The sequence below is a fragment of the Microcaecilia unicolor genome, chromosome 7 (genome assembly GCF_901765095.1).
Source record: "Microcaecilia unicolor chromosome 7, aMicUni1.1, whole genome shotgun sequence".
NCBI classification, from domain to species: Eukaryota; Metazoa; Chordata; class Amphibia; order Gymnophiona; family Siphonopidae; genus Microcaecilia; species Microcaecilia unicolor.
This window is the reverse complement of record NC_044037.1, coordinates 248,481,284-248,553,372: the sequence shown is the minus strand read 5'-3', so window position 1 is coordinate 248,553,372 and position 72,089 is coordinate 248,481,284. Positions and strand designations below refer to the sequence as shown.

The following is a 72,089-nucleotide window of genomic DNA, read 5'->3' as shown; positions in this document are numbered from 1 at the left end:
CGAAGGGGCGAGGAAACCCATATTATCGAAACAAGATGGACATCCATCTTTCGTTTCGATAATACGGTCGGGGACGCCCAAATCTCAACATTTAGGTCAACCTTAGAGATGGTCGACCTAAATGTTGAGATGATCGACCTTAGAGATGTCGTCCCCAGTTTTCGACCATAATGGAAACCGAGGATGCCCATCTCAAAAACAACCAAATCCAAGCCCTTTGACCGTGGGAGGAGCCAGAATTCGTAGTGCACTGGTCCTCCTGTGTCGTGTTTGTGAGTCCTTGTACCAAAGCAGGGCACACAGGTGATGATTCGAACCTGCGCTCTGCTGGGCAGCCGAGCAACCCCGAGGCTTCACTTGTGATGACCGCCGTTCCCCGAGGGTTGAGCCCCCAGGTGCAGGCAGCCGACAGGACTTCCGGATGCAGGCGGGGGTCAGACGGCTGCAGGTAGCAGGCAGAGAGAAAAACTGGATACAAGCAGGGGTTGGAGACAGGCAGCAGACAGAGTCCTGGAAGCAGGCAGTGGTCTGGTCAGGCAGCAAGTAGAGAGTTGTCAGGATTCAGGCAGGAGTCCGGGCAGGCAGCAAGCAAGCAGAGAGTGTCATGATTCAGGCAGTGGTCAGGTCAGGTGGCAAGCAGAGATTCTCAAGATCCAGGCAGTGGTCAGGTCAGACAGCAGGAGACAACTAGAGAGTAAACACAGCTCAAAACAATCACCTACCAAAGGTAGAAGCCGAAGCAAAGGAATGGCGTGAAGTTGCTCCTTAAATAGCCCCTACCATTAATGAAAACAGAATCAGCTGGCATGGAGAGCCCATAGCCCCCACCATCAGGGAAAACAGAATCAGATAGCAGGGAGAGCCTTCCATTTGCTGCCAGCTGGAGGGGAAAGAGGATCTGGGACCAATTCTGAAGAGCGGGAGGTGGGACATCCCGAAGAGTAGGAGGCAGAGCGAAGACTCAGCGTCCCTCGTGGAGGACTGGCAGAGAATTCCCCGGAGTGCCGGAAGCCAAGATGGCCGGCGCTCCACATTGCCGGAGAGCCACTCCTGGAGTGCCAAGAGCAAGCAGCAGGCCCCCTCCTGAAGTGACAATAGCAGGCAGCGGGCAGGCCCCGGACGTCACAGCCGGCAGGGGAATCCTCGGAGCGCCGGACCTACCCAGATGGCCGTCGCCCCGCCGTCGCAGGGGCATCTCTACTGAGATGAGGAGCACAAGGAGCATGACACCCTGACATGCCAGGACACCAACCGGGCACCCTAGGGGGCACTGCAGTGGACTTCACAAATTTCTCTCAGGTGCATAGCTCCCTTTCCTTGGGTGCTGAGCCCCCCAACAAAACCTCAAAACCCACTCCCTACAACTGTACACCACTACCATAGCCCTAAGGGGTGAAGGGGGGCACCTACATATGGGTACAGTGGGTTTCGGGTGGCTTTTGGAGGGCTCACATTTACCACCACAAGTGTAACAGGTGGGGGGGGGGGGGGGTGGGCCTGGGTCCGTCTGCCTGAAGTGCACTGCACCCACTAAAACTGCTCCAGGGACCTGCACACTGCTGTCATGGAGCTGGGTATGACATTTGAGGCTGTCAAAAAATGTTTTAAAGTTTGTTTTTTTTAGGGTGGGAGGGGGTTGGTGACCACTGGGGGAGTAAGGGGAGGTCATCCCCGATTCCCTCTGGTGGTCATCTGGTAAGTTCGGGCACCTTTTCACGGCTTGGTCGCAAGAAAAAATGGACCAAGTAAAGTCGGCCAAGTGTTCGTCAGGGACGCCCTTCTTTTTTCCATTATCGGCTGAGGACGCCCATCTCTCAATCATGCCCCAGTCCCGCCTTCGCTACGGTGCCAACATGCCCCTGTGAACTTTGGTCGTCCCGCGACGGGAAGCAGTTGAGGATGCCCAAAATTGGCTTTCGATTATGCCGATTTGGGTGACCCTGAGAGAAGGACGCCCATCTCTCGATTTATGTCAGAAGATGGGCTCCCTTCTCTTTTGAAAATAAGCCTGAAAGAGAAGTAGAAAACTGTGTATTTATTTCAATGCATTTAGAAAATGGTTTTTTTGTTTGTTTTGATTGTACTGATGTTTATGAAAGTTACTGACCTCATTATTTAAACTCCATGGTCAGCATTACTTTAAAACACCTACCGTAGCATTTAAAGTTTTACTGAAATATTCAGCTCCAGGTGGTACCCGTATACCGGTACTGAATATTTGAGTACCACTGACGTTCAGCGAGGTACCCAGTTAGAAAATAGCTGTCTTACTTCACACCCTTGGGATTCATCAAAAATAAACTTTATGTAGTCCAGAATATGTCTTGAGCAATAGGAAATTTGCCTGGGGCAAAATAGCTAGACAGGTATCAGTGCTCAATATCGGCGATACCATGATAACTTCTGGCTCTGCCTTGGCACCACCCCCTGCTTCCCCAGCACGACTGCCCCATCCCTGATGACCAGAGTAGGAGGGGGGAGAGAAAGAAAAGGAATTGGAGGGAGGGGGCATGAAAGTAAGGAGGGAATGTAGAGAGTTCTGAGGATTTACATGGTACTACCCAGATAATACCACAGAAAATCCAGTTATGGTGCCAGTGAATGGCACTTACCCAGATAAGTGTTATTGAGTACTGGGGTCTTTCTGTTTACTACAAAAAAGTGCATAGCACTGGAACAAATTCCTTTAGCTGATGTAATGTAGCACAAAGAAACCTATTTGATAGAGATTGCTTATATAATACGTACACAATGCCTGTCCAGTAAGTGTTAACTTTTGAACTGTTTTATGTACAAAGAGAATATTTATAGCCTCTGAAGCCACATACAGCATGGTCATTGAGGAAATATAAAACCACAAAGGAAGCAATTCTATAAATGTAGGTGTGACAAAGAAGGACGCTTATCCCCTAATTCTATAAAAGTCGCCAAAAGTTGCATGTGCAAATTTTGGTGTGCGCCCAATTTGCACGTGCGATTTAATTAAATAACAAGCCAATTAGTATCAATATTTGGCTTTTTAACAAGCAATTGCTGGCCCCAATTAGATTTAATTGGAACTTACATGTCTAAATTTAGGTGCAGGATCCACACCTAAAGTTTACATGCATGTAAAAAAAGGGGTGCGGAAATGGGAGGGTCATGGGCAGGATAGGGGCATTCCTAGCATTTACATACATTGTTATAGCATATGGGGGATATGCACCTAATTTAGGTGTGTACATTTGCATTACATTTCAGTTGGTGCAAATGACCATGCCTAAAGTTAGGCATGAGTCCTGGGCGTAAGCGCTACTCTATAAACCAAGCCTTACTTTAAGCGCGGCTTATAGAATAGCACTTTTTTTGTTGCTGATTTTTTAGGCACTATGCCCCAGATTCTATACAGCGCAGCTAGCGTTCTGTGCCAAAATCCAGGCATATTCTATAAAAGTGCATGTAACTTAATTGGCTTAACAAGCCAATCAGCAATGTTAACAGCATTAAGCAAGCAATAATGAGCACTAATTGACAATAATTAGAATTTATGCGCACAACTGGTTAAACGTATTCTGTAATACAGAGCACCTAACTTCTAACGCACACAGGCAAAAAGGGGCATGGTTATGGACGTGGAAATGGGTGCTTAGTGGGCGTTCAGAAATTTATGTGTGTTGTTATAGAATATGGCCCTCTGTGTCTAAATCTACATGCCGGGATTTATGCCATGTTTTCATTGGTGTAAATGGAGGCATGTAGTTTTAGGTGCTGGGATATCAACTAAGTGTATTCTATACACCGTGCCTAAAGTTAGATTCCGCATGGAGTTTTTTAGGTGCCATATATAGAATCTGGCCCTATATATAGAATCTAGTCCAGTGGTTCCAAAACCTGATTCTGGAGGCACTCCAGCCAGTCACGTTTTCAGGATACCCACAATAAATATGCATGAGATATATTTGCATATTTATTGTGTATGCAGATTTCTCTCTTGAATATTCATTGTGGATATCCTGAAAACCTGACTGCCTGGGGTGCCTCCAGGACCAGGTTTCGGAACCACTGATCTAGCCCTTAGTGCCAATTCTACAGCATGTAACGCAAAGCTTCCTTGGTGCACTGAAACAGGCGCAACAGCTTTCGCCAGCAGGCATAAGCTGGCATGCCTAAGTGCACCTTGCAATCTGAGCATCTGATACTATTCTATAATGTGCATGTATTGCTAGGCAGAACACCCATTGCACGCTCATGCCCTGCCCACTGGTACAACCCATTTGCTGTAACGCACCATGGACTAGATTCAGTAAATGGCACCCAAATTTGGGCGGTGAAAAAATGCATCATCAAGTTTAGCGTTGTTTATGCACTAGCGTGCAGTGTCAGGATCTATTTTATAATACTGCACACATCTTTATAGAACAGCGCTTAGGAAGATGTGCACACAAATACAAATTGTTGCCAATTAACATCAAGAATTGTTAGCACCCAATTATTGGCGCTAACTGGCTTGTTACTCAATTAAATTGTGTGCACAAATTGGGAGTGCAATTTGGGCGCCATTTATAGAATCTGAGGGCATGTGACTAGCATGACAATTTTATAGGATATCACCTAGCACATATGCGCAAAAATGCCAAATTGTGACATCCTTCTTGTGCTTATACGTGCCTATTCTAGAAACTGAGGCCTAAATCTAGGGGCAATTGGGGCCTAAATCTAAGCGCCCTTTATAGAATTGCCCTTAAAATGACTTTCATGGGGCTTAACTGCTGCAGGATTACAGGACCATATTTATCTAAATTATCATGTAACATCCAAAAATTTGAAACAGCTCGAATGTGCCAAGGTTGGCGACCACTGTTCCCTCTAAGCTGAACGGAAGTCCTCCAACTGCACTGCTGCCATTAAGGGGGAGGGGGTGCTTCAATATTGTGTTTTCAATTGATAGAGACAGGCAGGTTCCCTGGAATCCTGCAGAGCTTGCCTGTCACTCACTATTGAAAATGTACTAGCGGAACAGCGCCTCCACTGGCAGCAATGCATTTGGAGGATTCCTGCTCAATTTAGAGGGAACATTGATGGCGACCATATCAAAGAGCTATCACAATGTACAAGAGCTAAAGGTTGTTGGTGCTTTCAGCACTTCTTATGTACAGCTGAGAAGAAGAGGATACACAACACAGAGCTCCATCCCTTCCCACAGTACTCTTCTGCTAACTTTTTCTGATCAGTACCACCCCCATCTTCCATACACTGGACGTCTTCCTTCACTACATCCTTCTCTATGGTGTCTGCAAAGTAAGCATTTGCTCTTTCGTGGTAGGCAGCTGCATCATCCTTGTTAATGTTTCTTATCTCCACCAAACTGGAGCTTATCATGGTGAGATGGGCATCCTGTGGACCTTTTTTGCACATTTTTGATTTGAGAACACCTTTCTGCTTCTCACAGAGGTTCTTTTTCTTCCTTAAGGCTCGGCCAATCTGCTTCCAGTAGGATTTCTCATCCGCTTTGAAATGAATGGAGGAAGGATGTCCCTCAAAGATGCACCAGAAGCTGGCAACACCACGGGTGCACTCCACTTTCAAGTTAACAGTGTCCTTTCCAGTAACTGCCCAGGTACACTCAGTCTTATCTTTTTTGGAGAAACTGCCCTTGATTACTCCCTTTCCTAGCTTTAGTTTTTGTCTCTTTCCAATCTGGTCAGTTGCAGCTGGCTTACTTTCATCTTTACTTGTAACTTTCTGTTTGCCAGTGTCTGGGTTTTTTTCCTTATTTGTTTTTCCATGCCTTCTTTCCTTCTGTGGTCTACAGTTGACTAATAGAAGCTGTGACAGCAGCACTACAAGACACAGAAATGTGATACTTCTGATTTTCATGGCTTCCTCTAGTCTTGGGAACCTGGTGTCAAAGTAAAGAATCATGTGAAATTTAAGATGTATCCTAGGGCAAATCATCAACAGCTAGCTCATTCTTAAACGTAACAGTACTAGTACCAATGACAAAGAATTACTGATACCAGTTACAAAGCTTAGATTATAAGCCTTCTGAGGACAAGGCCTACTATTGTATCTGCATGTAGCTCACATTGAACTACTACTGAAAAGATGCAAGTTAAAATCTAAGGGGCCGAGAAGCTGCTGTCCTAGGCAAGTCCTAGTTTTTCCTTAAGGTTGGGCCAGCCCTGTGCTGAATATTGCTCTGACCATTGTAGTACTATCCAGTTAGTGCCAGGGAAGTCCAGAGGCCTCCAGTACTGAAAATCTGGATGTAATTTAGCCTGTGAAAGGCAGCATTTAAAGAAACAGTGAGTGCTGCCGGCTGACCGTTAGGCACTATCTGACCAATATTCAGCATTATTTAACCAGTCAGAAATGGCTTCTATCTGACTAAATAGCACTTAGGGCCCTGTTTACTAAGGTGCACTAGCGTTTTTAGCATGTGCACAAAATTAACATGTGGTAACTGTGTAGGTGCCCATAGGAATATTGTGGGCGCCTACCCAGCGTGTGCTAAAAGCACTAACGCGCCTCTAGCTAAGCACTATTATTCAGCGTGAGATAGCCGGTTATCTCCACTGAACATTAGTTGTTAGCAGTTAACTGGATACATCGTGCAATGTAGCTGGCTATCCACAAATATTCAAATGCTGACCGGCTACATTTAGCAGCCAAAAAGAATCACCTAAATAGCGGTCCTATCTTTGGCAGCTGTAAATGTAACCGACCAGCATTGTATATTCACATAGGGGTCATTTTATGAAGCTGCGGCAAAAGGGGGCCTGTGCAGGCGTCAGCGTGTGTTTTTGACGTGCACCAAGGCCCCCTTTTACCGCAGGGGGTAAAAGGTAGGTCTTTGGGTTTTTTCAAGAAATGGTCGTGCGGCAAAGTGAAGCATTTGCTGCGTGGACATTTCAGGGGGGGGGGGGCACTTACTGCCACCCATTGAGGTGGCGGTACAGGCTCCTGTGCTAACCCAGTGGTAACTGGGTAGTGTGCTGCACTGCCCAGTTACTTCTGGGTACACACTGATGCTATAAAAATTGAAATATTTTTTGCAGCGCCGGAAATGGTGCAGACTGGGGGAGGGAACTACCGCCGGGCTGCTGCAGTAGCCCGGCGGTACTTTCATTTTAGCGAGCAGTAAACTTGCTTTGGGCTTAGCGCTGTTTCGTAAAAGGGCACCTCAGCCGGTTAAGTTTGAGCCGGGCAAAAGAAAACCCCAAGATTTTCAATGCCAGTCACCGGATGGCCTGGCATTAAATATCCAGGGCCTTTTACAGTACAAGTTATTTCAGCTTCATTAAAACCTTTTGTGATGTTTGATCAAAGCTTATTGGGGGGGGGGGGGGGGGGGGTGTGGAACAAATGCACTTTTAAAAAATGTCATTTTCTGGTTAGTTTTACTGTATGTGATATCAAGTTTTACAAGTGTTATACAAATATTTATCAGGTTTAAAGTAATGTGAAATTAAAAAAAAACATGCAATAAAGTCTGCTTTAAGTTGTGCTTAGTACAAAGGTGCTACAGAAAAAAAGAATAAAAACAGAAATAAGCCACATACCTTGTCCAGTACAGTATAAATCTGATCTGGTAAGAATTCTTATGCCAGGTTGTAAAGCAATGTGCTAGTGAACCTACAGTGGTGAAGCATTTTATAGTATGCTAAAGGCACTCCTACAAAGTAATATTACAACAGAAAGAATATTTTAACCCCTTAACTGAGAAACTGAGATCACATTCCACATACACTGACTTAGGAGTGAGGTGGGTTTTTTTTTAATTTATTGTCTTTATTAGAAAGCAACCAACACAAGAAATACACAATGTCTCCATCACGAAGCCTAAGGCCCCGTCCGCTTCACACACCAATTTTCACTATTTAACTTTATTATTTTTTCAATATATCATAATACAGAAATTAAGAAATATGAATATAGCTTAATATAAATATAAATTGCTAAGAAAAATAGTATACTTTTGTCCACAATAAATGCAATGTGATCCAAGAGTTAGAAATTAGAAATTAACAAAACAATCTTAGAAGAATTTATCCCAAGACTATCACATACCCGTAAAGCTCTCCCCAGCCTGCCCTAACAGCATGCAATATGAGTCTATGCAGTAACTTTTGTTTCCTCTTTAGCTGCAAGAAACTCTTCTAATTGCTTGGGTTCAAAAAATTTTAATTGTTTGCCCTGAAATATCACAAAACATAAACAAGGAAATTTAAACACAAAGTTGGCACCTAAAGCTATTATTCTCGGCCGAAAGGTCAAGAAGGCCTTACACCTCATCTGTGTCTTTCTTGAAAGATCAGGAAATACTCAAACTTTTGATCCCAAGAATTGTGTGTCCAAATGTCTAAAGGAAAGTTTCAAAACAGCATTGCGATCGAACTCCAAAGCAAAGGATACCACCATAGTAGTTCTCTGTGTAATTATTTCCAATGAAGATTCCAAAAAGGATGTAAGATTCATATTTTCTCGATCCTGATCTTGACCTCGCAGGGCCTCTCCAACAGATTTCCCCGAGACCAGTATATTCTGGACTCACGTAATAGGAAGTAATGAATCTCCAGACATCCCCAGAACCTCAATTAAATATTTCTTAACCATATCAATAGGTGCTATAAGAGGAGACCTGGGAAAATTGAGTAACCTCACGTTATGTCTTCTGATCTGATTTTCTAAATATTCTAAATGATGATGTGTGAAATTCTTATCTTTAACTAAGGTTAAACCCAAAGTTCCCAGTTTTTGAATTTTAATTTCCAAGGAAACCAATCTAGAGGACTGCTGTGCAGATGACTGTGCTTGAAGAAGAGCAGCTTCTGACAAAACTTTAATATCTTTAATATTTTCCAATGTCAAAGTTTGTAAAGAGGAATGCATGTCAAATGCAAGGTCCGGTGGAGGGGCATAATCGAAAGGGATGACCAAGTTTTGCTGAGGACGTCCTCACAAAACGTCCCCATCGAGGAGTGGGGAAACCCGTATTTTCAAAACAAGATGGATGTCCATCTTTTGTTTCAATAATACGGTTAGGGACGCCCAAATCCTGAAATTTGGTTGTCCTTAGAGTTGGTCATCCCTAGACTTGGTCGTTTCTGATTTTCGCCGATAATCGAAACCAAGGACGTCCATCTCAGAATCGACCAAATGCAAGTCATTTGGTCATGGGAGGAGCCACTATTTGTAGTGAACTGGTCCCCCTAACGTGCCAGGACACCAACCGGGCACCTTAGGGGGCACTGCAGTGGACTTCAGAAATTGCTCCCAGGAACATAGCTCCGTTACCTTGTTTGCTGAGCCCCCCAACCCTCCCTAAAATACACTACCCACAACAGTACACCACTACCATAGCGACACAGCCCTTATAGGTGAAGGGTGGCACCTAGATATGGGTACAATGGGTTTCTGGTGGGTTTTGGAGGGCTCACTGTTTCCTCCACAAATGTAACAGGTAGGGGGGGATGGGCCTGGGTCCGCCTGCCTGAAGTGCACTGCACCCACTAAAACTGCTCCAGGAACCTGCATACTGCTGTGATTGAGCTGAGTATGACATCTGAGGCTGGCATAGAGGCTGGCACAAAATATTTTGAAAGATTTTTTTTGAGGGTGGGAGGGGGTTAGCAACCACTAGGGTAGTAAGGGGAGGTCATCCCCAATTCTCTCCGGTGGTCATCTATTCAGTTCAGGCACCTTTTTGTGCCTTGGTCGTAAAAAAAACATGACCAGGTAAAGTCATCCAAGTGTTCGTCAGGGATGTCCTTGTTTCTTTCCATTATGGGTTGAGGACGTCCTTGTGTTAGGCACGCCCAAGTCCCGCCTTCGCCAGGGCCGGTCTTAGGCAGAGGCGACCAAGGCGACCGCATAAGGCCCCGCGCCTAAGGGGGCCCTGTGCAGCGCACCTCAACTCTGCCTCGCTCATGCCTCCGCTCCGACCTCCGCTGCTGCTCACCTTAGTCGCCTGAGATGATCCCCATTCCCGCGGCTCAGCCGCTCCACTCCCACCACCACCGGCGTGGCGCCCACCCCCGGCTTGGGCCCGCTGAGCCCGCCGTCAGCTCCCGAGTCCCCGGACCCCGGCGACTAACTGAGCGATGCCAGCGAGCCAGCCCAGGCAGCGACGGCCCCGCCTCGACGGCGACGACAGACAGTTGCAGCGCGACGGCTCACCTCCAGGCTCCAGCTTCCCGCTCAATGTCCCGCCTTCTGATGTATTTCCTGTTTCCGGATTCGAGGGCGGGAGTCACTGAGCGGGAAAAGCTGGAGCCTGGTCGGAGGTGGTGAGGACGTGAGGTGAGCCATCGTTGCTGACGCCAACAGTTGTGCACTTATGCCAAATTGAAATTGGATTCCATGCAGGCAGGAGATCAGAAGTGTCTCTCTCATCTAACAACGCTTGCGGACGGTGCAAGGGTTGGAAATGTCTGCCTCCCTGAGAGGAATTTGGCCCAACAACATTAGTTGCTGGAGAAGCTGAGCAAGTAAGATCTTCTGGCTTGGAAGAGGCTGTTTCTAACATATCTGGGTTATTTTCACATAGATCTGCAGATATTTCTCCTGATAAAAATTTGGATGGCAATAGCAGATTTAGTTAAAACACTGCTTCCAGTAATTAATGATACGACACCTCGAATTAATAATTTGGAAGCTAGACTGCAATCACAGGAAGAAAAGATTACTAAGCTAAAATCTGAGAATGGAAATCATGAAGTAGCAAAATCTGATATAAAGTAGGTACAATCAGTTCAAACTATTTAGTACCTGATGTAGCTACTTGCCTCTCTGGTTTGATGCGTTACAGAGTAATAGGGGAATTTGAAAGTACTGGATCTTTTCTTAATATTTTTCCTTTATTCTCCTTTGTTATGAGAATTGGAACTACTAATTGTAGTGGACTTGAACTGAATAATTTCTAGGGAGGGGAGGTTTCATGATAGTATTGTGCTTATTATTTCAATCATTTTTTTTGTACAAGTTTAGCTTCATTTGTCTTTATTCTTGAGTAAGATACAAGCTTCCAGGTGTTGTGGATATGTGCCCTCCCTGAGCTCCCAGGTCTTCACTCACTACAGCACCGGGGTCAGGACAATCCAAAGCAGCACTACTTCCTGGCTGCAGGGGAACCACCCACTCCACAGGGCTCAAAGAAGCCCCATCTACGCTGCTTGCCAACGACACCACGCTGGCAGTGGCAGAACGGGAGGAAGCCTGCACGGGTCCTGCAAGGACTCTAAAGTCATTAAGAGTCTTCTGTTTCAGAGCCGGAGCCGCAGCAGGAGTTGAGGGAAACTCCCACACCTTTCCCATGATCACCTAGGGAAGAGTCACCTGAAGACGCCCGAATCGAGACAAACACTCAGAGAGCTGCAGGCAGGTAAGTCTTCATGATGCCATCTTGGATCCTCCCGATTTAGGAGTGAGTTTTGACTACCATGGTATGTGCAGACATGGCCCCAAACAGTAGTTATGACCTCTGTAAGCACAACAAATCTGGAAGTTTTTAATTTGGGTAGTGTAGGGTTAGATAGGATCTTGACAATCTGACTTTGTTTCTTATTGGTAAGTCTGTAAGGTCTGTCATGTATCCTGGGACTATGCCATACATGATTTTGTGGACTAAGGTGCAGATTTTGAAGATGATCTGTTCTTTGATTGGGAGCCAATGCAACTTTCTCGGAGGGGTTTGGCACTTTCGAAGCGTGTTCTGCTGAATATCAGCCTGGTTGCTGTATTTTGGGCGGTCTGGAGTTTTTTTATGAGTTGATCTTTGCAGCCCGCATAGATTCCGTTGCAATAATCTGCATGGCGTAGGACCATTGATTGTATTAGGTATCGAAAAGTTGCTCTTGGGAAGAAAGGTTTTAATCGTTTGAGCTTCCACATTGAATGGGAAAATTAGGTTCTTACCTTGGTAATTTTCTTTCCTTTAGTCATAGCAGATGAAGCCATTACGTATGGGTTATGTCCATCAACCAGCAGGGGAGATAGAGAGCACTCAAACTTTCACAGTGTCCTCTTGGCCAGCTAGCTCCACTGCCTCTTCAGTATTTGAAGCTTCCAAAGCAGTATGGCAAACCGCAATGGGAATCACAAGAGCTTTCCTCACAGCGAACGATGGCCCATCACAAGGGCATGAACTCATAAAGGAGGGAATGCACGTCCTCCTGGAGGGAATAAACTCATCCTCCTTATTGTATAAGTGGAGGGGAACACACGCGCCTCCTGAAGGGAATCACACATCCTCCCAACACACTGGAGGGAATGAACTCATCCTCCTATTTATAGAACTGGAGGGGAACACACGCGCCTCCTGGAGAGAATCAACACATTCTCCAAAAAAACATGCTGGAGGGAATGAACACATCCTCCTAAAATTAAACTGAACATGAATCCTGAAGATTGTTTTCCAACTTTCTCCCAAGGAAGGAACTTCAGGAAATTAGAACAGAACCTGAAAAACAGATTCACAGCATACAGACAATCATACAGGGAGGGCTCATGGCTTCATCTGCTATGACTAAAGGAAAGAAAATTACCAAGGTAAGAACCTAATTTTCCCTTCCTTGTCATCAAGCAGATGAAGCCATTACGTATGGGATGTAACAAAGCAATCCCTAGATAGGGTGGGAACAAGCCACACCACGCGCTAGCACTTGTGCACCAAAACACACATCCCTCCTGGCAGCCACATCCAGCCTGTAATGTCGGGCAAAGGAGAGCTTAGAAGCCCATGTTGCTGCACTGCATATCTCTTGAAGAGAGAGTGCTCCAGTTTCAGCCCAAGAGGAAGAAATCGCTCTAGTAGAATGTGCCTTAAAGGCTACAGGCGGAACCCTGCCGGCCAGCAGATAAGCTGAAAAGATAGTTTCTTTGAGCCAGCGGGCAATAGTGGCTTTAGACGCTGGAGACCCTCTGCGAGAACCGGATAGCAAAACAAACAGATGATCAGAAGTCCTGAAAGAGTTAGTAACTCGCAGATACTGCAGCAGAGTCCTGCGCACATCCAAAAGGTGCAGCTGCCCAAAAGATTCTGGAAACTCTTCCTCTGAAAAAGAGGGCAAGAAAATAGGCTGGTTTAAGTGAAAGGCTGAAACCACCTTAGGCATAAAGGAAGGCACGGTCCGAACCGTGACTCCGGACTCTGAAAATTGCAGAAATGGGTCTCTACAGGACAGCGCCTGGAGCTCTGACACCCGTCTCGCCGAGGTAATGGCCACCAGAAAAACGGCCTTCAGTGTCAAGTCTTTCTCCGATGCTCGTCGAAGCGGCTCAAAAGGAGATGCCTGCAGGGTTTTCAAAACTAGCCCCAGGTTCCAAGCTGGACAGGGTGCTCGCACTGGAGGTCGGAGCCGAAGCACCCCTCTAAGAAACCGTGCCACATCTGGGTGAGCAGCCAAAGACACGCCTTCCACCTTACCACAAAGGGAGGCCAACGCTGCCACCTGCACCCTCAGGGAATTATAGGCCAAGCCTTTTTGTACACCTTCCTGCAAAAAGTCCAGAATCGGCGAGACAGGAGCCCGCATTGGAACAATGGCTCTGGAAGCACACCAAGACTCAAACAAGCACCAAATCCTGGCATAAGCCACGGAAGTGGACCACTTGCGGGCTTGCAGGAGAGTGGAAATAACTTTATTGGAATAACCTTTATCCCTCAATTGCGCCCTCTCAATAGCCATGCCGTAAGACCAAAGCGGCCGGCGTCCTCCATGGCTACGGGTCCCTGAGTCAAGAGGTTCGGTACCAGAGGTAACGGCAGAGGAGCCTCCAGGAGCATCTGTCGGAGGTCTGCATACCAAGGTCTCCTTGGCCAATCCGGGGCGATGAGGACCACTTCTCCTGGGTGCAGCCGAATCCGCAAGAGCAGGCGCCCTATCAAGGGCCATGGGGGAAACACATAAAGTAGACCCGGAGGCCAGGGTTGAGCCAAGGCATCCAACCCCGCCAAGCGAGGATCTCTCCGTCTGTTGAAGAAGCACGGGACTTTGGTATTGGCACTTGTCGCCATTAGATCCATCACGGGCTTGCCCCATTTGGCACAGATCTGCAGGAATACTTCGTCTGCCAGATTCCATTCTGCTGGATCGATCTGATGCCTGCTCAGATAATTGGCCTGCACATTGCTCTGACCTGCAATATGAGCTGCTGACAGACACTGAAGATGCAGCTCGGCCCAGTGGCAAATCAGTTCGGCCTGCGCGGCTAGTGCTCTGCACCTTGTTCCGCCTTGTCGATTTATATAGGCCACCGTTGTCGTGTTGTCCGACATCACTCTGACAGCCAATCCTTCCAGGGTCACTTGAAAGGCCAGAAGCGCCTGAAACACCGCTTTCAACTCTAGGCGGTTGATGGACCACTCCGACTCCTCGGGTGTCCATAGACCCTGGGCATGCTTCCCCTTGCAGTGTGCGCCCCAGCCCTTCAGGCTGGCATCTGTTACCACTAGGCACCAAACGGGGAGCGTCAGCGGCATTCCTCGCCGCAGCATGCTGTCCGAGAGCCACCACTCCATGCTGAGACGGGCCGCAGGGAGCCAAGTAAGTCTGCATTGGTAATCCTGAGAAATAGGAGACCATCTCCGGAGTAGGGAATACTGTAGAGGTCTCAGGTGCGCTCTCGCCCAGGGTACCACTTCCATCGTGGCTGTCATCGATCCCAGCAGCTGGACAATGTCCCAAGCTCGCGGGCGGGGCATCCTCAGGAGCAGACGGACCTGATTCTGAAGCATGCACCGCCTTGGCTCGGGTAGGAACACATAGCTCGAGACTGTGTCGAACCTGGCCCCCAAAAACTCTAGAAATTGTGAAGGGGACAGGTGACTTTTGGCCATATTGACGACCCAGCCTAGAGATTGCAGTACTGAGACCACTCTGGCTGTAGCTTGTAAGCTCTCTGTTGCAGAGTCTGCTCTGATGAGCCAGTCGTCTAGGTACGGGTGAACCCTGATACCTTCTCGCCTGAGAAAAGCAGCTACTACCACCATTACCTTCGAAAAGGTTCGGGGAGCTGTGGCGAGGCCAAAAGGCAAGGCCCTGAACTGGAAATGTTTTCCCAACACCGCAAACCTCAGAAACTTCTGGTGCGGGGGCCAAATCGGTATGTGCAAGTAAGCTTCTTTCAGGTCTAGAGACGTGAGAAACTCTCCTGGCTGAACCGCCACAATGACGGAGCGCAGGGATTCCATGTGGAAATGCCGCACTCTCAGGGACTTGTTCACTTCTTTTAAGTCCAGAATAGGGCGAAAGGACCCACTTTTTCGCGGCACCACAAAGTAGATGGAGTATCGGCCGCAGCCTTGCTCGGCGGGAGGCACCGGGGTCACTGCCCCTAACTGAATCAAACCTTGTAAAGTCTCCTCCACCGCCGCTCGTTTGACGGCAGAACCGCATCGGGACTCCACAAGCACGTCTCTTACTGGGGCGTTGAATTCTATTCTGTATCCATCTCTGATCAGGTCCAGAACCCACTGATCTGAGGAAATCTTGGCCCACTCCTCGACAAAGAGGGAAAGCCGTCCTCCGATGACAGGCATCGAGGAGAGGGCCGGCGCACCATCATTGAGAGGGTCGCCCCTGAACTCCTGGTCTTGAGCCACCGGCTGCGGAACGCTTGTCCGAGCGAAAGGAGTTCCTCTGCTGACCACGGGCACGTGAAGTGAAACCAGCAGAACGCCCCGGGCGGTACCTTCTAGCTTCATGGAAGCGAGGTCTGTACGAGGAGTGGACCGCCTGGCCCTTAGAGGAAGGCCTCTGCCTATCTTCGGGCAAGCACTGGGGTTTTGGATCACCCAGGCCTTTCACAATTTTCTCTAACTCCTCACCAAATAGGAGAAGTCCTTGAAAAGGCAACTTCACCAACCTTTGCTTAGAGGCCATGTCTGCTGCCCTGTGTCGTAGCCACAGACGACGGCGAGCCGCCACTGCTACTGCCATTTGTTTAGCCGAAGCTCTGACAAGGTCATAAAGGGCATCAGCCAGAAAGGACAAGGCCACCTCCATCTGCGGAGCCACATCCAAGAAGGGCTCTGCTCCATCTCCGGGCTGAGCCATTGCCTGTTGCAGCCAAGCTAGGCAGGCTCTCACAGCATAACAGCTGCATGCAGACGCCCGAACAGTGAGACCTGCAATTTCAAAGGACCGTTTCAACGCTGTTTCCAGCCTACGGTCTTGAACATCCTTCAGGGCAACACCTCCTTCAACAGGGAGGGTAGTTCTCTTTGTCACCGCAGTGACTAGGGCATCCACTGTAGGCATTTGAAAACGAGCCATATGTCCCTCACGCAGAGGGTATAACTGCCCCATAGCCCTGGAAACTCTCAAAGGTCCCTCGGGGTCAGCCCACTGAGCCGAAACAAGCTCTAGGATGCAGTCATGCAAAGGGAAGGCCCGAGCAGCTTTCTTGGTACTAGCCATCCTGGGATTACCCGAGGAGGCCATGCCACTGTCAGGATCTTCAATCGAGAGGGCCTGCAGGGTATCTGAAATAAGCGCTGGCAGCTCATCACGGTGGAAAATCCTCACCGTGGAGGGATCATCCAGATCCTGTGGTAAATCCGCACCTGACTCTGGTTCCTCAGACCAAGAACGTCTGTCAGAGTTCTCCGAATCCTCACACCCCGACCACGGGGGGGGGGGGGGGGGGGGGGGGGGGGGGGGAAGGTGCACCACAATCTGAAGGGGAATTAACCCTTCTGCGCTTATCTTTAGGCCAAGCATCCGGGAAAAAAGCCTCACTGGGCAGTCCCAGGCCAGAATCCATGGGGGGGGGGGGGCAATCAGAGGAGCCTCAGGCGACCCTTGAGGAAGGGCTGTTTTCATCATGTATGCTTTATGCAGCAAAAGCACAAAATCCGTGGAGAAAATCTCACCCTGGGCACCCAAATCCTGTCCGGTGCTAGCCACTCCTGAAATAACCTCATCTCGAGGTGCCCCACCCGGCTCAGGTCTCTCCGTATCCACGGAGGCCGCGCCATGCGGTGTAAGCAAAATGGCGCCCGCTGCCAGCTCAGAGCGGGAAGAAACATCGCTCGCCATGCTCGGGCCGGCTCCTATGCCAATACAGCACGATTTACAGAGCCCTGCTGCTGATTTGCGCTTGCCACAAGTGGAACAGCGCTTTACATTGTCCGCAGCCATCGCCGAAAAACGGTGGTAAAATCCAAAATGGCGGTTTCGCGCCAAAATCACCCCGATCGCGGGCCCACCCCGGAGGAGTTGGAAAACACTCTTACCTCAAAGGATCTAGTGTACAACTACGATCCTGCTGAAAATCAGGTCAAAAACCTCTGTTCCAGCGTCTCTGCGTTTAAAAACGCGACGCGACTTTTTTTTTTTTTTTTTTTTAAGCTGTGAGGAAAGCAGAGGTATTGAAGACTCCGGAGGCTCAGATGAGTGGGAAAGGCAGGGAAAGGGCGAACCTATATGCCTGCATCCACTGTTGGTGGGTAAGGACAGGGAAAGCAAGGCAATATGTCCACATCCACAGAGGTATGGGTAAGGTAGGGAAAGGGCTAACCTATGTGCCTTTAAAGTGAAGCTGCTATAGCCTCCAACACCCCGGTTAACAACAGGCAAGCCAGGAACCACCTCCCGGCAGATTTTTCTGGAGCTCGAACAAGCTGCAGTCACCCTGCTAAGGGAGATAGAGAATACTGAAGAGGCAGTGGAGCTAGCTGGCCAAGAGGGCACTGTGAAAGTTTGAGTGCTCTCTATCTCCCCTGCTGGTTAATGGACATAACCCATACGTAATGGCTTCATCTGCTTGATGACAAGGAAATAACATTTTCTTTGTTACAGAGTTTACCTGCCTCTCGAGGGTAAGGTTGCGATCGAGTGTGACACCGCCAGTGGAGCACCCCCCACCTGCTGACACCTGGGGCGGACCGCCCCCACCGCCCCGCCCTTGGTACGCCACTGTAGCCAGTTAGCACCAATATACATTGGCTGAACAGCTAAGTTTAGCAGCCAGATAGACCAGTGTAAATAGCAGGTCTGTCTTTGGCCGACGTAACTTAGCTGGTCAGCCAATTAATATCGGCTTAACTGGTTATGTTTTTAGCTGCAAAAAAAAGGAAATTCAATACCTGTTGCTGGATTCGGCCCCAGCATTGAATTTCTGGTTTACTGCCGACCGCAAGGATTAGCCAAGCTCCCTCCCATGATCTCAGTTTCGACCCCTTGGTTCTCAGGATGTTGCTCTAACCATTAAGCAAACTCCAAATTATGTGATAGATAATGAGGGTTACTTTTTAAAATGTTTTTTTTTTTTTAAACACTGTGATACAATTTATTTTCCTCAACAATGTTATTAGAATTTAAGAAACTGAGGGGCCCTTTTACTAAGGCGCATAGGCGCCTACGCACATCAATTTGGAATTACCGCCCAGCTACCACGTGCCCTGGGCAATAATTTCATTTTTTACACACCGATACATGCGGCAGAAAATAATTTTTATTTCCTACCATGTGACATTAACTGGGCAGTAATTGGCAGTGAACACACGCTGACGATTACCACCCGGTTAACTCATGAGACCTTACCGCTGAGTCAATGGGTGACAGTAAGGTCTCAGGTCCAAAATGGACAAGTGCTGATTTTTATTTTGCTCCATGTCCAGTTTCGGCAAAAAAAAGCCTTTTTTGCAGGTGCGCTGAAAAATGGACCTACAACAAAGCAGATAAGAAGTTGTTGCTTTTGGATTTTTTTTTTTTTGGCAGCCAAACAGACTTCTAAAATGGAATTCTACATGTGAAAGTGAGGCTTTCATATATGTGAAAAAGGCAATCCATTGGATACTGACTTTTTATATGTTTCCTTCCGAGATTGCCAGTTGTGGTGCACATGTCAATTATTTACATGTGGATGGGGTTCATTTAAAGAACCTAAATACATGGCGATAGCCTTCTTTGGATACCACATGATGAAGGCTTCAACACTCATGTCTGTTTGAAATTTATGGCTGCCACTTCATAATATCACTCTGTTCCAGTAAAGGTGCTACTACTAGTACTACTATTTAACATTTCTAAAGCGCTACCAGGGTTTCGCAGCGCTGTACAATCTAACAAAGAAGGACAGTCCCTGCTCAAAGGAGCTTACAATCTAAAGGACAAAAAAGTGCAGTCAATCAAATTGGGGGCAGTCTAGATTTCCTGGATAGAGGTACAATGGTTAGGTACCAAAAGCGACATTGAAGAGGTGGGCTTTGAGCAAGGATTTGAAGATGGGCAGGGAGGGGGCTTGGCGTATGGGCTCAGGGAGTTTATTCCAAGCATAGGGTGAGGCGAGGCAGAAAGGGCGGAGCCTGGAGTTGGCGGTGGTGGAGAAGGATACTGAGAGGAGGGATTTGTCCTGTGAGCGGAGGTTACGAGTAGGAGTGTAAGGGGAGATGAGGGTGGAGAGGTAATGAGGGGCTGCAGATTGCATTTGTAGGTTAGTAGGAGGAGCTTGAACTGTATGCGGTACCTGATCAGAAGCCAGTGAAGTGACTTGAGGAGAGGGGTGATATGAGCATATCGGTCTAGGTGGAAGATAAGACAGGCAGAAGAGTTCTGAACGGATTGAAGGGGGGATAGATGGTTAAATGGGAGGCCAGTGAGGAGTAGGTTGCAGTAGTCAAGGCGAGAGGTGATGAGAGAGTGGATGAGAGTTCGGGTGGTGTGCTCGGAGAGGAAGGGGCGAATTTTGCTGATGTTATAGAGAAAGAAGCGACAGGTCTTGGCTGTCTGCTGGATATGGGCAGAGAAGGAGAGGGAGGAGTCCAAGATGACTCCGAGGTTGCGGGCAGATGAGACGGGGAGGATGAGGGTGTTGTTGACTGAAATAGAGAGTGGAGGGAGAGGAGAAGTGGGTTTGGGTGGAAAGACAATGAGCTCAGTCTTGACCATGTTCAGTTTCAGGTGGCAGTTGGACATCCAGGCAGCAATGTCGGATAAGCAGGCTGATACTTTGGCCTGGGTTTCCGCAGTGATGTCTGGTGTGGAGAGGTAAAGCTAGGTATCGTCAGCATAAAGATGGTATTGGAAACCATGAGATGAGATCAGCGAGCCCAGGGAAGAGGTGTAGATTGAAAAAAGAAGGGGTCCAAGGACAGATCCCTGAGGAACTCCAACAGAGAGTGGGATGGGGTGGAGGAAGATCCATGAGAATACTCTCTGAAGGTATGGTGGGAGAGATAAGAGGAGAACCAGGAGAGGACAGAGCCCTAGAACCCAAATGAGGATAGTGCAGCAAGAAGTAAATTATGATTGACAGTGTCAAAAGTGGCGGATAGGTCGAGGAGGATGAGGATAGGTGCTTCTGGGACTCATTTTCGAAAGAGAAGGGCATCTATCTTTCAACATAAATTGGAAGATGGACGTCCTTCTCACAGGGACGTCCAAATCGGTATGATCGAATCCCGATTTAGGATGTCTCCAACTGCACTCTGTTGCAAAGATGGCCAAAGTTTAAGGGTGCGTGTCAGAGGCCTAGCAAAGGCGGAACTTTGGCGTGCCCAACACTTGGACGTCATTGACCCATAATCTAAAAAAACAAGGACGTCCCTCACGAACACTTGGACGTTTTTACTCGGACCTGTTTTTCTTAAGAGTAAGGAACAGAAAGGTGCCCAAAATGACCAGATAACCACCGGAGAGAATCAAGGATGACCTCCCCTTACTCCTCCAGTGGCCACTAACCCGCTCCAACCCCTCAAAAAACAGCTTTCAAAATATGTCGTGCCAAACTGTATGCCAGCCTCAGATGTCATACTCAAGTCCATGACAGCACATGCAGGTCCCTAGAGCAATTTTAGTGGGTACTGCAGTGAACTTCAGAGAGGCAGACCCAGGCCCATACCCACCCTACCTCTTACATTTGTGGAGGAAACAGCGAGCTCTCCAAAACCCACCACAGAACCACTGTACCCAACTATAGGTGCCCACCTTCACCCATAAGGGCTATGGTAGTGGTGTACAGTTGTGGGTAGTGGTTTTGGGGGGCTCAGCACACATGGTAAGGGAGCTATGTTCCTGGGAGCAATTTATGAAGTCCACTGCAGTGCCCCTAGGGTGCCCAGTTGTTGTCCTGGCATGTCAGGGGGGCCAGTGCACTAGAAATGCTGGCTCCTTCCACATCCAAATGGCTTGCATTTGGCCGTTTTTGACATTATTATAAATGTATCCCACATTTTCCCACCTATTTGCAGGCTCAATGTTCCGTAATGGCGATCGCCAATTCCGGAACAAGAAATACATAGGTGACAGAGTGGATAAGGGAATTTTCGTAATGAGAAATAAAAAGGTATTGCGTTAAAGATCAATTGTGATAGATTAACTTAAGCACTCAAGAATAGAGAGTTCTGTTTTGTACAGTTCTGTTATGAGTTTTGTTGTCTGGTGTTTAGGATGGATCAATGTGGTATGTTCCATTTGGCTTGGTCTGATCTCATTGCAAAATAGTTTGAAATCCTTTTGTGCTTTGCTGGACTGCTGCTTCAGTGTTAGAAGATTTGTGAAGGGATTTGGCCCTATGAACGGCAAGGCTTGCCAAAGATAGAAAAAATAATCCTCTACTAGTAAGAGGAACTTTGTAGCCCCTTAGTCAGCAGGATTTGAACCTGTATAGGGAGAACAGAGTGGATTTTTAGTCCATCACCTTAACCATGCAGCCATGACTACCACTTGCCAGAAGTGGTTATGACCCTCTCAAAGCTTTTTGTCCACGCCTGTGGCAAAAAACGGTCATGCCTATGCCCAAAGCCTACTACTTCTTATTAACAGCTTTCTTCTCCCTCATCATCTCCTGACTCTGTGTTTCTTCACATCTTCAAATCTGTAAGAATGATTCTGAGCACAGGCCATGGAGTGATTGCTTTCAAAGAAGCAGAAATGCATTGTCCTTGTGGCAAATAACCACTCTTCTGTTTATTGCACCAGGTCTTGGAATGTCAACACGTCTACCATTATAGACTTAAAGAGAGATTCCCCAGAAGTGTACTCTACCCCCGCGCTCAACTTTTTTCTTTCACCGCCCTCTCTATGTAAGAAAAGATAGATTTAATCACCAGGCAGAGCCCTGTGATCTCGGACAGGCTAGTCTGTTCATTGTGCACAGCTAAACATAAAGCAGGAGGAATAAAATCAAACAATACCAATCAGCCTTCTTGTATAGATACTGTCTGGAAATGGTAAGATCTGGCAGGAAAATAAAAGACAAGGAAGAGAAGGGATACTGACGGTAAAAAAAAGAAAGATAACAGACAATTAATGGCTCCTCCTCTTCTTCCTCCTTTGCAACCACTCACTCACACATATAGACATTTTGGAAGGATGAAGACTTTAAAGGTTCAGCTTACAGAATTTCTTTCCCATATACCGTGTTTTCTGATATCAGCAAGTCCCACGGCCATGCAAGGAAATGGGACAACAGAACCTGCGCTTATCTGTTTTGCCAGCGGTTTCTCTTCTGGCAGCAAATCCATCTTATTTGTTTTTAAGGCAGTGTCCTGGGCTGCACCTTCCATGGGTCTGTATTCGTCAATGCCGTTAAAGGTGACTGATGGCCTAAGAGCGTGTTTCTGTTACCACTATGTACCTTCTATGACCCGCTGGTCCTTGTGCTTTCAAAATGTACAGTACTGGCTTACAGCGATTCTTGCAGATTACCTCTTGGGCAGCGAAGAGATTTTGTGTTCACACATCCAAGTTTTCAAGACCATTATGAGGCCAGACTCTGTGCCATTGACGCTGGATTTCTGCGGATCCTTAGGTTGCGAGATGTTTACCTAAAGCATCTAGTTCAAGTTCCTGTGCACTGAGGTGTGCTCTATTAGTCGCCAGTGCTTTCTAAAAAGGTTTTTGCATTCGAAAAAGCACTAGCATTATGATCAGAAAAGCTTTTTCCCACAGGAACTTGCTTCAGATTTGGTTGGTGGCAGCCTACCATGTGGCATGACTCGTTGAGATGTTCTATTTGGCTTGGTCTGATCTCATTAGAAAATAGCTTGAAATCCTTTTGTGCTTTGCTGGACTGCAGCTTCAGTGTTTACAGATTCGTGAAGGGAGTTGGCCACATGAACTATAAGACTTCCTTCCCAAAAGAGGGTATAAAAATCAAAACTCTGCTAGTAAGACAACCTTGCTGCCCCGTAGTCAGCAGGATTTGAACCTGCGCAGGGAGACCCCAATGGATTTCAAGTCCATCGCCTTAACCACTCGGCCATGACTACCACCTGACTGTGACTGTACTCTGCAGGAACTTGGGTTATGTCCCAGTAAAAGCTTCTCCTCTGTGTTTCATCCTGTCTTACTGTCTCTCAGGTTGATTCTGAACACATAGCCCTACAGGGTTTGCTTTCAGTAGAAGCGGAAATGAATTACCTTTGGTGCAAATAACCACTCTTGTATTCATTGCACCAGGACTTGGAAAGTCCACACATCTACCATTATAGACTTATGGAGACGTTCCCGAGAAGTGTACTCTACCCCTGCTCTCACCTTATTTCTTTCACCTCCCTCTATATGTATACCAAAGATGTTTCAATCAGTGCCGTAGCAAGGGCGACTGTCACCCGGGGTGGTTCACCGCTGCACACCCCCCCCCCCTCCGGGTGCAGCACAACACCCCCCTCCTCAGCGCATCGACCCCCCCCCCCCGGAGTGCATTCTTCCCAGTAGCGTAGGAAAGGGGGGGAGGGCCGGCCCACCTCGAGTGCACGTTGCTGGGAGCTGCGTCGGCTCCTCTGGTTCCCTGCTCTCTCTGCCCCGGAACAGGAAGTAACCTTTTCTGGGGCAGAGGGAGCCGACATCTCCTCCAGCATGCGGCATGCACCTGGGGCAGACCGCCCCTCCCATCCTCCCTCCTAGGCCATGGGTTTCAATACATTTACCTTGGGGAACAAAAAAAAGGGTAGATTTCATCAGCTGTCAAAGCCATGTGATCTTAGTCTGTTCATTTTGCAGAGCTCAAGGGAAAGCAGGAGGAATAATATCAAGCAATACCAATCAGACTTCTTCTCTGGCTAACGGTCTGGAAATGACAAGAGCTGGCAGGAAAAGAAAAGACGAGTAAGAGGAGGGCTAGCGATGGTAAAACAGAAAGGGAACCAACAGCTAATGGAGCCTCCACTTGCCTTCCCTATGCAAGCATTCATTCACGTATACAGGCCCTTTGGAAGTGTGAAGACTTTAAAGGCTGACTTTACAGAATTTCTTTCCATTATACCGTGCTCTCTGATATCCGCAGGTCCCACGGCCCGGTGCGGGAACGGGTAATAACTCTTTCCTGGTCTTTCTTACAGAATCTGCGTGTTTCTGTTTCTCCAGTGGTTTCTTTCCTAGCAGTGATCCATCTCATTTGTTTATAAGGCAGTGGCCTGAGCTGCACCTTCCACGACACGTGTTTGTATGCGTCGATGTTGTTTAAAGTGGCTGGCTGCCTAAGAGCGTGGCTGTGTTCCCCATGTGTAACCTCTATGACCCGCTGCTCCTTCTGCTTTCAAAACTTACAGCCTTGGCATACAGTTGTTCTTGTGGATTACCTCATGGGCAGCGAGGAGATTTTGTGTTCACGCATCCAAGTTTTCAAGACCATTAAAGGCAAGTCTCCCTGCCATTGACTCTGGATTGCTGCAGCTCCTTAGGTTGCGAGATGTTTACCTACACCATCTAGTTCAAGTTCCTGTGCACTGAGGTGTGCTCTGTTAGTCGCCAGTGCTTTCTGAAAAGGTTTTTGCATTCGAAAAAGCACTAGCGATATGATCTGAAAAGCTTTTTCCCACAGGAACTTGCTTCAGATTCGGTTGGTGGCAGCCTTCCATGTGGCATGACTCATTGAGATGTTCTATTTGGCTTGGTCTGATCTCATTAGAAAATAGCTTGAAATCCTTTTGTGCTTTGTTGGACTGCAGCTTCAGTGTTTTCAGATTCGTGAAGGGAGTTGGCCACATGAACTATAACACTTCCTTCCCAAAAGGGGGTATAAAAATCAAAACTCTACTAGTAAGACAACCTTGCTGCCCCATAGTCAGCAGAATTTGAACCTGCGCAGGGAGACCCCCATGGATTTCAAGTCCATCGCCTTAACCACTCGGCCATGACTACCACCTGACTGTAACTGTACTATGCAGGAACTTGGAGTTATGACCCAGTAAAAGTTTCTCCTCTGTCTTACTGTCTCTCAGGTTGATTCTGAACACATAGCCCTACAGGGTTTGCTTTCAGTAGAAGCGGAAATGAATTACCTTTGGTGCAAATAACCACTCTTGTATTCATTGCACCAGGACTTGGAAGGTCCACACATCTACCATTATAGACTTATGGAGACGTTCCCGAGAAGTGTACTCTACCCCTGCTCTCACCTTATTTCTTTCACCGCCCTCTATGTATACCAAAGATGTTTCAATCAGTGCCGTAGCAAGGGCGACTGTCACCCGGGGTGGTTCACCGCTGCGCACCCCCCCCCCCTCCGGGTGCAGCACAACACCCCCCTCCTCAGCGCATCGACCCCCCCCCCCCCGGAGTGCATTCTTCCCAGTAGCGTAGGAAAGAGGGGGAGGGCCGGCCCACCTCGAGTGCACATTGCTGGGAGCTGCGTCGGCTCCTCTGGTTCCCCGCTCTCTCTGCCCCGGAACAGGAAGTAACCTGTTCCGGGGCAGAGGGAGCCGACATCTCCTCCAGCATGCGGCATGCACCTGGGGCAGACCCCCCCTCCTAGGCCATGGGTTTCAATACATTTACCTTGGGGAACAAAAAAAAGGGTAGATTTCATCAGCTGTCAAAGCCATGTGATCTTAGACAGGACAGTCTGTTCATTTTGCAGAGCTCAAGGGAAAGCAGGAGGAATAATATCAAGCAATACCAATCAGACTTCTTCTCTGGCTAACGGTCTGGAAATGACAAGAGCTGGCAGGAAAAGAAAAGACGAGTAAGAGGAGGGCTAGCGATGGTAAAACAGAAAGGGAACCAACAGCTAATGGAGCCTCCACTTGCCTTCCCTATGCAAGCATTCATTCACGTATACAGGCCCTTTGGAAGTGTGAAGACTTTAAAGGCTGACTTTACAGAATTTCTTTCCATTATACCGTGCTCTCTGATATCCGCAGGTCCCACGGCCCGGTGCGGGAAGGGGTAATAACTCTTTCCTGGTCTTTCTTACAGAATCTGCGTGTTTCTGTTTCTCCAGTGGTTTCTTTCCTGGCAGTGATCCAGTGGCGTACCTGGGGTATTTGACACCCGGGGCCGATCATTTTTTAACACCCCCCCCCCCCCCCCAAATCCAGTATTATACATACTGAGAATACAAAATACAACAAATATCATCCAGGACCTACAAAGCAATTCTACCATATCTTAAGCAGTAACTTCTACGAGTCACACAAGAGTGTACCTAGGAAAAGGCAGCATCTTAAACATTGCAGTGAGCAGTAGAACATCAAACATCTATTGTAAAAGTAAACCAGCAAGAATAGCACAGATCATCGATCCTGCATAGTCAATGCCACAGGGGCGTAGCCAGACACCCAATTTTGGGTGGGCCTAGGCCCAAGATGGGTGGGCAGAAGAACCCCACCCAATTCCACATGTGATTTGGTCTCTCCTACATGCCATATGGTCTCTCAAACATCCCCCCCTCTCTCACATCTTTTAAATAGCAGATTTTCACCAGCGGCGAGCAGCAATTAATGCACACTGCTCATGTTGTTCCCACAGCCTTCCCAGTGATGCAACTTCCTGTTTCCTCATAGGCAGGAGTACGTCAGAAGGAAGGCTGTGGGGGCGGTGTGAGCAGTATGTATCAGTCACTGCTTGCTGCAGACGAAGATCTGCTATTTACAAGGTATGCAGGAGGGACAGTTGTTGGAAGTTTTCAGCTGGTGGGACTTGGGAATCTCTGCCAGCCACATCATAAGCGTGCTGCTACTGGGTGGGCCTGAGCCCAAAGTGGGTGGGCCTGGGCCCACCTAGGCCCACCCTTGGCTACGCCACTGCAATGCCAAAAGAAAACCATGTCTTTTTCACAGACACAGATACACCCTAATCCACTATAGAATAAGTAACCACAAACTGGTTTTAATCATTGTTGACGCTAAGACCTGCTAGTGAGCATTAGCAGTATAGCAAATTTTAAATTAAATATAAGCAATATAAATATTTAGACAAAAATTAAACTGAACCCCAAGAAGGCAGAGTCTGCATACAATGCAACACCACAGAAACAGTGATAGTGATGTATGTCCCCTAGTACTGTACAAAATATAAAGACAGCAGATGTAAATTTGAAAAAACTAGCAAATACCAATTCCCACTTTACAAATTAGCAAATAGAAATAAAACAAATAAGGAAAACAAGACAATACCATTTTATTGGACTAATACATTTAGTATTCAGAGGCCAAAACCTCCTTCCTCAGGTCAATACCGTATACTGCTATTACAGTATCCTGTCCTGACCTGAGTAAGGGGGTTTTGGTCTCTGAACGTTTGTCAAAATGTATTAAAATTAGTCCAATAAAAAATTACCTTTATTTCCATTTTCTATTTATAAACATGTATTAACACAGCTACAATAGTACTTTAACCTAAAGCAGAAAAAATAAAAAACATTTTATCTACCTTTGCTGTCACTGGTTTCTGCTTTCCTCATCTTCTCTTCACTCTCTCCCTTCCATCCACCATCTGCCCCTTCCATCCAGTGTCTGCCACCTCTTTCCCTTCCATCCAGTGTGTGCTCTCTCTGTCTCTGCCCATTCCATCCACCGTATGCCCCTGTCTGTCCTCTCTCCCCGCCTTCCAACCATTGTATGCCCTCTCTCTTGCTTCCATCCTGGATCTGTCCTCTTTGTCTCTGCCCTTCCATCCTCTGCCATTTCTCTGTCTTCCATCCAGGATCTGCCCTTTCTCTCTGTGCCCAATCCATCCACTATCTGCCCTTTCTCTCTCTCATCCATCCATGGTCTGCCATCTCACCCTCTCCCTTCCATCCAGGATCTCGCCTCTCTCTGTTTCTGCCCCTTCCATCTGCCCTTCCTATCCCTTCCATCCAGAATGTGCCCTTTCTTTCTCTGCCCCTTCCATCTATCATGTGCCCTTTCTCTCCCTTCCATCCAGGGTCTGCCCGCTTCCCTCTCTCTGCCCCATCTTCCATCCACCATCTGCCCTCTCTATCTCTGCCCTTTCTTTAATCCACTGTCACAGTCTGCCCTCTCCCTTGTCTGCCCTCTATCCTTTTTACTGGATCCATTTGCCCCCCCCCACGCCCCCCCAATGCTGCTGCTCATCCTCCTCCCGCTTCAAACTATCATCAGAAAAAAAATAATAAACCAAGATCGCGGGGCCCTACCTACTCGTGGCTGCCGACTGTGCTCCAGAACTGGAAGTGACGTCAGAGGGGCGGGATCGGCAGCCACGGGTAGTTTAGACCCTTCAATCTTCCTGCTTCTTGCTACTGCTGCTAGTCTGCTGGGTGAGAAGCAGGTAGTGGCGGTGGTGACACACAGGGCTAGAGGCTGCTGCAGGAAGGCGCAGGACCGTTGGCGACTCCGGCCAGAGGAGATGGAGAGGCAATAGCGGCAGCAATTTGGCAGGGGGTGGAGCAGAAGAAAGGCGCGCCGTGCGGAACCACCCAGAAGAGAGACAGGGTCGACGGGCCAAATAGAGCAGCGAGAGCAGAGCACCCCCTGCTGACTTGCACCCGGGGCAGTGGGGGGGCGGACCGCCCCCACCGCCCCCCCCCCCCCTTGGTATGCCACTGCAGTGATCCATCTCATTTGTTTATAAGGCAATGGCCTGAGCTGCACCTTCCACGACACGTGTTTGCATGCGTCGATGTTGTTCAAAGTGGCTGGCTGCCTAAGAGCGTGGCTGTGTTCCCCGTGTGTAACCTCTATGACCCGCTGCTCCTTCTGCTTTCAAAACTTACAGCCTTGGCATACAGTTGTTCTTGTGGATTACCTCATGGGCAGCGAGGAGATTTTGTGTTCACGCATCCAAGTTTTCAAGACCATTAAAGGCAAGTCTCCCTGCCATTGACTCTGGATTGCTGCAGCTCCTTGGGTTGCGAGATGTTTACCTACACCATCTAGTTCAAGTTCCTGTGCACTGAGGTGTGCTCTATTAGTCGCCAGTGCTTTCTGAAAAGGTTTTTGCATTCGAAAAAGCACTAGCGATATGATCTGAAAAGCTTTTTCCTACAGGAACTTGCTTCAGATTCGGTTGGTGGCAGCCTACCATGTGGCATGACTCGTTGAGATGTTCTATTTGGCTTGGTCTGATCTCATTAGAAAATAGCTTGAAATCCTTTTGTGCTTTGCTGGACTGCAGCTTCAGTGTTTACAGATTCGGGAAGGGTGTTGGCCACATGAACTATAAGACTTCCTTCCCAAAAGGGGGTATAAAAATCAAAACTCTACTAGTAAGACAACCTTGCTGCCCCGTAGTCAGCAGGATTTGAACCTGCGCAGGGAGACCCCAATGGATTTCAAGTCCATCGCCTTAACCACTCGGCCATGACTACCACCTGACTGTAACTGTACTCTGCAGGAACTTGGGTTATGTCCCAGTAAAAGCTTCTCCTCTGTGTTTCATCCTGTCTTACTGTCTCTCAGGTTGATTCTGAACACATAGCCCTACAGGGTTTGCTTTCAGTAGAAGCGGAAATGAATTACCTTTGGTGCAAATAACCACTCTTGTATTCATTGCACCAGGACTTGGAAAGTCCACACATCTACCATTATAGACTTATGGAGACGTTCCCGAGAAGTGTACTCTACCCCTGCTCTCACCTTATTTCTTTCACCGCCCTCTATATGTATACCAAAGATGTTTCAATCAGTGCCGTAGCAAGGGCGACTGTCACCCGGGGTGGTTCACCGCTGCGCACCCCCCCCCCCCTCCGGGTGCAGCACAACACCCCCCTCCTCAGCGCATCGACCCCCCCCCTAGTGCATTCTTCCCAGTAGCGTAGGAAAGGGGGGGAGGGCCGGCCCACCTCGAGTGCACGTCGCTGGGAGCTGCGTCGGCTCCTCTGGTTCCCCGCTCTCTCTGCCCCGGAACAGGAAGTAACCGTTTCCGGGGCAGAGGGAGCCGACATCTCCTCCAGCGGCGTGCACCTGGGGCAGACCGCCCCTCCCATCCCCCTTCCTAGGCCATTGGTTTCAATACATTTACCTTGGGGAAGAAAAAAAGGGTAGATTTCATCAGATGTCAAAGCCATGTGATCTTAGACAGGACAGTCTGTTCATTTTGCAGAGCTCAAGGTAAAGCAGGAGGAATAATATCAGGCAATACCAATCAGTCTTCTTCTCTGGCTAACGGTCTGGAAATGACAAGAGCTGGCAGGAAAAGAAAAGACGAGAAAGAGAAGGGCTAGTGATGGTAAAAAAGAAAGGGACCCAACAGCTAATGGAGCCTCCACTTGCCTTCCCTATGCAAGCATTCATTCACATATACAGGCCCTTTGGAAGTGTGAAGACTTTAAAGGCTGACTTTACAGAATTTCTTTTCATTATACCGTGCTCTCTGATATCCGCAGGTCCCACGGCCCGGTGCGGGAAGGGGTAATAACTCTTTCCTGGTCTTTCTTACAGAATCTGCGTGTTTCTGTTTCTCCAGTGGTTTCTTTCCTGGCAGTGATCCATCTCATTTGTTTATAAGGCAGTGGCTTGAGCTGCACCTTCCACGACACGTGTTTGTATGCGTCGATGTTGTTCAAAGTGGCTGGCTGCCTAAGAGCGTGGCTGTGTTCCCCATGTGTAACCTCTATGACCCGCTGCTCCTTCTGCTTTCAAAACTTACAGCCTTGGCATACAGTTGTTCTTGTGGATTACCTCATGGGCAGCGAGGAGATTTTGTGTTCACGCATCCAAGTTTTCAAGACCATTAAAGGCAAGTCTCCCTGCCATTGACTCTGGATTGCTGCAGCTCCTTGGGTTGCGAGATGTTTACCTACACCATCTAGTTCAAGTTCCTGTGCACTGAGGTGTGCTCTATTAGTCGCCAGTGCTTTCTGAAAAGGTTTTTGCATTCGAAAAAGCACTAGCGATATGATCTGAAAAGCTTTTTCCCACAGGAACTTGCTTCAGATTCGGTTGGTGGCAGCCTACCATGTGGCATGACTCGTTGAGATGTTCTATTTGGCTTGGTCTGATCTCATTAGAAAATAGCTTGAAATCCTTTTGTGCTTTGCTGGACTGCAGCTTCAGTGTTTTCAGATTCGTGAAGGGAGTTGGCCACATGAACTATAAGACTTCCTTCCCAAAAGGGGATATAAAAATCAAAACTCTACTAGTAAGAAAACCTTGCTGCCCCGTAGTCAGCAGGATTTGAACCTGCGCAGGGAGACCCCAATGGATTTCAAGTCCATCGCCTTAACCACTCGGCCATGACTACCACCTGACTCTAATTGTACTCTGCAGGAACTTGTGGTTATGACCCAGTAAAGGCTTCTCCTCTGTGTTTCATCCTGTCTTACTGTCTCTCAGGTTGATTCTGAACACATAGCCCTACAGGGTTTGCTTTCAGTAGAAGCAGAAATGAATTACCTTTGGTGCAAATAACCACTCTTGTATTCATTGCACCAGGACTTGGAAGGTCCACACATCTACCATTATAGACTTATGGAGACGTTCCCGAGAAGTGTACTCTACCCCTGCTCTCACCTTATTTCTTTCACCGCCCTCTATATGTATACCAAAGATGTTTCAATCAGTGCCGTAGCAAGGGCGACTGCCACCTGGGTGGTTCACAGCTGCGCACCACCCCCTCCGGGTGCAGCACAACACCCCCCTCCTTAGCACATCGACCCCCCCCCCCGGAGTGCATTCTTCCCAGTAGCGTAGGAAAGGGGGGGAGGGCCGGCTCACCTCGAGTGCACGTCGCTGGGAGTTGCGTCGGCTCCTCTGGTTCCCCGCTCTCTCTGCCCCGGAACAGGAAGTAACCTTTTCCGGGGCAGAGGGAGCCGAACATCTCCTCCAGCGGCATGCACCCAGGGCAGACCGCCCCTCCCATCCCCCCTCCTAGGCCATTGGTTTCAATACATTTACCTTGGGGAAGAAAAAAAGGGTAGATTTCATTAGCTGTCAAAGCCATGTGATCTTAGACAGGACAGTCTGTTCATTTTGCAGAGCTCAAGGTAAAGCAGGAGGAATAATATCAAGCAATACCAATCAGACTTCTTCTCTGGCTAACGGTCTGGAAATGACAAAAGCTGGCAGGAAAAGAAAAGACGAGAAAGAGAAGGGCTAGTGATGGTAAAAAAGAAAGGGACCCAACAGCTAATGGACATCTTGGTTTCGAAAATCGCCGAAAATCAGAAACGTCCATGTATAGGGACGACCAAATTTAAGGATTTGGATGTCCCTTACGATATTTCGTAATGAAAGATGGACGTCCATCTTGTTTCGAAAATATGGGTTTCCCTACCCCTGGATTTCGCCATTTTGCAAGGATGTCCAAATCACAACTTGGACGTCCCTTTCGAAAATGCCCCTCCACATGTACTAGCTATCATTAATGTATTTCCTTGGGGAAACTGGGTGTATAACGTAACTATATCTAAAGACAAATATACACCTAAATGTGCACCTTTGAAAATTGACTAAGACTGCATGCCAAATTTTAGTCCCTGAAATGTGGGCAGTGCCAGGGTAAATGTCTTGTTGAAGGAAGTAAGTTAGGAACTTAGCATTAACTTAAAGCCCTAAGCTTCTAAATTGGGTTTCAAAATATAGGCAGATAAATTTGGCTGAAGATTGTCCTAATTTTATGGCCCCCAAAATATACAGTCAAGCTCATAACTTTCTCTGAATATCAGAATCTGTCATTGTTTTGCTATGCATTTTTCCTCTCCTAGGTTAGTTCCAATGGCACAGGTCAATCGAGATCATAGGACATTTCAATTTGGGGGCAATCGGATGAGTGGGTTCACAGCCTTATAGCATCCACCTGGTCCTGAAGAGAAAGAAGAAAATTCTATACTGAGTACCACAATTTAGGTGCCTAGTCTATGACAACAATTACACAGGTAATTTCTGTTATGGAATGCTAATGTAAGTTGGCAGTTACATGCCTATATTTAGGCATGCTCACTTATACCATGTCAATAGAAGGCATAAAGATGCTTACAGTATTCTCTAGGTTAAGCATATAAATGTTGTACACCTCCATGCCCCACCCATATTCCTCCTTGTGAATGCCCTCATGTATTTACACACTAAAGGGTCTTTTTACAAAGGTACGCTAATAATAAGACATCTATAGGAATATAATAGATGGCTTATTTACATAAGTAATGCCACACTGGAAAAAGATCAAAGGTCCATCGAGCCCAGCATCCTGTCCATGACAGCGGCCAATCCAGGCCAAGGGCACCTGGCAAGCTTCCCAAACGTACAAACATTCTATACATGTTATTCCTGGAATTGTGGATTTTTCCCAAGTCCATTTAGTAGTGGTTTATGGACTTGTCCTTTAGGAAACCGTCTAACCCCTTTTTAAACTCTGCTAAGCTAACCGCATTCACCACGTTCTTCAGCAACGAATTCCAGAGTTTAATTATGCATTGGGTGAAGAAACATTTTCTCCGATTTGTTTAAATTTACTACACTGTAGTTTCATCGCATGCTCCCTAGTCCTAGTATTTCTGGAAAGCGTGAGCAGACGCTTCACATCCACCCATTCCACTCCACTCATTATTTTATATACCTCTATCTTGTCTCCCCTCAGTCGTCTGTTCTCCAAGCTGAAAAGCCCTAGCCTCCTTAGTCTTTCTTCATAGGGAAGTTGTCCCATCCCCGCCAGGGGCGTAGCTACGGGTGGGCCTGGATGGGCCCAGGCCCACCCAATCTGAGCTCAGGCCCGCCCAATTTATCCTGATACAGCGCAGGTTAACAGTGGGAGTACACAGCCTTTCTGCTGTGGCTCTCGCTCATCCACATGCAGCCTGCACTGCAGTCAGAAGCGCCTTGTCTTGCCTGAATCCGCCCCTCCCCATGCACAGAAAGGCGCCACTGTGGCACACAGGAAAGTCTTCCAGCTTCTGCCAGAGGCGCAGTATCGCTGCTATCGCGGCCGTGGTGGACAGGGCCGGTCTTAGGCCCCGCGTGGCGCGCCTCAACACTGCCCGCTCCGCAGCACCGGCACTCAGTCATAGGCACCGGCGGCGCTCTCAGCGCTCAGGATGGTTTTTACAGCAGCGCATCGCCTCTTCTTCTCTGGGCTTCAGTTAGCAAAACATTTCAAAGGACGCGCGGATTTGTACACGGCTGCTTCCTCTCCCTCCCTGTCCCCCCTCCAAAGCCGCCGAACATGTCGAACCTCAGCAAAACACGGGCAGCAGCCAGCAGGAGGGACATCGAGATGCACATACGGACCTTTTCTGTAAGTAGTGACTGGAGTGGTAGGGGTGGGCAGAATGGGTGATGGACGTATTGATGTAAGGCCTCGCCAGATTGTGCTGCTCTTGATGGGGTGAGGGAGTCAGGCATTTCCACTTGGATCTCCAGGCCCGGTTACTGTTTTATTTGGTGCTAGGTGTGGGTACTAAATTCAGATGTTCTCCACGTGTTCTTTTAAACAAAAAAACTGGTTTGTGCAAAGCTTAAAATTATGCCATGCCTGGATATACCTGTAGATCACGTCAGCAAAACCGTATGTATTCAGGGACTATGATGCTATCAAACAAAACGTACATGGAAGGAAAGACATTTCTTCAAAATAGAAAATTAAAGGATTTTCTATTTGTCCCTAGACTTCAGAAGTTGAATTCCTTGATGATGGGAGTAACTATGCTGTTCCTTTTCTATATGAAATTCATAACTGAGTTCTCTGAAATAGAGTAGGATTGAATATATGTGTGTATATTGACTTATAAGTGCATTCACTCTGCAGCTCCTCAGTACCTCTCATCTCTCCCTACACTCCTCCCCGGGAACTCCGTTCACTGGGTTAATCTCTCTTATCTGCACCCTTTTCCTCCACCAATAACTCCAGACGCCGTTCCTTTTATCTTGCTGCACCATATGCCTGGAATAGACTTCCTGAGCCAGTATGTCAAGCTCCATCTCTGGCCGTCTTTAAATCTAAGCTAAAAGCCCACCTTTTTGATGCTGCTTTTAACTCCTAACCCTTACTCACTTGTTCAGAATCTTTATTTTATCATCCTCACTTTAATATTCCCTTATCTCTTGTTTGTCTGTCCTAATTAGATTGTAAGCTCTGTCGAGCAAGGACTGTCTCTTCATGTTTAAGTGTACAGCGCTGTGTACGTCTAGTAGCATTATAGAAATAAGTAGTAGTAGTAATTCAATCATCAAGTGCATTCAAAGGCATTATCCCAAGAAACACTATTCATACCTGTATACATAGTGCCCACCCATATTAGCTCTGGGCCCACCCAAAATGTCAGGTCTGGCTACGCCACTGATCCCCGCTATCATTTTAGTCGCCCTTCGTTGCACCTTTTCCAGTTTTACTATATCTTTCTTGAGATGCGGTGACCAGAATTGAACACAATACTCAAGGTGCGGTCGCACCATGGAGCGATACAACGGCAATATAACATCCTCACACCTGTTTTCCATACCTTTCCTAATAATACCCAACATTCTATTCGCTTTCCAAGCTGCAGCAGCAGCAAACTGAGCAGAAGGTTTCAGTGTATTATCAATGACGACACCCAGATCCCTTTCTTGGTCCGTAACTCCTAACGTGGAACCTTACATGATGTAGCTATAATTCGGGTTCTTTTTTCCCACATGCATCACCTTGCACTTGATCACATTAAACGTCATCTGCCATTTAGCCGCCTAGTCTCCCAGTCTCGTAAGGTCCTTCTGTAATTTTTCACAATCCTGTCGCGAGTTAACGACTTTGAATAACTTTGTGTCATCAGCAAATTTAATTACCTCGCTAGTTACTCCCATCTCTAAATCATTTATAAATATATTAAAAAGCAGCAGTCCTAGCACAGACCCCTGAGGAACCCTACTAACTACCCTTCTCCATTGTGAATACTGCCCTTTTAACCCCACTCTCTGTTTCCTATCCTTCGACCAGTTTTTAATCCACAATAGGACATTTCCTCCTATCCCATGACCCTCCAATTTCTTCTGTAGCCTTTCATGAGGTACCTTGCCAAACGCTTTTTGAAAATCCAGATACACAATACCAACCGGCTCCCCTTTGTCCACATGTTTGTTTACTCCTTCAAAGAATTGAAGTAAATTGGTCAGGCAAGATTTCCCCACACAAAAGCCGTGCTGACTTGGTATCAGTAATCCATGTCCTTGGATGTGCTCTGTAATTTTGCTTTTGATAATAGCTTCTACCATTTTCTCCAGCACCGACGTCAGACTCACTGGTCTATAATTTCCCGGATCTCCCCTGGAACCTTTTTTAAAAATCGGCATTACATTGGCCACCCTCCAATCTTCTGGTACCACGCTCAATTTTAAGGATAAATTGCATATCTCTAACAGTAGCTCCGCAGGCTCATTTTTCAGTTCTATCAGTACTCTAGGATGAATACCATCCGGTCCAGGAGATTTGCTACTCTTCAGTTTGCTGAACTGCCCCATTACGTCCTCCAGGTTTACCGTAAAGTCAGTAAGTTTCTCCGACTCGTCCGCTTGAAATACCATTTCCGACACCTGTATCCCACCCAAATCTTCCTCGGTGAATTCATTCAATCTCTCTGCTACATCTTTATCTTCCTTGATCGCCCCTTTTACACCTCGGTCATCCATCGGCCCAACTGATTCTTTTGCCGGCTTCCTGCTTTTAATATACCGAAAAAAATTTGCTATGTTTTTTTGCCTCTAATGCTATCTTTTTTTCATAATCCCTCTTGGCCTTCTGCGCCTTGCATTTGCTTTGACACTCCTTATGCTGCTTCTTGTTATTTTCAGATGGTTCCTTCTTCCATTTTCTGAAGGTGTTTCTTTTAGCCCTAATAGCTTCCTCCTCCTCACTTTTCAACCACGCCGGCTGTCTTTTGGACTTCCGTCTTTCTTTTCTAATTCACGGAATATGTTTAGCCTGGGCCTCCAGGATGGTATTTTTGAACAGCGTCCATGCCTGTTGTACAGTTTTTACCCTCTCAGTTGCCCCCCTAAGTTTTTTTTTAACCGTTCTTCTCATTTTATCATAGTCTCCTTTTTTAAAGTTAAACGCTAACGTATTTGACTTCCTGTGTATAGATACTTCAAGGTTGATATCAAAACTGATCATATTTTGATCACTGTTATCAAGCAGCCCCAGTACCATAACGTCCCTCACCAGATCATGCGCTCCACTAAGGAACAAGTCTAGAATTTTTCCTTCTCTTGTCGGCTCCTGCACCAGCTGCTCCATAAAGCTGTCTTTGATTTCATCAAGGAATTGTACCTCTTTAGCGTGTCCCAATGTTACATTTACCCAGTCTATATTTGGATAATTGAAGTCACCCATTATTATCACATTGCCCATTTTGTTTGTGTCTCTGATTTCTTTTATCATATCTGCATCTACCTGCTCATTCTGGCGAGGCGGACGGTAGTACACTCCTATCACCGTCTTTTTCCCTTAGTGTGCGCTAATCTTTAGTATGCGCTAAATCTGTTAGTGTGCCTTAGCATAAGGACCCCTAAGGCAGTTGTGTGCTAGAGTTGTAGAACATTGCATGTAATTGTTAGTTATGCATGTAAAGTCACTTCACTGGCTCCCTGTCCGCTTCCGCATACAGTTCAAACTTCTCATACTGACCCATTACCTCTCCACTCTCTCATCTCTCCCTACATTCCTCCCCATGTACTCCACTCACTGGACAAATCTCTCTTGTCGTCCCCCTTCTCCTCCACTGCTAACTCCAGGCTACGTTCTTTTTCCCTCGCGGCACCTTATGCCTGGAATAGACTTCCTGAGCCTGTACGTCTAGCTCCATCTCTACCTGTTTTCAAATCTATGCTGAAAACCTACCTTTTCACCACTGCTTTTGGCTTCTAGCCTCTGCTGAATTGCCATCCCCTTGTTCCTTCTCACCCAGTACTTCCCTCACCCTTAATTGTCTTGTCTGTCTGTATTTTTAGATGATAAGCTCTATTGAGCAGGGATTGTCTCTCTTTGTCAGGTGTTCAGCGCTGCGTGCATCTGGTAGCACTATACAAATGCTAATAATAATTATAAATGCTAGTTCTCTATAACTTATGTGAACAATTAGTGCCTAATATTAGGCAACCTGTTATAGAATGAGGGGAGTCTACAAATACAGTTCATGGGCAGTCATGATATGTGCTAGAAACTGTTATCTCTGTGCCTCAGGCAGCAAGTAGTGAGGTGCATATGTCTGGATGCCTTGACAATTCACCTGCAAGCTAATGATTTCATTGATCTATCTTGTTGACAATTAACCCGTGCTGGCATGCTAGATTTGCTGTGGGATATCATGATGAGGCCATAATTTCCAGCAAGTGGGTGTAGTTATTGAGTCTGCTGATCAAAAATGAGGAGCAGGGAAAGCCTGTAAAGGGTAAATCATGTCTGCTCATGTTAATACTAACAAAAGATAGTATCTGTATAATGTGCCCAAAGAGCAGAAAACAGAAGTAGAGAATGACGCAATAACTTCCAGTGAGCTTGGTGTCAACAGTCTTTATTAAGCAAACAACAATAAAGGACCCATTGATCCTATATTGGTGCTTGCTTAATAAAGATTGCGTTGACATCAAGCTCTCTCACTGGAAGTCATTGCATCATTCCTTACTTCTGTTTTCTGTTCAATGCCTTGCCCATGCAATTTCATTTTATACAAAGCTAAGGCAACCCACAAATAAGAAATCAGTTGCAACTGCATAATAACGAATATTCTGGCAATACAGAAATACCTAATGGGCATTGCAGTGGATGACTGAAATAGATAAAGCTTTCATCAAAGAAATGTTTTATATCTGTACACTCGGATGAATGCTTATGTGGGAGAAGAAAATATTGTTGGCATGAATTAACTTGTGCAGTTTCATTACTTGTGAGTGTTTGGCTCTTGCCATGTATTAAAGCAGTTTAAGCAAAAGATGTAGTATGATATATATGCACCAAAATAAGGGTAAATAATTCTGGTCCCTGAAAGCAGTTATAGCTTTGGTTTTCAAGATATCCACAATACATATTCATCAAATATAGTTGCATACATTTGGCTTTATAACTCAGTTCATTTGCATAATTTGGTTATCCTGAAAATCAGACCTCTGACTCTTCAGGATTGTAATTGCCTCTCTCTGCACTAGATAAACAGTGCAGTTGACTGCCGTAGTAAGTTAGACTGTCACTGTACTGGATATGATAGATAAATAGTAGGTTTACACTCGGCAAAATCTCCTTAATCATCAATAGATGGAACCAGAGTATAAGACATACTTCAGGCCTTGATGTTATACATGGCACATTTTCTTTCCTACTGACAGATGTGAAAAGTTGTTCAACTAACAGGCTATATTTTTTGCATCAGTCAATCTGGATTTATCTCTTACTAAATATGTTAATAACGATAATCATTAAAGGAAAAATTAGAAATAACTGAAAGGGGAACGAATTAGACAATCTTTTCTTGGCCATATAAAATAGATACAGTAGCATGAAGACAAACAATAGAATGATTCTGTGTTTGTACATTTCTTTATATCTAGATACACCAGGGATTTACAGCCTCAGTCCTCAATAGTAACAACCCAGGGGGAATTTCATAATTGTGACAATGAATATGCATGAAGTCTAGTTGCATGCACTGCTTCTGGTGGATAAAAAAAGATCTCATGCATATTCATTGTGGAAATCCTGAAAACCTAACTGCGTTGATGCCTCCAAGGGGCAAGGTTGTGCATCACTAACATATACACACACACACACACGCGCACACATACATATAAATACAAATCTATGAGAGAGAGAATGAAAGAATAGGAAAGATGTACTTAGCAATTTTCCAATAGGCAGAAAAAAGTCAATAGTATAACTTAGGTGCTCACATGTACACACATAAATGTTTATAATGGGAAGGGAACTTGATATACTGCCTTTCTAAGGTTTTTACAACTACATTCAAAACGGTTTACATATATTCAGGTACTTATTTTGTACCAGTGGAAATAGAGGGTTAAGTGACTTGACCAGAGTCACAAAGAGCTGGAGGGGAAACTGAACTCAGTTCCTCAGGATCAAAGTCCACTGCACTAACCACTAGGCTACTCCTCCACTAATACTAACATTTACACATGAATGCTTGCACTTAGGAATATAATGCTAGTATGGTGTTTAAGGCTATTCTGCAGATATCCACAACTCACTTAGGGGGTCTTTTACTAAGCCACGGTAGCATTTTTAGCTCTTAGTAAAAATCAGCTGGAATATAATGGGCATTTCGGAGTTTACCGCCAGCTGGTTTCTACCGCAAACTAAAAATGCTACTATGGCTTAGTTATAGATACTCATAGGAAGGAATTAAATGGTGCCTAAAAGATAAGCACCAGAAAAACTGGGCACTAAGCTGATATTTTATAACGTGACAAATCTGTAGTGGTGTAAGCCTGCACTAATGCATCAAAGTTATGCCATGTCTATGGCTGGTATAAATGCTGGCAGTTAAATCAGCAGTCCAGCATGTAAATACAACTATTCTATATAAAGTGTGAACTGAAATAGTCATAACACCCATGACCCACCCATGCACTACCCATGGGAATGTACTCGTTGCAGTTACGTGCTAGAACAATTAGGAGCCCTCTTACAAAAGATCGTTAGGGCTACTCTGCAGGTATTGCATGCCAAATCAGCCCTATTGCCAGGGTAGCACGGGAGTGCAGTACTAGTTCTGAAGTTGGTGCAAGCAGTTTTTTATATTTTCTACCACGGGGAGGGGGATCCCTGGTTGTAATCAGAAGCATGACCACTAAAAAGGTGGCTGTAAAGGCTCAAGCAGTAAATAGCCATATTCTAATTTTAATGTTAGCACACAGCCATTTACTGTCCCATTTTTAAAAAGGCCTTTTTCCTGCCACTGTAAAAAGTGGCCCAGTGCATGCCAATTTGACATACCAAAATTAGCACAGCCCACATTTTACCATGGCTTAATAAAAGGGCCCCGTAATGCCAAGTTATAGAATAGTCTAAACTGCCATTTCAGCCCCATTTTGGTGCTTACCACCCTTTAACTCCCATTGCTGCACCAACATTGTAGTGCCTAATTCATCCATATAAAATTACTCCCCAGAGTCCATATTTTCAAGGGAGGCATACAGAGGGGTGGAGCATGGGTGGGACATTGGCATGATTCCTACTTATGTGCACAATTTATAGAATACTGTAAGTTATGTGTCCATGCCACAGTTAAGCATGTGCACTTGCACAAGATCTACAGATGGCATAAGCCCAGACCAGATGTATTCCATGTATTAACAAAGGTGAAAAGAAGAACAAACATCTAGCATGGTTAAAAGGTGAATTGAAAGAGGCTATTAGAGTCAAAAGAGCATCCCTCAAAGAGCGGGAAAAGGATCTGAATGAAGAAAGTAAGAAGCAACATAAGCAGTGTCAAGCTAGATGCAAAGCATTGATAAAGAAGGCTAAAAGAGAATACAAAGAAACTCATTGCAACACCTTTTTCAGGTAAATCAAGAGCTGAAAGCCTGTGAGGGAATCCATGGGACCGTTAGATCATGAAGGAGCAAAAGGGGCACTCAAGGAGGACAAGGCCATAGCAGAGAGATTAAGTGCTCTGTTTACTAAGATGCGCTAGCATATTTAGCATGTGCATAAAATTAGCACATACTAAACAATAGAAATACTCATGTATTCCTATGGGTGTCTTATCATTTTGCACATGTTAATGTTTAGCGCATGCTAAAAACGCTAGCGTGCCCTTAGCACTACTTAGCAAACAGGGCCCTAAATAAATTATTTTCTTTGTTTTTTACAGAAGATGTAAGAATTCTTCCTGTACCAGAAATGGTTTTCAAGGGTGACAATGCGGAGGAACTGAAAGAAATCTCTATGAACCTGGAAGATGTACTGAGCCAAATCGACAAGTTAAAGTCTGATATGTCACCTGGACCGGATGGCATACACACCAGGGTACTGAAAGAACTCAAACATGAAATTTCTGATCTGTTAGTGATCTGTAACCGACGTACTGAGCCAAATAGACAAGATAAAGTGTGATATATCACCTGGACCGGATGGTATACACCCCAGGGTACTGAAAGAACTCAAACATTAAATTTCTGTAAGGGGTCCTTTTACAACGGTGTGCTAAAAAATGTCTTGCGGTAGTGTAGGCACGGGTTTTGGTTGCGCGCCAATCCATTTTTCTGTGCGCCTGTAAAAAAGCCCTTTTTTAAAGTTTTGCTGAAAATGGACGTGCAGCAAAATGAAAATTGAAGCATATCCATTTTGGGTTTGAGACCTTACCACCAGCCATTGACCTAGCGGTAAAGTCTCACGTGGTAACGAAGCAGTAATGACCTACACGTGCCAAATGCCACTTGACGCAAACATTATCAAACATATAAATGGCGAGTGACCGTACTCACTCGCAAATGCGCAGTAGAGATTTCCCTGTCTCTCCCGCCCCCGCATCAATACGTGATGACGGGGGGGGGGGGGGGCGGGACAGAGAGGGAAACTGCGCGAAGGGGAGGGAACCGCCGAGGTCACCACCGCTAACCCCCCCCCCCGAGGTCGCCGCCATTGGTACCCCCCCCCTGGAGTCGCCGCTGTCGCCACCCCTCCACCCGGCCATCTCTTCGCTATTCAACTTACATCTCCGCAGCAGGCAGATCAGCTGAGCTGCCGTTGGCCTTCCTTCCCTGCCTGTGTCCTGCCCTCGCTGACGTTATGTCACACGAGGGCGGGACACAGGCAGAGAAGGAAGGCCGACAGGATCTCAGCTGATCTCTGCCTGCTGCGGAGATGTAAGTTGAATAGCGAAGAGACGGGCCGGGTGGAGGGGCGGCGGGGGTGGCAAACTCGGGGGAGGGGGGCGGCGACCTACCAACCCGTTTTAACGGGCTCAACGGCTAGTTCTTGAAAGAAAGCTGAATAGTGTGCATACTGTAAGTTTGGAAATACAGTTGTGTGCAACATTTCCTAGTTTTCCTTGCATAATTGCATTTGCTAAACTGTCGGGGCCCTGTTTACTAAGCCACGCTGTAGGCACACTAAATTTTTAGTGAGTGCTAAAAATTAGCATGCGCCAACGATAGAGACAGCCATAGGAATATAATAGGTGTCACTATCGTTAGCGCGCGCTAGAAATTTAGCGCGCCTACAACGCGGCTTAGTAAACAGGGCCTTTGGTGCTTTACAGCACTAATATTTTCCATTGTCTCAAATTTTTCCTGAATTTTTAAATGTCCCTATGTGCATTGTGATGGAAACTAGTAAAAATTTCCCTTTGTATCAACTCCTTTTGAAAAAATATGATCTCTGGAGTTTGCAGCAGTACTCCAAATGATGTTTCATCAAGCTTATACAGAGGCAATATTACTTCTTGTTTTCCTGTTGGCTATTTTTCTCTAGGGATGTTCAAGGCAAAAAAAAATTTGTTTCCTTGAGATTTATGGGATTTTTTCTTTTTCAGTTTACTAGCATTTTATTATTTTTTTTCATTTTGTGGCAATGTCATCAATAGTGCGCATCATTTTGCACTATTGCAAAATAGCATTACCTTTTGCTCAAATAGTATAAACTAGTGAAATATTTCACACTATTGATGATGGAGAGAAAAATGAAATTTTGGTTTTATTCTTGTCATTTTGGGTTATAAAATAACTTGAAACAACATGGGAAATGTTATTGATATCTCCCATGTTTCAAGCAAATGCACATTCCTATTTCTCTTCCTATGGATCCAAGTAAAAAGGTAATGGATTTGATAAGTAATCTATCCAGCTCATTTTTGAAAGAGAGGGGCGGCCATCTTCTGACCCAAATCGGGAGATGGCCACCCTTCTCTCGCGGGCACCCAAATCGGTATAATTGAAAGCCGATTTTGGGCACCCCCAACTGCAGTCCGTCGCAGGGACGAACAAAGTTCCCGGGGGTATGTCGGAAGGGTAGCGAAGGCGGGACAGGGGCGTGCTTAAGAGATGGGCGCCCTCGGCCGATAATGGAAAAAAGAAGGGCGGCCCTAGCGAGAATTTGATCCGGTTTTTTTGGACCCTTTCTTGTTAGGTCCAAGTCCCAAAAAAGTCCCCAAACTGCCCAAATGACCACCGGAGGGAATCGGGGATGACCTCCCCTGACTCCTCCAGTGGTCACTAACCCCCTCCCACCAAAAAAATGAACTTTAAAAACATTTTTTTGCCAGCCTCTATGCCAGCCTGAAATGTCATACCCAGCTCCATGACAGCAGTATGCAGGTCACTGGAGCAGTTTTTAGTTGGTGCAGTGCACTTCAGGCAGGTGGACCCAGGCCCATCCCCCCTACCTGTTCCACTTGTGCTGGTAAATGGGAGCCTTCCAACCCCCCCCCCCCCAAAACCCACTGCACCCACATCTAGGTGCCCCCTTCACCCTTAAGTGCTATGGTAATGGTGTAGAGTTGTGGGGAGTGGGTTTGGGGGGGATTTGGGGGGCTCAGCACCCAAGGTAAGGGAGATATGCACCTGGGAGGTATTTTAATGTTTTTTTTTTAATTTTTAAAAGTGCCCTCTAGGTGTCCTGGCATGTGAGGGGGACCAGTACACTACGAATCCTGGCCCCTCCCACGACCAAAGGGCTTGGATTTGGTCGTTTTTGAGATGGCTGGCTTCGGTTTCCATTATCGCTGAAAACCGATGCCGACCATCTCAAATCCGCCCAAATCCTAGGCATTTGCCCGGCACCAACCGTATTATCGAAAAAAAGATGACCGCCCACCTTTTTCGATAATACGGTCTGTCCCGCCCCTCGGAGATGGGCGGCCATGGAGATGGGCATCCCCATTCGATTATCCCCCTCTATGTAAGCCACATAGAACTGAATTTAAAATTTGGATTTTTGTGGAACATAAGGGCCTCTTTTATCAAGCCTAGCAGTTCCTATGTGGCAATGCCAACAGATCTCATTCAAAGTAAATGGACTTTGTTGGCATTACTGCACTGGGACCCACTAGCATGGCTTGATAAAATAAGCCCTAAATCTAATACAATGAAATGATATACCACCTTTCTGTGGTACAACCAAAGCAGTTTACATTTATTGCCCTTCTGGTTTTTGCTGTTGACCTATCTAATCTATCCCTGTTAAGATCATCTGTGTTCTGTACAGAGCTTCACTCTCTATTCCCTATCATTTCCTTAGCATTTTGTAGCCCAAATGCCTGACCTTGCATTTTTCAGGATTAGATCTTAGTCGCCAAACTTTAGATCGTTTCTGAGCTTCATTCAATATCTTTCTTTTCCCAACTTTCCAGGGAGTCCAACTTATTTCGGATTTTGGTAAAACTTTCCTGATACAACTTTTGTGATATTGATTATGAAAATGTTGATGACAACTAGACCAAGGTCCAATCCTTATAGCAATCCTTATAGTAATTGCCCTTGCTTTAGAGAGCTCTGTTTACTACTAGCTTTTGTTACTTCCTACTCAGTTTCCAATCCATGGGCCAATACAGAAAGCTAGAAGGGCAACTTTATAACTAGGTGGCAGATTATATGCCCCTTTGCATGTGCATATGTGCCAAAAGTAGCACTCATGCATAAAAGCACCATAAGTGCCCCTTCTGTAATTTTAGATTTTAAAAATACACACCTTCCTGTACACACTACGTTTTTCTCACACTAAAATTGTCAGCAAAAACTCTCAAAAACTACCAGATATACCTGACCAAATTCCAAAACACACACTCCAAATTGTGCAGGTCCTCTGTAACGTTTTCTCTCATTTAATGGCCAAAAATTAAACTTTTCCCAGATCAGATCCCAATGGCCCTCCTAAAGAGAGTCGCCAAAGACTCCTACACAACCAAAAATAATTTTCCTAAAATGTTCTTGGAAGCCCCAGAAAACACAATCTGAAAATCACATTTAAAAGTTACAATAAAAAATATTTTAAGGCCAAGGGATCCCATACCATTGAGCCTGCAAATAGGTGGGAAAATGTGGGATACAAATGTAACAAATAAATAAAAAAATAAAAAAATTACCTGGCTTCCCGGTTGCCCCGTCACAGCTCCATTTTAAAATCACAGAAAACCATGATTTTTTATGGAGCTCCTGCTGGACAGGTCAAAAATTGAGGTCTTGGCTTCGTTTTGGACTTATCCAGAGATGAACTGAGCATGTGCAAAAGTTTGCACATGCTCAGCTGCACTCCACCCGGCAAGCTAAGCCCAAAGCCAGCCATTTTCCTGGCGGGGAGGTGCCTGCCTCCCACCACTCGCGGCCAGCATGGCAGCCAATATTGCTTCAGACTGAACCAGAAATGGCCCGAAAAGGAATCAGGTCACCCGGCCAGCCTCTAGACACCCTCTATCCCTGAAAATGGGTCAAAAATGTGTCACTGCTGCAACTCCTCAGAGCCCAGGATGTACACCAAACAGGTCCCAACCTGTCCCCAGCAGGTAAAAAAAAACTTATTTTGTTTTTAAACTTCCCCTTTACACCTATAATGGCATCACATCTGATTAAGTGCAATTAACGCAAAGGTATGAGAATATCAAACCGATGAACCACATCCAGGAATTTGGTCAAATTTTCAGGTGCTCTATTCACATACAGGAGCATATGATCAGCGAACATACTCAGGCAAATTTCTGAATCCCCAATCCAAATACCCTGTAGATTGGATCCTGGCAGATCTTCGCAGGCAAAGGCTCCAAAGCCAAAAGGAAAAGCAGTGGAGAAAGGGGGCAGCCCTGTCATGTGTCTCTACACAGGTGCAATGGAGAAGATAACTTTCAATTGATAATAAGCTGCGCTTGAGGAGCAGTATACAAAGCACATATCCAAGACACAAAATGACCACGAAGACCAAATTTATCTAACACCGAGAACACATGAGGCCAGAGAACACTGTCAAAAGTCTTTTCTATATCCAAAGTAGCAATGGCAGCCTGGTTCAATTTCCCCTTATTATCATGCAAGGCCATCAGAACCTTGCGTAAATTTATGGACGTGTACCAACCAGGAACAAAACCCACTTGATCCTCATGAATAATCAAAGGCAAATATTTATTTAACTTGCCCGCCAGCACTGTGGCTAAAATCTTAGCATCCTGGTTGAGTAAGGATATGGATCAATAGGAACTGGACTGTTCCAAATCTTTGTCTTGTTTGGGAAGAAGGATGATATGTGCCATATTGGACTGGGTGGAATGGTGTGGCTCTAACAAATCATCACACATAAAACGTAAAGATGGTACCACCAAATCATTCAATATCAATATATATAAATGGCGAGTGTCGTACTCACTCGCAAATGCGCAGTAGAGACCCTCTCTGCCCCGCCCCCACGTCAATACGTGATGATGGGGGCGGAATAGAGAGGGTCTCTACTGCGCATTTGCGAGGGACACCGCTGTCGCTAACGCTCCCCCCACCCGGAGTCGCCGCCGCTGCCACCCACCTTCCACCCAGTTGGACCCTTGCTCTGCTATTGAAACAACGAGGGCACGCAGCACACAGCTCTGCTGAGCTGCCGTCAGCCTTCCTTCTTCTTCTCTGCCTGTGTCCCGCCCTCGACGACGTTACGTCACACGAGGGCGGGACACAGGCAGAGAAGAAGAAGGAAGGCCACGGCAGCTCAGCAGTAGAGCTGTGTGCTGCGTGCCCTCGCTGTTTCAATAGCGGAGCGAGGGCCCAACCGGGTGGAAGGTGGGTGGCGACGGCTCCGGGGGGGGCGAACTCGGAGGGGGAGCGGCAGCGGCGAACTCGGCGGCAGTGGCGGGGGGGGGCCTTTCAACCCCCCCTTCCTATACTAGCCCGTTTTTACGGGCTCAACGACTAGTTTTGTAATATTCTGGACCCAACCCATCAGGACCCGGCACCTTGGTGAGATTAGGGCGCTTAATACTAGCCTGAAGTTCCTGAGGGTCTATAGGCTTGTTACGTTCTTGAAGCTGATTATTGCTAAATTGGGGAAGCTGCAAATTTGGAAAAAAAAAATCTCGGACCTGCTCATCAATATGCCTTCACTATACAATTTCTCATAAAATTTTACAAACTGCTAAGAGATACGTGCAACATCAGTAAAACACCTCCCCTGGTCATCCTTGATGCTAGTAATCATTTTTTTCCTAGAGGGGCAGACAGATTGGCAAGAAGCTTGCCAGTCTTCCCTCCCCAATTATGCAGCCGGTAATGCTGAAAATAGAGCTTAGTGGGGTAATCCAATTTGGTTATATGCTAACTCCCATCCCGTACTCACTTATGGTGAACTTGGTAAGCCATAATCCCCTGGATTCCATATAGCATCCCCAGATTCTATATAGTGCGCCTAGAGATCGGCGCCAATATTGGCGCTGACTCTATAACAATATGTGCAATTTAACAAGCTAATGAGTGCTGATAACAGCACTTAACAAGCAATAATGAGCACTAATTGGCACATTAGAATTTAGGTGCACATCTCGCTAAGCATATTCTGTAACGATGTGCGCCAAACTTCTAACATGCGCAGGCAAAAAGGGGTGTGGTTATAGGTGGGGAAATGGGCGTTTTGTGGTCATTCTGAAATTCACACACAGTTGTAGAATATGGCCCAGTGCACCTAAATCTACGTACTGGGATTTATGCCACATTTTCATTGATGTAAATGGATGCACGTAGATTTAGGTGCTGAAATATCAACTAAACATATTCTATAATCGGCATCTAAATCTTGGCACCGATTATAGAATTTTTTTTTAGGTGCCATATATAAAATCTTCCCCAATTTATCCTCATAAAACAGCCTTAGAGACCTCCCAGTATGTCACAGGGCCAACCTCATCAGGAGAATTAGTGGCTTTATAATCCTGCCACTTAGTATGTAGGTAAAGATGGAACTCCGGGTCCTGATAAAGATGGGGAGAAAGTCTCCATATGAAATCAGTATCTTTATATGAAAAGTATAAATTTGCAAACACTGGTGCATGATCTGACATGGAAGGCACATCAATACTCACTTTGGCAACATGTGGGAGCATTCTAGAGAAAAATAGTAAATAGTCCAGATGAGCATACACATTATGTGCATGAGAATGGTAAGTGTAATCAAATTCATCTGGGTGAAGTACATGCCACATGTCTACAGCCCCTAGCTGCTGAAGGAGAAAATTTACTCTTTTAATATAGTGATCCTTCCCTCCCACCTTAGGGGGCTTACAATCTAATAATGGATTCACAGTAATATTAAAATCCCCTCCAACCATTAATTGGTAATCTGGATAAGGAATTAAATGAGTAACCAGTGTTGAGAAGAAGTTGTGACTGTAGACAGTTGGTGTACATACCAAGCACAATAACAAATTTTGCCCCTATAGCTCACCCAGCACAATAACGTATCTGCCCTCCTTATCCATCTCAGACTTATGTAAGCGAAATGGTTGCTGTTTATGGATCAGGATGGCATTACCTCACTGTCACCCACTAAAGGCCAAGTAATAAACCTCTCCCACCCAAGATCATTTAAGTTTTTCATGTTCTGGAGCAGTTAAATGGTTTTCCTGCAACAGCTATCAGTACCCCACTTGAGAAGCAAATGAAGGACTTTAATTCTCTTCACAGTTGAGATGAAACCATCTACATTTAGGATAACAGAGGTAAGTTTAACCATGGTCCTCCACCCAAAAAGAGATTAAACAGAACCAGTAAGCAACCATTGTACCCAGGGCAACCCCCCCCCAGCTAGGCCTGCCCAGGAGAGTAAATAGCCAATTGCTCCTAGTCAAAAACCAGTATTCCCCATATCAAAACCCTGGATCCCAAACACACAAACCCCAACCACACCCAAATAGTGCAGCTCATACAATCGAAGCACTCACCCTAATCACACCCATACCACCTATCCCTCCTCCCATATCTAACAACCCATTTAGAAAACTCTTGCACCCGCTCCCTCCCTCCTATCCCTCATACCCAAAATGGACTATGATATGCCCAAACACAAAGAAACCAGGAAGTTCCATGTTCCTCCCTCCCCCGCAGTTCAAACTTAAGGCACATAGTGAAAGCGAAAAAAAGAGAAAGGAATCAATGTACAATATCAGGAAGATGATAAACGGAAAAGTACCCTTCACACAGCGCTCGGCTCATCCAGCACAGCAACCACTCAGTTGCGCAATAAGTAGCTCAGTCTCAGAACGAAACACCTAGAACTATGTATAGCATCCACATTCCATAAAAGATGAGACACTCAGGTCGTGTGCCAAAGAAAAAAGAAAGAAATGGGCACACTGTAATCACAACTAAATAGTTTCCACCAGCATCATTAGGAAGTTTTTGTATAAAGGATTCCAAAACCTTGGGATCATCAAAAAAGACAAGCTTACCATGCTATTGGAATCTCACTTTTGCAGGGTACTGCAAAAAAAAAGAAAAAAAAAACGTTAAACCCTCTCTTATAAAGAGCAGTGCAATGTGGCGCCATTAGCTTTCTCTTGGCTGCTACTGCTGCTGAGAAATCCTGAAATAACAGCAGCTTAGAGTTCTTGTAATGCAAGCTCTATTTCTGTATAATTTGTTCCTTATCTGCATAATTCAGCATTCTGAATATAACAGACCGGGGACGATGATCCTTCTCCTGCCGCCTTCCCACACGGTGGTGCACCCCCCTTAATCTGGAATGCTGGCAGGCCTCCAGTAAGTTCCAGCGAAGCTGGGAACCAGGTCTCAAGTCAGCCATGTGAGCTTCTCTCTTTAATAGATTCTGAGAGCCCCACGAAGTGAAGATCATTTCATTGGCTTTGGTTTTCACAGTCCTCCGCTCGTTTCTTCAGCCGATACACGCTGCGTTTCAACTCTTGTATTCGTGACTCCAGGCTTGTGGTTTGGGCCTCCTGCTGACCGATCCTTTTCTCAATCTGAAAAAAACACTGATTATGAGAATCGATCCCCTTGATTTCCTAAATGGCCATATGGATATTGAAAAAGCTTGTCCTCCATAACCACAGTAAGGTGTTTCTTGAGCTCCATCATAGCCCCTTCGTCCAGGGTTATCACTGGGTGCCGCTCACTGCCACCATCTTAGATGCTAACACACTGGACTTTCCTCTGTTAGATTTGATGTCCTTGCTCAGCATGCCCGCCAGTATAGCCCTCCAGAAAACTCAGAAGTACGGATTCTAGCAGATAACGTAAAAGTCTCCCACAAGAGTGGTCAAAGTACCAAGGATTACTGCAGATGGTGAGAGAAAGACAGGGAGCAAAGCCCTGGGGAGTCCTGCTAGGTTGCCAGCATCACATGACCCCCCCTCCACCCCATCCAATTCCTTCTAAATGTAAAATAACTCTTAAAGATCTAATTGTTTAATTATTGTTACATTTTAGGCAATGTCAGTAACTCGTTCTACCTGATTTTACCCATTCCAAATAGGTGGTCTTGGCAGACCACCAATCCACTATTCATTAACCATCTCTTCATTTAGATTTAACCTCTCCATGGCCAGATTCTGTTTCCAATCAGTGGTAACAATTAACTGCATATCATCAGCATATATATATACTGCAGATATGAATATCCTATTTTCTAACTAAACTTCCCAAGGGTCACACATAAATATTAAAAAAGGATGAGTGAAAGTGATACACCTCCCTTCCAAAATTATAGATCTGGCTCTCAAATCTCACCAGTAAATTTCTCCCCTCTAAAAAAGAGGCAATTCACTTTAATTCCATTCCATTAATCCCAAAAATGTCATATTTCTTCAACAAAAGGAGTTCAACTAGTTCAAATGCTGCAGAAAAACACAATGACTAAAGCAAGAGGCTTGGTCCAGCATTGCCATCATTCATGGCTCTGTACCACTCTGAGTTTGAAACCCAGCTTGTGCACTGTCTAACAAATTATCATCCAAAAACCCACCTAACTGATTTACCACTTCCTTTTTGATTTAAATATAATAGGGCACTGTGGCAAACAGGAAAATAGCATCAAAAGGAACGTTGGGATACTCAAAAGCCTCTTCAGGCACCTAGACTGATTGAGGGAGATCTCTTATACAGCACGGCCAAAAGCATATAACAGTTTTGTGGTCTACTGCATTTTACATAATTTCACCCTTACTGGCAGTCATCCTCATCTTGAGTGAGGTGTGCTGATGCTGGCAGAGTCTGAAGAAGAGGCAAAAAAGAAGGAGAAAGACAATCAATGAATCCTCATGAGCACGACCTGCCATCAAAACATAACCTTATTTATAGATACTCCTTGTAAGTGCCATTATTATTATTATTATTTATAGTGATCTTTTTGTTCCAAATAAGCATTTGTGATATATAAAGCATAATAAACAATAAACTATATTTTGAACGTCCTAATTTAGACATCTATTTTTTGACCTGGACATCTATTTTCTGACCTGGACAACTTATACAAAATGTAATTTCCAAATATCTAGTTGGGGAAGTTTTCAAACCAGGACTTTTCACCAACTTTCTAAGAGAAAACACATTCATGCTTATGTTTTGAAACCTGGCTACAAATTTAAATATAAACCATATGTGGATTTTTACATCTACTCTTTTTCAGTTGTACTTTGCCGCGTAAGCGTCTACACGTGCCCAACGCATGCCAATTTGGAGTTACCACCCGGCTACCGCATGACTCGAGGTAATTTCATTTTTGGCACGCGTCTGATACTCATTTGATGCGCGTAGGTCATTACCGCCCAGTTAATGCGTGAGACCTTACCACTAAGTCAATTGCTGGCGGTAAGGTCTCAGACCCAAAATGGATGCGCACCAATTTTTATTTTGCCACAAGTCCATTTTTTGCAAAACTTTTTAAAAGGCATTTTTGCAGGTGCGCTGAAAAATGGATCTGCGCGTGCCCAAAACATGTGGCTACACTACCGCAGGCCATTTTTCAGCACACCTTAGTAAAAGGACCCCTTAGTTTCCTCCCCCCCAAATAACTCCCAACCCTAGCTTGGAACATTGTCTCTAAATGCAGTTAAAATTGTTCATTTTGTGGATCAATAAATATACTTGTACCTATATTTGGGAAGGGAGCGGAGGTTCAGACAGCCAATTTACACAGTTAGATTGCTATTTACCCATGTAAATGGCTTTGAAAATTGTCATTAGTATGTATGAAAAAGAAAAAAATATAGCCAATATATTTGAGTTCTAAATTAAAGCTATTCACTTAGAATGGTTTAGATAACAAACCAAGAAGACTGATTAGATCATTTGTGTTAACACTCAGATCCCGGAGTGTTAATTCTTACTCGCTGGATAAAAATAGATAATTATCAGTGTCCTACAATACTGAAAAAGATAGTGGTCCGTCTGCAAAGAAAGTTTTCTATTACTCCACATTTCAGATATTTAAAACATTCATTATAAATCCTTTAAAAAAGAATAAGAAAAGTCTCTACTATCAGATATAGTCACAGATGAGCTGATTTATATAAAGGGGTTTTTTTCCCCTGGAGGCACAAAATATGCAAAAATCTTTTATAAATCAGGCCAAAGTTTTTAGATTGAAAGAGGGCTTACATCCATCAGCCTCAGCCTTCTTGCTCTTGTCTACTGAAACAGATCTTGCTTTGTAATGTATTATAGTCTTGTATCCATCAATACCCTATAAGCTCATAAAATAATCTGATCTGCTCTTAAAATATTTCATGATAGCGTATATCAGAGCTTTTCAACATAGTTCTTGGGAGAGACCCAGCCAATCTGCTTTTCAGGACATCCACAATGAATATGAATATGATAAATCTGAATGCCTAGACCTCATTATATGTAGGTTTATCTTATGTATATTCACTGTGAATATCCTATAACCCTGACTGGGTGTATATATTCTAGGGAGTGGGTTGAGACCTACTGGTTTTTATTTAACCGTAACCCAAAACAACATATTTCCCATGATTCATCCATTCCCTCGCTCTTCCCATAGAGACAGTGAGAGTGATAGATGTAAAAATAGATAATAAATATAGACATTAGTAACATTAAAATTTTAGTGTATTCAACTCATTTCTGACTTTCTTTTCAGCTCTTTTACTAAAGCCACATATATAGGCTAAAACTGACCTAGATTTTTTATAACATAGACTAGATATGAACTAGGTTCTGAAAAAATATAGGGGCCCTTTTACTAAGCCGCTTAAGCGTCTACGTGTGCCCAACGTGCGCCAAAATGGAGTTACTGCCCAGCTACCGGGTGGCTTTTGCAGTAATTTCATTTTTGGTGCGTGTCCGATACACGCTTCTGAAAAATAATTTTTATTTTCGGATGCACATATCGGATGCACACCAACAGGCTTATTTTTGAAAAAGAAGGACTACCATCTTTCGACACAAATCGGGAGATGGGCATCCTTCTCACAGGGTCGCCCAAATCGGCATAATCGAAAGCCGATTTTGGGTGTCCCCAACTGCTTTCTGTCGCGGGCATGACCAACGTTCCCTTGGCATGTCGGAAGCGTAGCGAAGGCGGGTCTTGAGCGTGCCTAACACATGGACGTCCTCGACCCATAAAAGAAAAAAGGGCATCCCTGACGTGCACTTGGACGACTTTACTTGGTCCTTTTTTTCTTACGACCAAGCCACGAAAAGGTGCCCGAACTGACCAGATGACCACCAGAGGGAATCAGGAATGACCTCCCCTTACTTTCCCAGTGGTCACCAACCCCCTCCCACCCTAAAAAAAAAAAACCTTTTTAAATATTTTTTGCCAGCCTCTATGGCAGCCTCAGATCTCATACCCACCTTCATGACAGCAGTATGCAGGTCCCTGAAGCAGTTTTAGTGGGTGCAGTGCACTACAGGCAGGTGGACGAAGGCCCATCCCCCCTACCTGTTACACTTGTGGTGGTAAATGTGAGCCCTTCAAAACCCACCACAAACCCACTGTACCCACATCTAGGTGCCCCCCTTCACCTGTAAGGGCTATGGTAGTGGTGCACAGTGGTGGGTAGTGGTTTGGGGGGGGGGGGGGTTGGGGAGGCTCAGCACACAAGGTAAGGGAGCTATGTACCTGGGATCAATTTCTGAAGTCCACTGCAGTGCCCCCTAGGGTGCCCGGTTGGTGTCCTGGCTTGTCAGAGGGACCAGTGCACTACGAATACTGGCTCCTCCCATGACCAAAGGGCTTGCATTTGGTCGTTTCTGAGATGGGTGTCCTTAGTTTCCATTATCACCGAAAATCAGAAACGACCAAGTCTAAGGACGACCATCTCTAGGGACGACCTAAATTTCAAGATTTGGGTGTCCCCAACCATATTATTGAAACGAAAGATGGACGCCCATCTTGTTTCGATAATACGGGTTTCCCCGCCCCTTTGCCGGGATGTCCTGTAAGGACGTCCTCAGGAAAACGCGGGCGCCCCTTTCGATTATGCCCCTCCAAGTGGCATTTGGCGCGTGTAGGTCATTACTGCCCGGTTACCACATGCGACTTTACTGTTAGGTTGTCGGTAAGGTCGGACGGTAAAAACTATCATAGCACTGACATCCAGTGGCATCCAGATAGGCCTGCACGGCGTTGAGACTCTCCAGCGCTCCTGAAAAAGTGACAGGAGGTTGTTGAATTTCATCAGCATGTGCCTCGCTGCTCACTTCATCATCTGTTTCATCATCAGCCGTTGCCTGCAATGCCGTATAGGCGCATATCTGGACATCAGTGCTGTCATCAGCTGTTTGTAGATTGTAGTGATGAAACTCCTCTTCAGTAACACCAGCTGGGATGTCAATAGCCTGTTCATCTGACGCGTTTGCAACAGCTGCATCTGTTTCATCCCCCTCCAAATCCCTAACAAAGCTTGCCCGCTTGTAGCAGTTCACAATGGTTACCTGTGTAACATGATTCCAGGTTTCTTTCTGCATATGTAGGGAATCCAACAGTGATAGATTACGAGCCAGTTCAACAGCACGTTTATCCTTGCCAGTCTGGGCATCCATAATGCTCATCATACGACATAGCTCAAGAGCCCGATAATGTTGTTTGAAATTGGCTTTTATGCCCTGATCCATATGTTGGATCAGAGAGGTAGTGTTTGGTGGCAGGAAGACCACCTTGACGTTAGACAGCCTGACATCATCACTGTGTGCAGCACAATTATCACAAAGCAATAAAATCTGACACTTTTGTGCCCGCATTCTAGTGTCTAACTTCTGTAGCCACTGCTTCCAAATTTCCCTAGTCATCCATGAATTTGCATTAGCCTCGTATGACACAGGAAGTCGCTTAACATTCTTGAAGAAATGGGGCTGTTTGCTCTTTCCAGTGATGAGTGGATCCAACTTCTCACTCCCATCCATATTGCAGCAAAGGAGGATCATCATTCGGTCCTTCAACATTTTACCTCCTGTAGTTTTGGCTTGTTTGAATGCAAGTGTTCCATCAGAAATCACTCGCCAGTAGAGATCGTTTTCGTCAGCATTGAAAATGTCACGAGGTGTAAACTCATTCAAGATGGTAGGAAGAACTGATGCAACCCAATTTTCAGCACCAAAGTCATCAGCGTCTTGGTTTTCACCATGCTGTTTCTTGAATTTTGTGTTGTTCCTCTCCTTCCATTTTTCCAACCATCCAACAGTGGCTTTGAATTCAGTTAGTCCAAGACTTTCAGCTAGCTGATTAGCTTTCTCTATAAGCAGTGGACCACTGACAGGAAACTGTCTGCTCCTGACTCGAGAAAACCACTGAAGAAAAGCATCTTCTACCTCCTCAGCTTTTCCTGCCCGTTTTCGTTTCCAGTGTGGAGTTGTATTGTTTTTCAGTCTTCCAGAAGCTGGTCTTTCTGCTTCAAGATACGTGAAATTTGACTGGGATTGACACCATATTCTTTAGCAATAGATGCTTGACTTTGTTTTCTAATTTTTTAAGAACTTCTATTCGTTCAGACAGTGTTAAAGTCTTACAGTTGCGCAACGATGACAACGACGACTCCAGTGTACACTCTCAACATTCTTTCACTTATTCTGCCTGTGGCAGTTAAAGGAGTGGTAAATTTGAAATCTCGTTGGTTGTCACGCGCCAATCGGCTTCCATATTCCGTGCACACGCTCATGCGGAATCTTTCCTGCAGAGGAGTGGTCTTAAACCATGCATAGAAGCGAATCTTGTCAGTGGTGCACTAAACCGAAGTTTGTCCCCATAGAAATTGATGGCGCCAAAAACGGGACCGAAGTACGGCATGTAGTTAAACAGAGCATGCGCTTATCCGACGTGCACTTAAATGGAGTGCACTGTTTTTTGGTAGTTGCAGATTCCCATGAATCCATAATGGATTTTCAATTCACAGCAAAATTAAATGGATTTTATCTAGGGATCCTGAAGAAGACTTCCTTAAGTTTATTTTAAACTTGATAGAAGGCCAAGTTCAGCCTGTTCTGAATTTGAAATTAACTCACATTTCACAAATTGGTATTCCTAAAGTGCTAGCTGAGAAATAATCCCCTCAATATTCAGCCCACAGTGGTCAGCATTTTTTAACACTAACTTCCACAGGCAGAATTAACCCCAGATATTCAATGCTGGGCCATGTCCAAGCACTGGAACTGAATATCCAGGACTAATTTTTACTGGCCATTGGGATTTATATAGGTTCCAGATGATATTCAGTCTGGACTCGCATAACTGGCTGGCACCTTTTCAAAATCCTCCCTTCTCCCCCTTCTGGCAAGGATAAAACCCCCTCCTGACAAGGCTCAGACCCCCTCAACAAGGTTCAGACCCTCTCCCCTAACCCGACAAGGCTCAGACCATTCCTAGTCCCCCCCCCCCCCCGCCCACCCCAGCAAGGTTTAGATGCCTTCCCATCCCACAACAAGGCTGGCATTCCTTTCCACCATCCTTCATCAGAAAAGTTCCCCCAGTCCTGCATTAACCACATTGGTGGTCCAGCAGGGCAATAAGGGCAAGAACAAAGGCCACCTGCTCCTGCCACCTAGAGGCTGTGTCTTGAAAATGGATGCCACCACCCATATTGAATATTTTTACTGTACACTGCCTTGAGTGAATTCTTTCAAAAAGGTGGTAAATAAATCCTAATAAATACATTTTTTTAAATAGCGGTAGTCCTAGGTGTACTGAGGAGCAGGTATAAATCCTGTCATTAAAGTTTTTGGACATAGACATGCATCCCTTTTTGCCTAAAATATGATGAGCATATGACTTCTTGTTATATGCACGTTTTAAACATTTTAGTCATGTATATCCTGGCTTTGTAAAGTCAGTATTAAGATGTGTATACAATATATTTATTTTATTTTATTTTTGTTACATTTGTACCGCGCGCTTTCCCACTCATGGCAGGCTCAATGCGGCAGGCAATGGAGGGTTAAGTGACTTGCCCAGAATCACAAGGAGCTGCCTATGCCGGGAATCGAACTCAGTTCCTCATCTAAATGCTGGTTTCTACATGTCTAAAATGTGCAGAGGGCTTCTGAAATAAGCCTATCATAAATTGCCTTTTTTTAAATAAGTGCAGCTTATAGAAATATGTGCCACACAAGTCAGACAGTCTGTTCTAAAATCACCCCATAACAAGACTAAACATAGAGACCCTTATACTAACATGCAGTAAGCGGTTACCACATGCAGCAACAAAAATTGTATCACAGCTTGAGTTTTGAGTGCAATTCTAATCACTGCATCTGAAAAATAAAGATATAGCAGAATAGAAAAGATATAGAGAAGGCAACCAAAATGATTCAGGGAAATGGACTGACTCTCATATGAGGAAAGGCTAGGGAGGTTGAGATTCTTCAGTTTGGAGAAGAGATGGCTGAGGGAGATATGACAGAGGTCTATAAAATCCTGAATGGATTGGAGCAAGTAAAAACAAACCGTTTACGTTTTGCTTTTTCAAGAAGTACAAAGACTGGGGAACACACCATTAACTTATGTAGTACATTTAAAATAAATTGGAGAAAATATTTTTTTCACTCAACATATAGTTAAGCTCTGGAACTCATTGCCAGAGAATGTGATAAAAGCAATTAGCATTGCTGGGATTAATAAAGTCCATAAACCATTATTTAGGTAGACCTGGGGAAAGCTACTGAGTTTCTTGGAGCGTATGTAGAATAGAATCTTATTATTTTGGGTGACCTAAACTGATTACTGTTGGAAACAGGATGCTGGGCTAGACGGACCTTTGGTCTGAGCCAGTATGGCTATTCTTATGTCCACAATCAATGTTACCATGCTGGAATGAGAACGCGCCCTAATTCACATGCTAACTATATAATGGGCATGGATTGTACCTTTCAATGAATGCATAGTAATTTATCAGATACAATCAGAGTTGCAGAAAATGTGGATGCACATCTCTCATTTAGGATCTATGCTTATCACATGATAAAGTTTTTGTTTTGTTTTTTTCTGGGCACAGGCTTTGCACCTTCCAGATGGTAGTTTGAGTTCTAAGGGTCCCTTTTAAAAAGGTGTGGTAGGCTCTATATGTGTGCAGCACATACCAAAACAAGACTACCACTGGCTAGCGTTACCCCTGGTGACAATGTTTTGAGTTGGCACGCACCCATACTGCTGGGACAAATTATTTTTTAAATTTCCTACCATGAGTATCGTTTCTGGTATTAATCGGCAGTTGTCATACGCCGACTGGTCACCACGCATGTAGCGTATGAGCTCTTACCGCTAGATCAATGGGTGGCGTTAAGGGCTCAGGCCGTAAATAGGCGTGTGCTGGTTTCAATTTTACTGCAGGCCCTTTTCATGGCCCATTGAAAAAAACAACCCTTTTTCCCAGATGCAGTAAAAACTGCCCTGACGCATGCAAAAAACATGCACCCACACTACTGCAGCCACTTTTTGCTGCGGCTTAGTAAAGGATCCCTTAATGCACAAAAAGTGCATCATTAATACAGATTTTATAAAGCATAAATAAATGCTTAGATCATGCATAAGGTAAGATTTAGGTAATTTTATTTTTATATTTTTTAATGGTATTATCTGATGTTGGGGGAGGTTAGTCATTGTTTATTAAATTTTTATAATTATTTTTTATGACTGTGTATGTATAATGTGTGATATGCTCAAGTTTATGTAGAAAATAAAAATGAAACCATGAGCCATAAACCACTTCACTCAGTTTAATAAAAGGACCCCTTAGTTTATTCTGCTTTTAAGGACCATAATAAGTAAACTTATGTTGAAATTAGACAATCTCTTTCTGCCTTTCAGAGAACAATAAAGAACATCAAATCAAGGGCATTGCACTGATATACCTTAGTATTAAATTTGAATATGAATTAAGATGAGAGAACCTTATCTTACGATGTAGTTTATGTTCCACTATCTGAGTATTATCATGGTCCTCTGCTGGTTGGTTTTCACACTTAAGAAAGCTGACCTAATACAAGACATACAAGTTTAACCAGAACACTGAAGAACATAAATCTTGTCTGTATGTGTGTTTTAGCTACTTGATAATGATTGTATTAATAATGCCAATTAGAATTATAAGGACATGAAAACAAACTACTGTTATATAACTAAGAGGCCCTTTTAGAGAACCACTTTTACCAGTGCTTTGCATGCACCAATCTGGCACTACCACTGGGCTCCTGCAGGAGCTTGACGGTAGTGCCTGCCACCAATGTGTGCCATTTCCGAGGTGCCATTTTTAACAATTTTTTTGCAATGGGGTCTTAAGCGGTGGTAATTGAGCAGTGCTGTGTACTGCCCAGTTACTGCTGGGGTAGCATGGAAGCCCTCACCACCTCCTAAATAGGTGGCGGTAAGGGATTCCCCGGGAAATGATCGCACTGCAAGTGTTTCACTTACCATAAGTACATAAGTACATAAGCACTGCCACGCTGGGAAAAGACCAAAGGTCCATCAAGCCCAGCACTCCATCTCCGACAGCGGCCAATCCAGGCACCAAGAACCTGGCAAAACCCCAAAATTTAATAACGATCAATGGACTTTTCCTTCAGGAATCTGTCCAGACCCCCTTTAAACTCAGCAAGACCAGCTGCCGTCACTACCTTCTCCGGCAATGAGTTCCAGAGTCTAACCATGCGCTGAGTAAAGAAAAACTTTCTCCAATTTGTTTTAAACCTACCACATTCTAATTTCATCTTGTGTCCCCTGGTTCTATTATTGTTAGAAAGCGTAAACAAACACTTCACATCTGTCTGCTGTACCCCACTCATTATTTTGTACACATCTAGCATATCACCCCTCAGCCGCCTTATCTCCAGGCTAAAGAGTCCTAGCCTTCTTAAACTCTCCTCATAAGGTAGTCGTCCCATCCCTCCAAACCATGGAGCCATTTCTGTCCCCACCTGGAATTTTGTTTTTCCAGGCAGTGGTAAAAGGGGGGTCTTGGTGTGCAGCAAATCCATGTGCCAATGCCACCGCAGAGTCCCTTTTACCGTCGCTTGGTAAAACTTTACTGAGCTGTGTAAGGCATTAACGTGCCTATCACAGCAAAATAACCTAACACGGGACACGTATAAAGCGTTCCACATTAGTTTGCCATTTGTGTGCACTAATCCCCAGATTCTATATAGTGTGACCGAAATTGCACACGCAAACCCAGTCATATTCTGGATTGGTGCATGCAATTTAATTACGTAATAAGACAATCAGCATTTAACAAGCAATTATTGACACTAATTGGCATTAATTAGAATTTACATGCACAACTTGCTAACCATATTCTGTAAAGTGGTGTTTGTAAATTCTATTGCACACTGCCAAAAAAAGGGCATGGCCACGAGCATGCAGGGTTATAGAATATACGTGCTCCACACCTTAGGTACCGGTATTTATACAAAGTTTTACTTGGCGTAAATGGACGCGTTTAGATTTAGGTGCAGGCATGGCCATTGGGCGTATTCTATAAGCCCGATAGGCGTATTCTATAAACAGCGCCTAAATCTAGGCATGGTTCATAGAATACTTCTGGGCGGAATTTTTTTTGGCGCCGATTTTACAGGCGCCATATATAGAATCTAGTTCTAAATGTGTGATAATTATTAGTTTTTGGAAGGGGCATGTCCAGGCTGGAGAATGGGCATGGATGCAGTAATCATCTAGTGAACTGACATCACCGCTGGACTAACTAGTTAGCATATCCATGATGCGGTAGCCCTTATCTCCTAATTAGAGGGTGTGAAGTGCTCCCATGTTAGTTTTTTTTTAATGGGTATACGCTGATGTTAACATTAGCACAGGTCATATATTGAACAAATAGGAAAAAACCCTTTTTGACAGCTGCACTAAAAATGGGCTTAGTGGGTGGGAAAGTCCCGCATAAGGGCACAGTAAGTTCATTTCAGAGCGCAGCTTAGTAAGAGCACCCCTAAACTATTACACTTTTCAAGTGTTCCATCCAATTTGTTTAGACTTACATTTTCATCACTAGGTGGCAGTGTTGCATTTGTTATACCGTGGTGTAATTTAAAAAATTAGACCAGCCAAATCAGAAAGTTAAATTAGTGGACAATTATCCATGTTCTGCCTCTTTAGAGTATTTTTGATGAAAACTGTTTTTTTATGTCCAGTAGGACAAGTTGTATAGGGAGCCTGACTGAGTCAAGACTATTTTCATTCACACTGCTTTCTCAGTTTTCGCCTCAATCTGTCAGAAAGGTTTGACACTGTATCATTGCAGTGGTACTTTGGAAGGACGTGTATAATGCAAAATATTGTGCACATTTACAGCCAAGACTTTTTGCCTTAAACTACGCTTGCTACATTTCTGACAAATTCTATGCGAGAAAACGATTTTTTTTCCCTTTGAGTACAATTTTCAAAGTCATTTACAGGGTAAACATCAATTTAGCTGGCTAAGAAAGTTCCCTCTAAGGAATACACATAACATACCTCTGGTCATGCACTACCCCACGTAAGCCAAAGTCACTGCCAGTACATCCACCACTAGGTCCTCATCTGTTTCTGCACTGCAAACATGCTTGAAGCTCATTGGTAGGTTCATCATTATGTTGATCTTGCAATGAGCAAGCGGGGCTTACCTAAAGCAGGGATAACATGAGAGGCCACATAGGACCCTGCGCTCCTAGGGGCCTGCGCTTAACTGAGTCAACTTCGCAACTAGTGGCTAACCAAAAGTTAAAGCTTATTTTCCTTTTCTGTCTCCATCTCCCTCTGGTCTCCTTTTCTGTCCCTCCCCCATCCTCAATCTGTAATTCCTGACACCTCACTTGGTATCTTAAGTCCTGAGTTGGGGGCATTGAACTAGTTCACACAGGACCTCACAATTTCTAAGGCTGGCCCTGTGAGCAAGACCAACACAACTTGCCTGCCCATGAGTTTCAATCATGCTTAACAGCAGACTAAGAGGAGCAAAAACTTGAGTCCAAAAAGGGAAGGAAAATACTACTACTACTTGACATTTCTATAGCGCTACTAGGGTTACGCAGCGCTGTACAATTTAACAAAAAAGGGGCAGTCCCTGCTCAGGAGAGCTTACAATCTAAAGGACGAAATGACAAGTTGGGGTAGTCTAGGTTTCTTGAGTAGTGGTTAGGTGCCAAAGGCGACATTGAAGAAATGGGCTTTTAGCAGGGATTTGAAGATGGGCAGGGAAGGGGCTTGGCGTATGGGCTCAGGGAGATTATTCCACGTATGGGGTGAGGCGAGGCAGAAAGGGCGGAGCCTGGAGTTGGCGGTGGTGGAGAAGGGTACTGAAAGGAGGGATTTATCTTGAGAGCGGAGGTTACGGGTAGGAACGTAAGGGGAGATGAGGGTAGAGAGGTAGGGAGGGGCTGCAGATCGAGTGCATTTGTAGGTTAGGAGGAGAAGCTTGAACTGTATGCGGTACAGTTCTGAATTCCCATCTGACTGGGGGTAATAGGTAAATTGTATTACTACACACAGTGGGATGAGAAGGGAAGGGTTCTACATTAGTACTTTTCTTGGATTGGGGGAGGGTGGATCTGGGAAACTTTCTAAAGCCATGGGGTGGTTGAGAGGGCATTCAGTTACTACCTGATCTGCAGCAGTATAAAGAAGACAAACTTTGCATTACTACCAGTATATGTACTGGGGTATAAGAGGAGCTCAACATGATTACTTGTCCTGTACTGCTGTGGGCATATAACTGTGCAGAACTGCTTGTCTTGGGATGCAATTTTGCAGTATTACTTATCAAAACATGATATGAATTACTCCTTGTGTAATTTAATCAAAAATAATTTTGTGCAGAATTCTTCTAGAAATACTGCCCAGGGAATCTTTTCTGAGGTCTGTCTTCTGTCCTCTTTCACTCCATCCACCAACCCTCCTGTCCTACCTAAGTCTTACCCTCTCTTTAACTGTACCCATGTCCAGCTGTCTCCGTTATCTCAGTTCTCCCCTCTTTCACCTGCCATCGGGCCTGACCTTGCTGCCTTTCCCCCCCCCCCTCCATCTTCCCCCCAGGCTAACTCCCCACTCTTCTTCCTATATACCCTACTACTACTACTACTTATAATTTCTATAGCGCTACAAAACATACGCAGCGCTGTACACGTGAACATGAAGAGACAGTCCCTGCTCAACAGAGCTTACAATCTACTTAGGACAAACAGGACAAATAAGAGATAAGGGAATTACTAAGGTGGGAATCATAAAATATGGGTACTGAACAAGTGAATAATGGTTATGAGTTAAAAGCAGCATCAAAAAGGTGGGCTTTTAGCCTAGATTAGAAGACGGCCAGAGATGGAGCTTGACGTACTGGCTCAGGGAGTCTATTCCAGTCATATGGTGCAGCAAGATAAAAGAAACAGAGTCTGGAGTTAGTGGTGGAGGAGAAGGGTGCAGATAAGGAACGTATCACCTTTAAAGTATGCACCTTAGTTCACAAAATCATTCACGGTGAAGCCCCTGCATACATGTCTGGTTTAATAGAACTGCCACCCAGAAACGCCAAAAGATCATCCCGAACTTTCCTCAATCTCCACTTCCCCAAGTGCAAAGGCATAAAATACAAAGTACTACATGCATCAACCTTCTCCTATATGAGCATGCAATTCTGGAATATACTACCACGCAACCTGAAAACGATCTTCAAATTAACCGACTTCCGCAAACGATTGAAGACTCATCTCTTTGAAAAAACTTACTGCAAGGATCAAAGCACATGAACTCCATGCACACTAATAGAAATACATCAATATACTCTCTTCTGAACTCTCTTCCCCCGTATTTTCTCCACACTTAAAAATCTACCCACAAATAAAATTGTTATTCCCTAACACTCTCTTGCTATTATTGATTGCCCTATCATCTCCCCAATGTTACATTCCATAGTTTCTATGCCCCTAATGATGTTTTGACTTGACTGTCTTACCATAACTCTTCACAATGTAACCCATAATCGCACTGTAACAAACTGTATTTCCATCATTCACAATGTATTGTAAGCCACACTGAGCCCGCAAATAGGTGGGAAAATGTGGGATACAAATGCAATAAATAAATAAAATAAAATAAATAAGAGAGATTTACCCAGTGAACGGAGCTGCAGAGTGAATACACTTGTAAGTCAATAAGAGGAGTTTGAACTGTGTGCGGAAATGGATAGGGAGTGAAGTGACTTAAGGAGAGGGCTAATATGAACATAGCGACACTGGCGGAATATAAGTTGTGTAGCAGAATTTTGAACAGATTGAAGAGGGGAGAGATGGCTGAGTGGGAGACCTGTGAGAAGCGCTTGTTCTTCCCCTCTCTTTTCCTAGTGGCAGCTGGTACAATCTACTCTTTTCCTTTCTCCCAGTTTGCTGTTGATATCATCTTGCCCCAAACAGGCTGCAGATACACAGGGACCTCTTGCAGCCCACATGACCTACTGTAGATATACCAGAGTATTCCATGTAGCCATGCAGGCAATATATATACAGTGGGGGAAATAAGTATTTGATCCCTTGCTGATTTTGTAAGTTTGCCCACTGACAAAGACATGAGCAGCCCATAATTGAAGGGTAGGTTATTGGTAACAGTGAGAGATAGCACATCACAAATTTAATCCGGAAAATCACATTGTGGAAAGTATATGAATTTATTTGCATTCTGCAGAGGGAAATAAGTATTTGATCCCCCACCAACCAGTAAGAGATCTGGCCCCTACAGACCAGGTAGATGCTCCAAATCAACTCGTTACCTGCATGACAGACAGCTGTCGGCAATGGTCACCTGTATGAAAGACACCTGTCCACAGACTCAGTGAATCAGTCAGACTCTAACCTCTACAAAATGGCCAAGAGCAAGGAGCTGTCTAAGGATGTCAGGGACAAGATCATACACCTGCACAAGGCTGGAATGGGCTACAAAACCATCAGTAAGACGCTGGGCGAGAAGGAGACAACTGTTGGTGCCATAGTAAGAAAATGGAAGAAGTACAAAATGACTGTCAATCGACAAAGATCTGGGGCTCCACGCAAAATCTCACCTCGTGGGGTATCCTTGATCATGAGGAAGGTTAGAAATCAGCCTACAACTACAAGGGGGGAACTTGTCAATGATCTCAAGGCAGCTGGGACCACTGTCACCACGAAAACCATTGGTAACACATTACGACATAACGGATTGCAATCCTGCAGTGCCCGCAAGGTCCCCCTGCTCCGGAAGGCACATGTGACGGCCCGTCTGAAGTTTGCCAGTGAACACCTGGATGATGCCGAGAGTGATTGGGAGAAGGTGCTGTGGTCAGATGAGACAAAAATTGAGCTCTTTGGCATGAACTCAACTCGCCGTGTTTGGAGGAAGAGAAATGCTGCCTATGACCCAAAGAACACCGTCCCCACTGTCAAGCATGGAGGTGGAAATGTTATGTTTTGGGGGTGTTTCTCTGCTAAGGGCACAGGACTACTTCACCGCATCAATGGGAGAATGGATGGGGCCATGTACCGTACAATTCTGAGTGACAACCTCCTTCCCTCCGCCAGGGCCTTAAAAATGGGTCGTGGCTGGGTCTTCCAGCACGACAATGACCCAAAACATACAGCCAAGGCAACAAAGGAGTGGCTCAGGAAGAAGCACATTAGGGTCATGGAGTGGCCTAGCCAGTCACCAGACCTTAATCCCATTGAAAACTTATGGAGGGAGCTGAAGCTGCGAGTTGCCAAGCGACAGCCCAGAACTCTTAATGATTTAGAGATGATCTGCAAAGAGGAGTGGACCAAAATTCCTCCTGACATGTGTGCAAACCTCATCATCAACTACAGAAGACGTCTGACCGCTGTGCTTGCCAACAAGGGTTTTGCCACCAAGTATTAGGTCTTGTTTGCCGGAGGGATTAAATACTTATTTCCTTCTGCAGAATGCAAATAAATTCATATACTTTCCACAATGTGATTTTCCGGATTTAATTTGTGATGTGCTATCTCTCACTGTTACCAATAACCTACCCTTCAATTATGGGCTGCTCATGTCTTTGTCAGTGGGCAAACTTACAAAATCAGCAAGGGATCAAATACTTATTTCCCCCACTGTATGCTAATGCTTTCTTCTAGCTGGTGGAAGCCAATGGCAGTGTATTGCCCATTATATCCCTTCTGTACAAGGAAATTCTACACAAATTCTGTATTCCACACTTGCAAAGAATTTTCTTAAGAGTAAAATGTGTTTCAGTCTCTTTGGCCTGTGTTGCACTGCATTCAGGGCTTCTTTTACAAAGCCGCACTAGCGATTTCCACATGGCAAATGAGAGGAAGCCCATAGGAGTTGAATGGGCTTTCTCTCATTTGCCGCACCGAGAATCGGTAGCATAGCTTTGCAAAAAAGGCCCTCAGTGTCTTTGAATTTCCAGTTTAGTTTTTGCCTGCTGTGCATTTCTAATTTGTGGCCCCCTTATTCTGTATTTAGTGAGGGTTATTCTGTTTGTATAACCAAGGAGTAGTCTTTTGTTTTCTGTCCAGGGATCAACAGCATTTCAGTTTGTACTGATGTAGCACAAGTTGTAATATTTTTCATATGTTGGGGGGTTTGCTGTTTGAGTCTCTGGAGCTAATGCTATATAGGATGCAAGTGACTTTTTAAAGGGTGTTACTTCACAATGTACCTCTTAGAGGAGAAAGTTTCTGTAGCTGTTACTGAGGTCACCTCAGAATTTAAAATTTTTTTTTCTACAGTGAGGTATATCAGGAAACAGCTGTTATTGAGGATAGTTTCTGTGGGTGCAGGCTAGGCTTACAGAACTGGAGATATAGGTCTTGCACATAAGAACATAAGTGTTGCCATACCGGGACAGACCAAAGGTCTATCAAGCCCAGTATCCTGTTTCTAACAGTTGCCAGGCCAGGTCACAAATACCTGGCGAGATCTCAAAAGAGTAAAACAAATGTTGTGCTGCTTATCCTAGAAATAAGTAGTGGATTTTCCCAAATACATCTTAATAATGGCTTTTTGACTTTTTTAAAGGAAGTTTCCAAAACTTTTTAAAACCCTGCTAAGCTAACTGCTTTTACCACATTCTCTGGCAATGAATTTCAGAGTTTAATTACATGTTGAGTGAAGAAATATTTTCTCCAGTTTTACCACTTAGTAGCTTCATTGCAAGCCTCCTAGGCCTAGTATTTTTAGAAAGAATAAACAAGTAATTCACGTCTACCTGTTCCATTCCACTCCGTATTTTATGGACCTCTATCACATCTCCCCTCAGCTGTCTCTTCTCCAAACTGAAGACCCTACCTGCTTTAGCCTTTCCTCATAGGGAAGTTGTCCCATCCCCTTTATCATTTTTTTCTTCCTTCTGCTATATCTTTTTTGAGATGTGGTGACCAGAATTGCACACAGTATTTGAGGTGTAGTTGCACCATGGAGCAATAACATTTTCATTTTTGTTTTCCATTCCTTTCCTAATAATTCCTAACTTTCTATTTCCTTTCTTAGCTACCGCTGCACACTAAACAGAGGGTTTCAACGTATTGGCGATGACACCTAGATCCTTTTCCTGGGTAGTGACTCCTAGGAACCTTGCCATCACGTAGCTATAGTTTGGGTTTCTCTTTCCTACATGCATCATTTTGCACTTGCTTACATTAAACATCATCTGCCATTTGGATGTCCAGGATCTCAGTCTCGTAAGGTCTTGCAATTTTTCACAATCCTCTTGCGATTTAAGAACTTTGAATAGCTGTGACAGCAGCAAATTTAGGGGCCCTTTTACAAAGGCACAGTAGGCTCTACACACATATAGCGTGCGCCAAAATGAGACTACCGCCAGGCTAGCATGCCCATTTGGTGTTACGTTTGGACTTGGTGTGCACCCATACTGCTGAGACAAATTATTTATTTTTATTTCCTACCATGTACAGCATTTCTGGCGTTAATCAGTTGGCACGTGCCAACGGGTCACCACATGAGTAGCGCTTGAGCCCTTACCGCTAGATCAATGGGTAGCGTTAAGGGCTCAGGCCGTAAATAGGCATGCACTGGTTTCAATTTTACCATAGGCTCTTTTCCCAGCCCATTGAAAAAAAGCCATTTTCCCAGACATGATAAAAAAATGGCCTAGCGTGCGCCAAACATTCGCCTACACTACTGCAGGCAATCTTTTGCTGTGGCTTAGTAATAGGACCCCTTAGGGCCTTGTTTACTAAGCTGTGCTAGAGGCGCGCTAACATTTTTAACATACACTAACCATGTAGATGCCCATAATATTCCAGTGGGCGTCTACATGGTTAGCGTGTGCTAATGGTTAGAATGAGCTAAAAACACTAGAGCACCTTAGTAAACAGGGCCCTTAATTACCTCACTAGTTATTCCAATAGATCATTTATAAATATGTTAAAAAACAGCAGTCCCAGCATAGACCCGTCTTCTCCATTGAGAATACTGACCATTTACCCTACTCTCTGCTTTCTTTTAACCAGTTCTTAATCCGCAATAGGACATTACCTCCTGCCCCATTCTGCATAGATCTGATTTCACTGCCATATAGAATTGTTGGCAGGGCTGGAAAATTTTCTAGTAAAGTTATGTGCTAGTCAAAATATTAGGCACCAGGAAAAATATAGGGATATGAAGGGTAGACTGGTTTGTGGTTGACAAAAGAAAATACATGTACTGATCAGATTACTTTATTCAGTTTTCTCAGAGAAAAGGGATGGAGAAGGTCTTCAAAGAATTGTCAGAAATAAAAAGAGAAGTGAAGAACACCTAAAACAAATTTCAGATGAGGAAGATTGTGTGAAGCTAGCAAAAGAGAATAAAGCCAAATTGGATATACCCTAGACCAGAATATTAAGGGAGCTCAGGAAAATTCTGGCAGTCTCAGTACGTGACCTTTTCACTGCTTCTTTGAAATCAGTTATGCTCCTAAATGATTGCAAACAGACTGGCATGGTTCCCCCTTCACAAAAGTGGAAAAGGAAGCTACAAACTACAGACCAGATAGTCTGGCATCATTTGTGAAAAAATAATAGAATCATTGATAAAACAAAGAACGGTTCATTGTCAAGGGCATTTCATGATTTCACCGGTGATAGGTATTATCTAATATCAGCAATTTCTTCGACAAGGTGACCAAGAAGTTCAATCAGCGGAGAGTGCTTGGTATGAAGTACTTAGGGCGTCTTTTACTAAGGCACGCTCATGTTTTTAGCGCACGCTAAAATTGTGGGTGCATTAAACATTAGAGACGCCCATAGGAATGCATTGGCGTCTCTAACGTTTAGCGCACGCCAATTAGATTTTTGCAAGGCCTTTGACATGGCTTATAAACAGAGTGGTTTAGGTGTGGGTCCATTAATGAACACCATACTGGGGTAGAAAAGTAATTTAAATGAGAGATCTTTTGGGACATGCTAAACATTAAAAAATCTTAACAATAAAACAATAAGATATTGAATAGTTTTGCGTGAGGTTAGGTGCCTTTTCCTAAAGGCATTAAGCTCTTAATGCGCGGTTAGTGCATGAGAACAGAGTACCGTAAAAATACATTCAAGTACGTTGCCTGTTTTCTGCGCTAACCAGCATGTTTTCTATTTTTTTAAATAGTTTTGGGAGGGGGTGTGTCATGAGCAGAGAGTGAGCAGAGTGGGTGTTCCCACGTTCCCCAGCTCGTATGTTATGATTAATGCACAATAACTGGACAACAAGAGTTAAGGCCAGAATTTACCGCATACTTGTAAAAGGGCCACTAGGGAGTAGCTTATCATAGCTTAAAAGGGATTACTGTGGGACACGCTGAGGAGTCCTGCCATAAAATCCCAATGTGTGCATGCAAACCACACACTAAAATATTTTTCTTTCATTTTCTTGGGGTAGAGGGGGGTCTGAGAAGCAGAGAATGGACAGAACAGTGTGAATCAGTTAGTGCAGCCACATTACCTTAGCCAACTGGTTATTTGTTTATTTGGATTTTGATCACACATTTTTCAGTAGTAACTCAAGGTGAGTTATATTCAGGTACACTGGGTATTGGTGCATGAGCCTTACTGTCTACAAAATAGGTGGCAGGAAGGGCTCACGCACTAACATTTGGTAATGGCTGAGCTCTAATGTCAACATTAGTGTATGGCCATTAATTCGGAAAATGGTAAATTGACCATTTTACAGCTGCGGCAAAAGTGGTCTTAGTGCACTGGAAAAAATATGTGTAAAGGCGTCAAGGCCACTTTTGCCACAGCTTAGTAAAAGGGCCATTAAGTATTTACATAATAGAACTGACCATACTGCAATATACAAGTATTTTTTTAAGTGACAATAAAGTTAGATGTCACAACTCAAATTTAATGAAAAAAAATTCTAGGATCAAGATGAGTAAACATATGTTTTGTGTTGAATACAATGTGCCCTAAACAGCTTGTAGAGGGTGAAACAGTGGCCATTGTTGGCAGAATAAAATGATTATTAACAGTGAGGCCTTTTTATTAAGCCGCGTAGGCGCCTATGTTCGCCCAACCTGCGTCAATTTTGAGTTATCGCCCTGCTACTGCGTGGCCCTTGTGGTAATTTCATTTTTGACATGTATCCGCTATGCGCGCCGTAAAATATTTTTATTTTCCGGCACACGGTTTGTAATCAGGCGGTAATCGGGATTTT

General features: G+C 45.0%; 1 protein-coding gene and 4 non-coding genes across 5 annotated transcripts; all 5 read right to left on the bottom strand.

The window, feature by feature from the left end:
- Positions 1-5,115: 5,115 nt before the first annotated feature.
- LOC115473768 (fibroblast growth factor-binding protein 1-like) lies at positions 5,116-5,856 on the bottom strand. The gene has a single exon (XM_030208860.1). It carries the CDS (start codon positions 5,854-5,856, stop codon positions 5,116-5,118), a length of 741 nt encoding a protein of 246 aa, XP_030064720.1.
- A 17,259-nt stretch (positions 5,857-23,115) lies between these two features.
- TRNAS-UGA lies at positions 23,116-23,197 on the bottom strand. The gene has a single exon. It is a non-coding gene; the product is annotated as a tRNA-Ser (tRNA).
- Positions 23,198-24,988: 1,791 nt separating this feature from the next.
- TRNAS-UGA lies at positions 24,989-25,070 on the bottom strand. Its single transcript has one exon. It is a non-coding gene; the product is annotated as a tRNA-Ser (tRNA).
- A 4,329-nt stretch (positions 25,071-29,399) lies between these two features.
- TRNAS-UGA lies at positions 29,400-29,481 on the bottom strand. The gene has a single exon. It is a non-coding gene; the product is annotated as a tRNA-Ser (tRNA).
- A 1,792-nt stretch (positions 29,482-31,273) lies between these two features.
- Positions 31,274-31,355, bottom strand: TRNAS-UGA. Its single transcript has one exon. It is a non-coding gene; the product is annotated as a tRNA-Ser (tRNA).
- Positions 31,356-72,089: the final 40,734 nt, after the last annotated feature.

What these genes read in the sequence shown, in the direction of transcription:
- LOC115473768 (XM_030208860.1), bottom strand. Translation starts at nt 5,856, where the DNA reads ATGAAAATCAGAAGTATCACATTTCTGTGTCTTGTAGTGCTGCTGTCA.